Raw genomic sequence first — 72,089 nt, 5'->3', positions numbered from 1 at the left:
ATAATATGGGCCACATATTGTGGTGCTGCGGTAGCGTTGTCGCCTCACAGCAAGGCGTTGTCCCGTTCGATTCTCAGCTAGAGCATCTTCTGTGTGAAGGCATGCATGAATGGGCATGCCTTCGTTGAAGGTTGTGCATCAGGGCTGGTAACTCGGCATGCAAAAATCCACTACCAAACATTAGCAGTCGGGAGTTCCGCTGTGGCGACCCCTAACTGGGATAAGCCGAAAGACACAACAACATTGTGGTATTTATTTATGGCTGTATATACATGTTTTCTTTTGCTATAGTCAGCTGTTAATTTTTAAATGTATTAAATAATTTCCCTCTAGACTTCATAAATAAAATATGAAGTGGGGCACATCAAATGATGCCACATAGGTATGCTTGTATGTGCAGTTGCATCCACCTCTGAATGACTTGTGTAATGGACAAGCAGCAAGCAATTTGTGCCAGTAACAATGACTTTTATCCCTTGTCCTATGTTTGAATCTCAAATGAAAGCCAATATTTTTCCTTTCATTTGTAAGCTTTTATTTTATTAGAGTCAAAATTCATAGGTTCATAGGTGTTTACTAGGCTAATGACCACAAGGGCCTTTTTAAGCCTATCCATGCATCCCAAATCTCTGACAAGTTTTGCTACCCTTGATAAGTGTAAGTATGGGCCTGGGAGATTAACCATTTACAGGTTACCTGTGTCCATTGGAGACATAGGTGCCAAACTAGGGATGAATTTCCGGTTACCCATCCAGTTGTCCAAGTTGCACTTGAATTGGGTTAGGGAAGAACTCTGCTTCACATGAATGGGGAGCCTATTCCATAGACGGGGTAGTGTCTGGGATGCATACCTATCTCTCCAGCAGGTTCTATTTATATCACAGGCAAGGTTTAAGTCTTTAGACAGGTAATTCTGGTGCTGTTTGTTTTGTGGATATGCAGGAGGTCCTTCAGAGTGGGGTCTGACAATGCCCTGCATGCCAGGCATAGATCTCCCCTCAAAAGCCTGTAGGAGTCAGAATACAGGGATAGGGACTTGAGGCAGCCTGCATAGGACATATTACTTATGCCCTGTATTCTTTTAGTGAGGAATCTCTGTGGACATTCCAGTTGTTGGATATGCCTGGTTAGTTACATACCAAAGGGGACAGTGTACTCAATGATAGGTCTGATGAATGCCGAATACAGTGACTTCCTTGGACCTAGATGCCAAACCATTGTTTATAATTTGCGCAACATAGAATGATTTCCTCACCACTGCAGACATGTAATGATCAAAGACTAGATTACTATCTATGTGTGTCCCTAAGTCCCTGACTACTGGGTCATCTCTAAGGGGGGTATTGTCAATATGATAGTTACCAGGGATGGATGACTTCCCAAAGGATACTATTGTGTATTTCTTGGCATTTAGTTTTAGTTCATGACTGGCACCAGTTGTTTGTCTGTGTCAGTCCCCCCTGTAGAACATTTGTGTCAGTGTGAGATTCAATGACAGCTCCTAATTTGCAATCATCTGCAAATTTAGTCAGCCAGAGACAACTGACATTGGCCTTGACTTCTGAGAAGCAAATGCCAAAAAAGAGCGGTCCCAACACTGATCCCCAGAGGGTCTTCACTTGTGACTGGCCTCTTCTTAGAGGTGGACTCCCCAATTCTATATTCCTGGGTCCTGTCTGTGTACTAGGCTATCCACTGGGTGACATATGCGTTTGTACCTAACCTATTGAGCTTGTCAACAATGTCAGAGTCGGGTATTGTGTCAAATGCCTTGGCCAGGTCAAGGTAGGCAGTGCAGTGTGAACGATTTTGCCCTTATCCATTGCTTTGGTGACCTTCTCAAAGAAGTCCATCAGGTTGAGTAAGCATGATCTGCCGTTGACGAAACCAAACTGGGTTGGATCCAGTGTCTAGACTGTTACTATATCTTTCTTGATCATCTCCATGATAGTTCTTTCCATGGCTTTACATATAAGACTAGTGAGACTTATGGGTCTGTAGTTTCCAGCGTTTGTAGGCGTCCCACTTTTGTGCAGAGGGATGACTGCTGCCTTTCATCATTCATGAGGCATGAAGCCTGTTTGGAGGCTACAGTTAAATAGTAATTCCAGAGGCCCTGATAGGTCATGTTTCATGCTATTTAAAAGGCATCCTGGGGGTATTCTGGGCGCATTGATGCAGTATTCTTGGTCTTAGAGAGAGCATTATGGACCTGTTCCTTAGTGATTGTAGGGGGAGTTATATTTGATGATATTTCCTGAGGGTAGGTTGAGAGGGAGAGAGGAGTAAAGCTGTTGCTGAATTTATCAACCAGGAGGTATGCTATATCTTCTGGTTCAGTATAGGTGGCTCCATTTACAATGAGCTCTGCACACAATTGTGTATTGCCTTTGAGGTTGCGGACATAGCTAAAGAATGCTTTGTGGTTGTCCTTGGCCTGGGAGGCCAAACTTAACTCAAATTTGGCTTTGGCAGACTTTATTTGTCCTCTGAGTTGTTTGTTTAGTTTGATAAGTGTGCTTTCGTCCTGCTGGTGCTGCACCTCCTAATTTTTGCCATGATTTTCTTTCTCTTGTTATACATCTGATTGATTTTGTGATTCCACCAGGGTGTCTTATTTTTTGAGTTAGTTCTGTACTTCTTCCTAGTTGATACTGCTGCCTCTATGCTGATATTAACATGCTTGTACAGGGTTTCTGTGAACAGTTCTGCATATGCAGAAGTGTTCTCAGGTTTTATGGGGGCTTTAAATTTTGTCAGGTTCTCACTTAATAGCAGGAGGTTAGCCTTAGTATAGTTTGTGAATATTCCAGGTTTAGCTGGGAGTCCAGGTTTTATTTTTACTACAGAGGAGACCATTTTGTGGTCTGTCCTTACCAGGGAAGGCATTACAGTAGGGTATGTTCAGCAGTCTCCCATATTAGTGAGGAAAGATCCAGTATGGTTGCACCCCTGGTTGGTGTATTGACTATCTGTTCAAGTTTCATCTCGGCTTCTATGCCATTTTCTTTTCTTTTAATTTCTTCCCTCTTTTTGTGAATTTGTCTAGCACTTTAGCAGAGATCATCAAAGTTATGGGGAATTAAAGAGTTTCTTCTTGTAGTGCTGGGTTTGATCCCCTCAGTTTCCATCTGGTTGCAGTGCTACCTTGAGCAAATCACTTAACCAGACAGTACTGCTAAGGGCACCCTGGAAAAGAGATATTTGAGTTTAGTGTTTTTATTTGTTTAGCAAATAAAGAACTATAAAAAAATAAATGTGCAGCTTGCAGCATTGAAAAGTTGTCAACATGTGAGAGCTGGATTTGTCACCTATGTGTTATATCTAACTGCATTTGTTCTATTATAAAACAAGGACACATGCCGTTCCAGGGAAAGATGCTGCTGTTGTCATTTTCCTCTGCTGGCATATTGCTGAGGATGATGTGCAGCCTGATGCATTTACATAAACAAGCATATGAACAGGAAAATTAACCAGGCAACAGGAACATTTAGGGTCCGTTATATTTCCATGGGCTTCAACAGTCTAGAACAATTTGAATGCATGCCTTTGGATACAGTGGTCACCTAAGAAATCTTGTATTATTACAGGACAAATATCATTAAAATGCATTCTTAAACAATTATTCTTGCAAATGCTAAGCTACAACTTTAAAAATCTCAAAATTACAGATAATATTTGTTCTAAAATCATTTGAAAAGAAAAAGACTATTATTGACTATCTTGAAAAGGAGCTACATGATTATGATACTGCTTTACTTAGTGTCACAGCAGAGCTATTACATTGCCTAAATGTAACAGCAAATCTTTTTATCACTCTGCTAGCAAGTCACATATCAGCAGAAATTCATGTTTTTCCATGATGCATAGAAATGTTTTACATAAATTGTAAAACTTTACCCAAAAACATATCATATCTAGGCATGTTCAACAAATAAATATAACATAGAAATTAAATACAAAATGAAGCTTACACAGTTTTACAGTACAGATGACAGTAATATACATGTAAACTTAAAAATGGAAACTTAATCTCCCAGGAAAAGAATGCTACAAGTCTAAAATGACAAAGCTTGAACTTCTGTTTAAAAAAGGAAAGTCATTGTTTTTGCATTGAGTAGGGGACTATAGCGCCTGCTTCTCTCCCTTGATTTTGTGCTCTACAGTCCTAATAAATGTATGTACTACCTCCAAGGGCACACTAGGATGGAGTAAGAACAATACCTTTGTGCTCTTATAAACTCCATGGGATGTCTTTCATGAACAGTCTGCATGTCCTTCTTCTGTTTTTGATCTGCATCCAACAAACATGAAGTTAAGTGAACTGGTGTCCTATAAATTGTCCATAAGAGTTTGTGGTTCCCTTGATTGACAGTATCCTATCCTGTATTAGTCCTTTGATTCAAACTCATTGGATGCCATGATAGGCATTGCCTTCCCTGCAATACATTTAAACTGGGTGTTGAAGAATAAATAGGATTACCACCCATCCCTACCCATGCTGTAGAGTCATGATTTTGAATTCTGCATGTCAGGACTCACAGCATCCACAGCAGGATATTAAATGCCCTGATTCTGAGGTATTTTCTGTTCTGTGCCTCATAGTGTGCTGCTCTTCGCAGACTAGGATCTGAAAATACAAGAAATCATCAGACGTATGTAAGGATAAGTGTAGTGGTATTTTCATGAAGCTTTTTGTTAATTTATTTAAGTAAGCTTTTTGGGACTGGGACTAGCTGAACCCCATTCTCTTGCAGCTGTTTTGTAGCGTTCATTTTGCCTAAGATGAAGTCAACAACAATTGAATTAAGCTGTAGAAAGAAGTCTTACACAAAGAGCCCTGCTTTTCAAGATTTATTAGAAAGTTAATTGGCAACCAGTGTTATGAACTCTATGAAAACCTGTTACTACTGTTACAAGTTCCAAAATGCACTACAAAGCATCTAGAACCCTGTGGCTTTGGCCCACAGACATCTTGTCTAACTTATTTATTTTCTTCAAAGTTCTTGCAGTATTCTGTTCATCACATACACTATGATATCATAGGTTTGGCCACACCCCAATGACCCAATTTGGTCATCTGAAATGGTGGCAACTCTAGGCATGAATTAATTTTAACATCCGGGAGCTCTAGTTCTGTTGCTTTCTGCAAGCTTAACTTTTTTGTAGTCTTGTACAAATGTTGAAGCATCCCACCTACTTCATCTGATATACAAAAATTAAAGAAGTTGAACTTTATTATCTGTGTCTTTAAACCAGATATTTAATAGGTTCATAGGTGTGTACTAGGCTAATGTCCTGGAGCCTTTACAACCTAGCCCATAGAAGTGCCCTGGCATCGTGCCACCTGACGTTAGTTCCCAGTGCCTCTATCAAGTAGAACCACTGGAGTGATTCCCGAGGTGAACTATCTATTACCCATCCCTCATCAAGATTTTACTTGAAGAGGGACAGTGAGGTGCTCTGCTTGACATATATGGGGAGTCTATTCCAGGTCATGGGCAGTCCCTGGGTTATAAACCTGTCCATCCAGCATGTTCTGTTGTTTGTGGTAATGAGGTTCAGAACTCTGGAGCTTGTGATGCAGAGGAATTGGTATTTCTTTAGATGTAGCATTTCTAACAGAGCTGGGTCAGACATGGCTTTGTAAGACAGGCAGAGATCGCCTCTCAGTAGGCGATATGAGACAGAAAATAGCTGGAGTCTTTTGAGTCTGTCCATGTTAGACATGAGTTTAATGCCTAGGATCCTCTTTGTGGGGTACTTCTGTGGCCTCTCCAGCTGTTGCAGGTGTCTAGTGAGGTACATGCCAAATGGGGCATTAGACTCGATGATTGGTCTAATGAGGGAAGAGTACAAAGAGATGATGACCTCTTTCTTCCTGGATGCAAAACCCTTGGTAATGAGATGTGCCACATAGAAGGACTTTCTGACCACAGTGACAATGTGGTGGTCGAAGGAGAGGTTGCTGTCAACCTGCATCCCCAGATCTCTTATAATGCCTTTGGGGTTCAATGGGCTCCCATCAATGTGGTAAATAGTGGGAACTGAGTTTTTACCAAAGGGGATGACAATGCATTTTCTGGTGTTAAGCTTAAGACCATGGTTTACATTGGTCTCAGTGAGGCCTTTCTGTAGGATGTCTGCATCACTTGGAGAGTTAATAATGGCTCTCAGCTTGCAGTCATCTGCAAACTTGGTCAGGCAGAGTTCCCTTTGTGTTGGCCTGGACTTCTGAGAAGTTGATGCCAAACAGGAGAGGACCCAGGACTGATTTCTGTGGGACTCCACTCATGACTGGTGGGCAGTCTCACTTGGAGTCTGCTACTTTCACATTGTGTGTTCTATCTGTGAGCCAATTTGCAAACCACCTAGCGATATATGTGTTGATGCCTAGTTTGGTGAGTTTATCAATAATTCCCAAGTGAGGAATGGTATCAAAGGCCTAGCCAGATCGAAGTAGGCTGTATGCACTGCCTTACCTTCATCCACAGCCCTGGTGACTGACTCAGAAGTCATCCAGGTTGAGTAGGCATGATCTCCTTTCCACAAAGCCAAATTGCTTGGGGTCTAGAGTTTGGAGATTTCCTATATCTTTGTTAATCAGGTCCATGATGATGCACTCCATAGCTTTACATATCAGATCAGGCTAATGGGGCGATAATTCCTAAGGTCTATAGTTGCTCCCTCTTTATGGAGAGGGATGACTGTAGAGGTGCGCTATTCGGTAGGGACAAAGCCTGAGGTGAGGCTGTGACTGAACAGGGCACACAGATGTGGTGTCAGTTCACTTTGTAGTTCATGTAGAACACAGCCAGGAATATTATTGCCATGGAAGCTGTATTATTGGCCTTGGATAATGCAGCTTTAACCTGTGCTGCAGTATTGCTGGGTGCCTGGCATTATTCTGATATTGTGATTGGTCCCTTAGGGGGGAGAGGGGTAAAGTTGGCACTGAATCTGTTGGCCAGTATGTTGGCAATATCTGTTGGTTGAATATAGGAGGTACCATTGTGCAGTAACTCATAGCAAATTTGTGTATTGCCATGGAGGTTCTTGATATAACTATAGAAGGCTTTGTGATTGTTTTTAGTGTCTGCCACAATTTTGGCTTCATAGCTGGCTTTGGAGGCTATGATGAGGGATCTCAACTTTTTGTTGAGGCTAATAAGGGAGTTTTTCCAGTCTTGGGACTTCACTTTTTTCTGCAATAGTTTCTTCCTTCTGTTGTAGAGTTTATTAATGGCAAGGGACCACCAGATTGGCTTCCTTTTTTTGCAGGAGAGCGTCTTGGTTCTGTTGGGTATGGCTAGTTCCATGTATTTATTTACATGCTCATACAGTGCATTGGTGTATGATTTGGCAGTCAAGCAGCTATTTTACATTGGCATGAGTGCCGTGAAGTTAGCCACCTCTGTTTTTAGGAGCCCAATGTCAGCTTTAGGGACATTTTTCAAGGTGGTTACCTGTGTGGGGGGTGTGGGTGAGGTGTGGATTTCCATGGTGATTAGTTTATGGTTGGATCTGACCAGGGAAGGATTGACTATTGCTGTAGAGCAATGGTCACCCATGTTAGTAATAACCAGGTCGAGGATGTTGCTTCCTCTAGTGGGGGCCAGAATGAGATGGTCCAGGGCATTGGAATTGATGAATTCTAGGAATCATTGGGCCAGTGTACTGGTGCTTAAGTAGTTTTCCCAGTTGATGGAGGGGTAGTTGATGTCTCCTAGTATGAGAACGTTGGGTTGGACCTTGATAGATTCCAGGGTGCTTAAAAACGTGGACTGACAGTCTAGGGACATCGTTGGAGATCAACATTTTTAATTGAATTTTTTTATTTCTAAGACAATGATATACTAGGACGACATACGTATATACCTACTCACTATATATTACATTCATGTGCAATCCTTATGCATGATTTATGATATCTAATCAGTAGATGCCTGCTCCATTTCCTATCATATCCCTATCTCACCCACCACCACCTTGGTTTCCATTTGGGTTCATTCTCCTTTCTTCTGGTAAAATTTTCATTCCTATAGTACTCTAATGCCCCTTTCCATTGCTTTTTTAAATTTTTCCCACTCCTCCTTTCCTCAGACTAGTCAGTTTTTGCCATCTTTTGCCCATGCCCAGGAAGTTGGAACCTCTTGTGTAATCACATTCCTGTACTGTGTTTGTTCCCTTGAGCACTCAATAGTTTGATAATGTTCATTACTCTTTCTTTCCAGATGCTGTCCTCTTTCTTTATGCTCAATATATAGAATTCCCAACTATGTTTTGCTTCCTTTTGAAAGCTGTCTCTCCAAATCTTATGTGCCTGCTTCCATGTGTATCATTATTGCTGCTTCCTCCTGACACTGACAGCATCGACTATCCTCCATTTTGCCATCCTTTACCAATCTCATAGTGTATTAGATACCATTTATGCAATATTCTCAGGCTATGATTACTTTAATAGTGTATTAAATGCAATTTATGTAGTATTCTTAGGCTATGATTACTTTAGTAGTGTAATAAATACCATTTATTGAGTATTCTCAGGATTTGGTTACTTTAATAGTATATTACATACCATTTATGCAGTATTCTCAGGCTTTGATTACTTTAATAGTGTATCAAATACCATTTATGCAGTATTATCAGGCTTTTTTTACTTTAATAATGTATTAAATACCATCTATGTAGTATTCTCAGGCTTTGATTACTTTCTGCATGTGCCTCACTGCCTGAAAAGTTTTCTGTGAGTATCCTGTAACTCCCTTCCATCCTTCCTCCCTCACCAAGTTCTTTCTCATTCATTCTTTTTCAGCTGTGTCCCTTCTTTTTTTTAGCAAGTCATAGATTTCTTTGATCCTTTGTCCCCCAACTTGTTCTACTTCCTTCACGTTGCCATTCTCTATCTCATTTTCTCCTCCCTACTTGCCTATTCATGTCTCCTTCTGCACTCTCTGTCTTCTTTTACCAGGTCTTACCAAGTGCCAAGTAGTTGCACCACAAGGCATCTGGTATTCTGCATTTCAGTGTTAACTCCTCCATGGTTTTAAGTCATTTCCCAACATAATTTTCTCTGCATACCAAATCTTTGTCTTCAGCTATCTGACTTCTCTTTCAGATTTCTTAATTTTTCTTCTTTATCTTTTCCCTCCTACCTTTCTGTTCTCAAATTTTTTGAGGTTCTTTTCATCCCAGTTAATGCATCCCAGTTCTTTTTTGTGCTTTTTTTGTGCAGGAGCCCTCAGTCCTCCTTTTCCTATTCATTCCCATTTTTGCTTTATTCTCTCTTTTTCCCTGACTTTTATTGACCCAATTATCTATGTCTTTTTGCATTTGTTGTAGATGTTTGCCTCTAGGAGGTCTATTTGTATTTTGTGGAGTAGATGAAAGACTATGGGTAGCATCATCATTCATGCTGCATTAATTCTCCCATGCAATGTTTACATTTTCTCAGCCCCTCTCCCCACTGGAGACTGTACCTAATCTTTTTTCCAACTTCCTCTGAGTTTCCTCCTATTGTCTTTCTCATCATGTTCTGAACGTAGAGCCCGTAGGGAACTCGGCCTCTTTTATCTTGCCCATTCCCTATTCCCTTTCCATTATCCTAACCTCACTACCACTGTGTTTTTGTTGTGGCCTCTGAATCGTACCATTTTGCTAAAATTCTTGCAGGTGTATTTTACACGATCCATTGCTGCAGCCATGTTCCCTGTTATTAACATGCAGCCATCTGCATATAACACAAACAGAGATTTTATCTCATCCTTTTCTTCAAGCATTGCCAAACTGTATCTAACTTCTACTGTTAGCTCCTCGTTCACAGATGCAGACAGGCCTGGTGACAGTGAAACATCCCTGTGTAGTCCTCCTCTCTGTCGTTGTCTTGTGAAGATACGCTTCCATTTATGAGTAGTCCAGTTTCTGAGTCTTTTTATATGGCCTGTGTCCAATATATGAACTTTTTCCCTGTCTTCCTTTGCTACAGTTTCTTCCATAGGAATTATTAATTCACTATATCAATGAACTTCTGAAGGTCAAACAAAATTATCCAACCTTTCTCTTTCTGCTTCTGTTTCTCCATGTGCATGACTTCCAGTAAGTCCTACCCATTTTGTCTGCTTTCCTTCCCTTCACAAAGCCATTCTGCCCCAGTTGTAAGATTATTGGCAATGCATCATCCAGTCTTACTTCCAATACCTTTTCCAAAATCTTAATGTCTATAGTAACCAACAAGACATGCCTATAATTTCTCACCCCCCCCCCCTTTTAGGTATCATGCTTTTCTTTCCCTTCTCATAGTTTACATTTTTTGCCAGAGTCTTGTATTCTCCTGTGTTCCTCTTGCAGGACCTTCCACCTGGCCTCTCCTCCCCTCTCCATCTGCAGAATTCTAGGAGGGGTCTATCTGGCCTGCAGCTCTCCTTTCCTCCATCTTGTATGTGCCATTCCATATCAGTTTTTTTTTTGTCCTCTGATTCCTCCCATGTATAGCTAGCCCACTTGCACCCCCTTCTCATGGTTTTCTGTTTCTGTGCACTTCCTTATGTCTCACTGCTCCATGATCAAATTGAGTCTCTTCTGTTATTTGGATCTCTTCCATTTTTTCCATTAATTTTTTTTCTTCCCTAAGAACCTGTCTAACCTACTTGCCTGAATTAAGGTGTTTATTATGACAGCGTATTCCCTCTCAGTCAGGCACTTCCTTCCAGCCACCCCACTTCTTTCATTCCTTGGGCTAGTTCCTGTCCCATCTTTTTGTTATATTCCCTCTTCATGCACAACCTGTCATTTTCTGTTTCTGTGGTAACATTGTATCCACCCCCCCCCCACCATCATTAGCTCTTTTCCTTCTCTTCTAGTCTGTGCCCAGTTAGCAAAAAAGTTACTGTAGAATCCTTCTTCATCCATCTTTGGTACATATATGTTTCCTATTGTCTTTCAACCTTTCCCTGTTAGATCATGTTTTTCACTTTTTTCTATGGTTACATGTAGCTCTCTATGAAATTTAGTTGCTGCTCCCTTCTTTCTTCCCCATGCTTTGTTGACCATTTCTCCCTTTGAGTAGTCATAACACAGTATCGTGTCTCCATCTCTGATTTTCCTTTTTATCTCTGGTAATAGAAGAATGTCTCTTCCCTATCCTCTTTATCCTTTCCTGTAGCCTCCTCATTCTGATGGGATTTGATGCCCCCCCCCTTTGTAGTCTACAAAGTTATCTGTCTCTCCTCCACAGTGTTGCTCACAGATCTGGTCTAATAGTCCCACATTGTTTTCTTTGCAGTCTTATAACTCGTTACTGTGGTACTTACCCACTAGTGTTCCTTTACTTCACATTTGTCTGTGGGTTGTTCTTTAACTTACATTTCCCGTTTCCCCATATACATTCCTTTTCATGCCCCTCAGCAGTTACATCAACAATTATTACTTATTTCTTGTTATAGTTAGTTATTGAACTTTTATTGCAGTTTATTGTACATCTGAAAAATATATTAGTTACCTTGAAAGCTTGCCTATATGCCCCCTTGACAGCAGTACCCATTATTGTTCAGAGAATCGATGAAGTTCCTCCCATTGTTTGTAAAGCTTTGATGTTAATTTTCCCTACAGTGGGTTTCACGAGGTAAGGATCTATTTTGTTTAATACAATCTTATTGTCCTGTCCTCCATCACCTGCTTTCATTATCCTTCCACTTATTCATTGGCTTCTCTCGTTCTGCAGTTGCTTTCATTCCCTCTGTATTCCTGCCTACCACCTCTTTGACACTGCCATCCATTATAAATGCTTCTATCCAGCTTCCTTTTTCATGTTTCCTTCATTTGTCTTGCAGTTCATTTCTGAGTCATCTGAAACATTCTACATTCTGTCCTCCCATCTCCTTAGGATTCTCCCTTGTCTGTGTCTGGTTCTGCTTCTTTTTTCTTTTTTATGTGCCTAAATCTCCCTTGGTAATTCACATTCTTCTGTCTTTGATATAATTCTTGTACTTTTCTCGCCTCCTTGTAGTTGCCTTTGCAATTTTTTTTATTTCCCGATCATACTATTTACTAGCATGTGTCCCTTTGCACTTCCTGGTCTCATCTTCTTTCTTTTATTAGACATCCTCCTAGTACAGAGGGGTCTCCTATTGCATCACTTCTTCCGCATCTAAGGTTGTTTACCCAGTCCTTGTCTTGCAAATAATACAGATTTTTTTCAGCCTGTGTTGTTAGGTTGTCTCATATGCCTTTGTTTAAACTTTTTAAACTTGAAAACATCTTTCATATTGGGTTGCCTGAACAATTCCCCTTCCTGCTGTACTTACAGATCTATAGGGTGTTTTACCAATGCAGCTGTTCCATTCATTCTTAGTTCATTTCATGCCTTCCTTCTCCTATAGAGTTTCAGTAAACCTCGACCAGCTTTATAAACATCCCTGGAAATTGGAAAATGCTTAAGTCTTTTGCTTGCCTTATTATTTCAATTTTTGCAGTAAAGGAATAGAAACATGCCAAAGCATGCCAAAACATGCCAAAGCATGCCAAAACATGTCAAAACATGCCAAAATATGTCAAAACATGCTTGGGTCTAATTTCTATTGCTTCTTCCCACTGCCCTGCTCTGTGCATCCTAGTCTAGTGTGATTTGTTTTCCTGGTATCACAAATCTTTCCTGTAATAGTCACATCACAAGCAGCTTCAGTTCACTGTTGTCCACTCTGTCTTGTATTCCAGTTATCCTGATGTTACTCCTTCTTGAGCATTTTTCAAGATCATCCACCCATCTTATCTGCTTGTCTTTTATTATGCATGTTAGTTCTTGCATTCTCAGACTGTTTCTGCAGCTCATATTTCATTGCTGGTGAAGCTGAATTTCACTGTACATTAAGGCAAAATTATACAGTTATGTATTAATTACACATGGAGGGAATTGCAGGTTGTATAAACTTTTTGTAAGGTAAAATAGAGAAGATGGATCCATTTACATAAATCTAAATACGCTCATGAAAGTTGTATACTGTAAGGGAGACATGCTTTGTATCCATCTTCCTTTTAACTTGGTCAAAAATCATATTTTTGTAATAAGCAAAAAGCTTATGTGGGATACTAGATGAGAATATATTCGAGAAAAGGACAATGATGAAGGATGTTATAATGATGGAAGAGTCGGCATATTTTTTTTTAGTAACTAAATGAAGAGCAGAGCGAATACTCTTGAAAGTGCATGCTATAGTTGATAAGGACATGTACCAAGTAACATAGAAACCATAGTTTTGTCATTGTTGATTGCTTCTGTTAAATGTATAATTTCCACTGTGATAGTGAACCTGTCACAATTATAGTTTTATGGAGATGTGTGTCTGTATTTCATGTGCATGCAATTTGTTGCAGTTTGTATTGTTACAATGTAAATAAAGATTTTAAATACAAATTCAGAGGCGGTCAAAGATAAAGCAATATAAATCAGACCGTCATATCTGAAACGATGCTTCCTCTCTGCTCCACCCAAACAGAAGCCAAATGACTGCTGAATAATTTTAAAGAATGGATTGGTTCCTACTTTACCAGAACCAAACAGTCAAATAGAGTTTCTTTAGACAATGTAGAAACATCAACAACAGACTTGAGAAATCACTTTCTACTTTCTACTTTCTATATAGACAGATTGATAGGTCTTTCTATTGATCTTTATTATCTGATTAAAACTTTCTGGCAGAACAGTCTGGAACTTGCAGAAAATTGAGCCAACCCCCCTCCAATCAAACCCTTTTCCTGTAAGTCTCTATTCAATCTCTCAAATAGATAGATTTCTATGCCTTTCCTAAATAGGCACATCTGACTTACTTACACAGTATCGATGGTATATCTCTTTCATTTTCAGTTGTTTGCATAAATAAAATGGCATGGTGTTATCCTATAATAACTTATCTAACAAACAGAAGCATCATGAATGTATGCCTGTATGAGTCCTACTACACATCTTTTCATGCCCGATGAGGATTTGCATCTTCCCAACCTTAAACGTGTATAACTGAGTAAGATCAGAGCTATGAACCATTCTGCTATGTATTCAAGCTGGACGCTATCAAGAACTAAGCTTAGCATGTTAAAATTAAAGTGTGTCAGTCAACAATTTTGCCTATGTGTCTCCTTTTTGGAAGAAAAGCATCCTGCAGAGCTTTTGTAAATCAGTGTCACTTAAGTGAATAACATGACCAAAATGAACAAAGAAATTGTGCACCCTCCAGTCCTGTAGGTGTATCAGCTTAGGTGTGCGGCTGTATTACTTTTGAAAAAATATTCCTTCCTCTACCCTTTCTCTGTGACCTCTCCTTGTTATGGGTTATATCTAGCAAATGCTAGTTGTTAAAAAGTACAAAGATCCATTCGCAGTTCTATTTCAGAGTCTGAGGAATGGAGTGACAGACACAGCTGAGCATCAAAAAACTTGGTTTAACTTGTTCAGATGTTAATTATAATACTTCTGTCTAATACGATGAACTGTAACCCCTTCCTCAACATTCTCTGAGTTTCAACTATATGAAGCTGCAACTAGACAAGAAAAGAAATTGAAACTTTGGGTGATAAGAACACATATAAATAATTTTTTATAGTGGGGCAAGCCCATCTTCACCCCTCTCCCCTTACTTAAATGTACTAATTGCAAGCTGATACAACTGTGAAGAAAAGTGAATAGTGTATGCACAGCAAGTCACTGCTAAACAGGAAATATACAACCATGACATTGGTGCAGTGGTTGGTTTTCTATGAGATGCTGTGATCAACAAGTTTAGAGTCACTGATTTAATATCAGTGAACTGAAACCTGCCAACCTAGTTAACAGTCAAATAAAAGTATGGCAATGACTATAACGTATTTCAACTGCACAAACTATTGAAATACTTCCCCAGTCAATAGGCGTTAAATGCATTTGTACAAAGAAAAATGAACAGTACACATGCTTGTTTCAGTAGCACTTATACTAAGATTGGGATGGTACAGAGAAAAATTAGCATGGAAATAAACAGTACATTTTCAGAGAATGTTCCATATTACTTCTGTCCTTACTACACACTGAAAGTATTTATTTTTACTTTTTAATGTAAATTTTACATTAAACTAGAGCTGTTTAATAAAATTTATTCTCACTTGGCATGTTCCAGATTCATAGAAACAAGCAGTGTTTGCTATAATTTGAAAATAATGGGTCTGGCAACTTCTTGTAGTCTGATTTCAATTTTAAATTACAATTTTAAATTATTTATATCTAAGTTTGTAATTAACCTAACTGATTTGGATCAGATCAGCATTGTAGGGGGCCAACAAACTTCTGATAACATCCTACAGGCCTTGTTAATCCCAGCAAGGGCTTACCTGAAAAATGGAAGAGTACCTCTTATAACTTTAGATGCAGAAAAAAGCATTTGACCAACTGGACTGGATCTTCCTGTATAAAGTTCTACTTAAGTTCATGTTAGAACAAAAACTGGTTGGTCTGCTATTGTTAATATACTAGTCCTCCAATTCCTATATTAAAACCCATTATGGGTTATCATGGCAATGCTCACTGTCCATGGGCACAAGGCAAGGTTGTCCTCTCTCCTCAGTCCTCTTTACTATGGACATTGAGCCTATGTCTGAGATCATCCAAACTCCTTAATTATAAAGAATTTATTTTAGGAATGGAATGCATAAAATAGCTCTTTATGTTTATGATATATTAGCATTTTTGGGAGACCACTGGATGGATCTTAGAAAGTTGTTTGACATCCACAAGGATTTTGTGAAGGTCTCATGTGATAAAGTCACGGCTGATAAAACTCTGATCTAAACCGTTTTTGTTTCTCCTCTCACAGAGAATAGATTAAGATTTCCAGATTTAAGGAAAATAATTATTTTAAACATAGGATTATGGCTGGATCATAACATGGTCCACTCAGTGGGCAAAACATGTCATGTTTATCCTGAGGATGAAATCTGATGCAAGAAGATGGAAGGTACTTCCACTTTACCTAGACCAGATTACGCAAGTGGTAGTGTATTTCATTTTACCCTTCTGCCTTTATAGGATCCACACATTCCTGGTGATACTGCTAAATATATTTTAAAAACAATTAAACAGTGAATAACTAGTTTTATCTGATGAAGGTGAACCCAGGTTTTCTTGGGAAAGGCTAACTTTGGCAAAGGAATGGGGAGGCATGGGACTACAATACCACTATAAATAGTTCCATGCATCCCAAATAAAGATGTTTTTAGCTTTACAACCCAAGGATTGTGATGTTAAGTGGAAGTACTTAGTAGGGTAACTGTGAGATTCCATCACCATAGATTTTCAAATTATTTTATGGGCCTTATTTGCAGGTCATTATGAAATGCCTCTTCCTTTCAGACATGTAGCTCCTTCTGTTCACTATCTGTTGCCATCAAAACTTGTCAGAATTACTTTTTCCCACAGATGATTCTAAACTCAGTAGAAAAGAAGAGGAACCATTTAAAATTAAGCAGATAGGAAATACAAAGATTAGGTTGTGGGAGCAACTGAAAAAAGGCCAGGAATGGTCAAGCTGGAAGTGGATTCGGTTAGATTTTGGTCTGAGAAGACTAGAAATTAGGAAGGATGCTGGCTGAACAGGCAGGTCCCAGACCTATGATTGTTGATTTTTTGAAACATGATTAGTCACACTTATGAAGGGATTAAACAGCTGGACAATGGGGAAGGGGTGAAATGTAAAAGGGGATGGAAGACGGACTTACATGTAAGCTTCTTCTTGGACCAATGGAGACAGACCTGTACTGTGACCAGACATGCTACTAAAAGTAGGGAATTCAAAATATTAGCCTGGAAATGCTTCCACAGATATTTTTATACCTCATCTAGAATAGCAAATATCTTCCCCCAACTTCATCACATTGATGAACACAAAATGCCTTCATGAGGGGTACATGGATGCAGATTTTCTGGGACTGCCATAGGTTAGTGTATTTCAAAAATGAATTGCAAACCATAGTATCTAGATTATTCAGGATAGACAACAGACTCTCACATAGTTTAGCATTATTGGGGATTGACTTTGATGCTTCATTATCACTCTTGGAAAACAAGTTATTCTTCATCCTCATGACAGAAGTTAAAAATGTTAAATGACTTGATAGATTTAGATGCAGGAATCAAACTAATACATGAAGTATAAAATTGCATAGACATATTTTGAATTTTTAGGCAAAATATGAGCCTGTTTTTTGAGCCCACTACTTAGAAGTTTTAATTAGTCTAGAATGAGTTTTTTTCTTTTGTTTATATGAACTGATTGCTTTGCTTGGTTTGTTGTTGCAAGGTATATTATTAAATTTGTTATAATATATATATATATGATTCTCAGTTAGAGCGTCTTCTGTGTAGCGACATGCGTGAATGGGCATTCCTTCATTGAAGGTTGTGTATTAGGCCCGGCAAGCCAGTATGTAAAAATCTACTGCCAATCATTAGCGGACCGGAGTTCCGCTGTGGCGACCCCTAACCGGGAAAAGCCGAAAGACACAAACAAACATATATATATATATATATATATATATATATATATATATATATATATATATGTACATACATGGGTCTACCTGTAAATATCTAAAACCCATTTCACCGAAGTTTACTACAATGAGACAACATTGCCAAAAATGTAATTTTCCAAACGTGCACATCACTGGAGTTTTACTCCAGGAAAGGAGACACTTGGCCTCCATTGGGAAATTTGCCCTTTTCCCCATTATAGTGTGATCTCAGAGTTGGTATATTTAGTTAGGGGTGGTGTGTGGGGGGGTGAATCCCTCCACTTGTGTGGGTTTGATATGTTGCGGTCTGCCAAGTGTTTCCTTTCCTGGAGTAAAACTCTGGTGATGTGCACATTTGGAAAATTAAGTTTTCAGCAATGTCATCTTGTCATTAACTGTAGTGAAGTAGGTTGTCAATAATTACAAGTAGACCCACACACACACACATATATATGTATATATATATATATATATATATATATATATATATATATATATATATATATATATGTAGTTTACCTTCAAAATGTCGAATGCCATAATGTCTAATGTTCATTTGGTTGAAAAATAACATCTAAACCCAAAACATTGAATGATCAAAATGTCTAAAAGCATGTAATTGAAAAAGCAATGAGATCACCTCTACTGTGCCCCCCACACCCCCCCCTACTTAAATATGCCAACTCCGATATTGCACTACAGTGCAGAAATGGGCGAATTCAATAATTTCGACATTGTGAGTTTAGACTAATTTTATTTCAACATTTTGATCATTCAATATAGTGCATTCAACCAATTCACTTTCAACCATTTATCATTCAACATTTTGAAGGTAAACTTACATATATATATATATATATATATATATATATATATATATATATATATGGGTATATATTTCAGGTCTCAAGGCTACCAGTCTAGTGGGATTAATCCGGTCAAAAAAGGATAAATAAAATAAATCTGTCTTTCTCACTCTCTCTCTCTCTCTGTCTGTCTCTCTAGGTTGCAGTCTGTAAATGTAAATGCTCAGAAGAGGAAACAAGTATTTTCCTTGTTTTTAGCCTGCTGCCTGCTTCCTGTGTGAGATTACAGTACACTGGACCCCACCCAATTTGGGATCGTGAAGGGCCGATCATGTCTCCTGAACCTGATTGACTTCTTTGAATAAGTCTCCAGAGCCGTGGACAAGGGTAAGACAGTCCACAAAGCCTATCTGGACCTTGCCAAGGCCTTCAACACCATGCCCCACTCTGGAATCATAGATAAACTTACTAAGCTGGGCATAAATCCCTATGTCACTCGATGGGTTGCCAACTGGCTTACTTGCAGAACCCACACTGTAAAAGTAGCCGACTCCAAATCCAGCTCCAGACAAGTGACAAGTGGAGTACCTCAGGGTCAGTCCTGGGATCAGTCTTGTTTGGCATCTACTTCTCTGAAGTACAAGCCAACATTAAGGGACTCTGGCTAACAAAGTTTGCAGATGACTGCAAACTGGGAGCCATTATTGAATCCCCAAATGATGTGGATATTCTACAAAAGGGCCTTACAGAAACAGATGCTTGGTGCCAGAGCCATGGACTCAAGCTCAATGCCAAGAAGTGTATAGTTATCCCCTCTGGGAAAGACCATGTACCCATGAATTACCACATAGGTGGCAGTACACTAAACACCAAAAGCGTGATAAGAGACTTAGGAACACAGGTGGACAGTGGTCTCACCTTCGATAACCACATCACCACAACAGTCAGGAAATCCTTCTATGTAGCACATCTCATTACTAAGGGCTTTTCATTCAGAAAAAAGGAGGTCATTGTCCCACTGTACTCATCCCTCATTAGACCCATCATAGAGCACAATGCTCCATTTGGTATGTACCTCACAAGACATCTGCAACAACTGGAAAGGACACAGAAACACCTCACTAAAAGAATCACAGGCCTAAAGCAGATGTCCTATGCTGACCGACTAAAAAATCTCCAGCTATACTCTGTCGCATATAGTCTACTCAGAGGAGATCTCTGCTTAACATACAAGGCCATGTCAAACCCAGAGCTGTTGGACATGCTACACTTAAACAAATCCCAATCCATCAGAGCCACATGCTCCAGAGACCTAAACCTTGTCACCACAATGAACAAAACATGATGGAGGGTTAGGTTCCTGACCCAACGACTCCCCATACTCTGGAATAGACTACCCATACATGTCAAGCAGAGTGCCTCCTTGGCCCTCTTCAACAGGAACCTTGACGACTGGATGGGAGATTGGAAATTTACCCCGGGGGATCATGTCAGTCGCCCTGCTAGACAGGGGTCCAGGGAAGTAAATATTGTGGCAAGAAATAGCCAGAGAATTGTTATGGCTAGGCTTGTACAGGCCCTAGGGCTGATAGCCTAGTATCAACCTATGAACATTGGGATCTGGGAATTGGTCCAGTCCCTCCTGTTGTACAATCTTGGAATTGTTTTATATAATCAGCATGGTGTACTATGTTTTTTTTCAAACTTTTTAGATGTTTTCTAAAAATATTGCTCTTATTGTATTCACTCTTTGAAGCATTTGATGTTTGATGATATGATTATACACACACGCATATATATATATATGTATAAATATATCATCATTTGCTTGGACCCTAAAACCAAGACTCATTCCCCCATTATAAAAGCTTATATCCCTTTTATAAGCAGTTTGCACTCAAGCTTATGCCTCCATAGTTAGTTTGTCATTTCCTCTGTCTACCCTTGCACTGGTCATGGTCTCTCAGTCACAAAATGCAATTTCATCTGCATACATAAATAAGAGTTTTACATATAATGATTACACACCTTTCCTTCCTGTCCTAAACCTATCATGTATTCCACCATCCACACAGCCTCTCTCCTCTAGTTCCTCTTAGATTAATTGTAATCTTCAGTAAACATACCTAACCCACTGCACTTCCCATCCTCCATCTTGCCTACTTTTCACAATCTCCGCCTTTACCCAGAACAATAATAACTGCAATCCAGTGTTTCTTGTGTCTATATTAAAGCAACAAATGCTTAAAAAAGGGAATGCTGATTTATTGACCCCATGTAAGTGAAAGCTTGCAATCCCGAACACTAATTTTTTTCTCAGGGAAAAAAAAAATCGCTGTTCTACAAAATAAATAAATAAATAAATAAATAAATATATAAAAACTTTAAAACATCACATAAAGTGGGAGGCTTTGCCCCCCTCACACCCCCCCGATGTGGGGGGCTGTGCCCTCACACCCCCCCTACTTAAATATACCAGCCCACGAGATCATGCTACAGTGAGGAAAACGGCAAAGTAACGGAGGCGGCCAAGCAATTTCTTTTCCCAGTTAAAGAAATCGCTTATATGTCATTTTGCTATTTTGCCTTTTCGTGCTTTTAAGTTAGATCAAGATGCATTTGAAGGAATGTGTCTTTGATTATATAATAGGAACCCTTTTTCTCTGCTTATCGCATTGCATCACATGTTCTGCTATTACAAGTAAGCATAGCTCCTGAGACCATACCATCTGACTCCTGCAGATGTCAGACTATACCCCATGGGGACCTTAATCTACAACTCCTGTACTTCCCCAGAGGGACTGATAAGCCCTTGGACTTTCACATTTCCAACAATTCCCATTCAATCCATTCCATTTCTTTGCCTTTCCTTCTCAGGCCCCCAGACATAAAATATAATGAGTGCACCAGCTGAATGTACACTTCCCACCCTGGTCATGAAGCCTACACACCTTGACTAATACCCAGTACCCCTTTCCAAAACACTACCTTGGCATGTTCTTCCATCACTGTGGCCCTAATTGTATGCAGCTTATTCAAAGCTGAAATTATTTCCTTTTTCCCCTTTCCCCTTTGACCTTAAGTCATTCTCCAGTCTTTCACTTTTTACCATCTTCTACTGGTTGATGCTAATTTTCAGTAACTTTCTCTCCACCCACATTTGCAGTTGCTGAAAAAACTTCTTCCAGAATGACTGAAGCCATTTATACAATATACACTCCTTCTCTTCAGCCTAACCTGATCACATGAACCTCAAATCTCATTCACTCACCATCTCTAACTTGATCCTCCAAAAGACATAGCTCCATTCTCTATTCATCTTTTCCACCTTGCCTTCTCTTCATCTGCGGAACACCTTCCAACTTTCCAGTCCACCCACATCCCCCTACCATCACCATCATTCACTCAGCTGCCTTCATATTCACACCATACAAATAACACCCCCCCTTATCATACTTTATATCTGAACCTCACCTTCACTCTACCTCCATTGCCTATCCAAATAAACAGTAACTCTGTATTTCTTGAAATCAGACATAGCCTTCTCCAGTTGTCTTACAGGACTTGAACATCACCTTACCTATGCATACCCTCGATATGCCTTCACACAAACTGGTCAGATATCCTCTGTCATATGTTCAACCTCTTGTCTTCAGCTATCAGGGGAACATGTTATGATAATTGGACCACAAATTACATCATCATTGTAATCAGATCAACCATACCCCCAGTGTTACCACTGTTCAACTACATCTATCGAAGAAACTGCAGGTTAACTTTTCTATTCCTAGTTTCTTTTAACAACAGGTATGATTTCAACCCATGATATTTTGGTCTATTTTTTTGCAACCTCAGCTTCCACACACCTCAATAGCCTTCTTTAGTGGAACTAGCACTTACTTAAACCTATGAAAATATGTTCCTAATTCACTTCCAAACTCATGAAAAATCTCCAGTACTGGAGGATAACAGTTTCCATTGCCTTGCCTCCTCTGCCAATCATCATCATCATCTCAGATAGCCCCAATAACTGCTATCTCAGCCCTGCATGATAAAAATCCAAGCCACATTAACAAATGTCCTGCCCGAGCACATTCTTTCCATGACTGTGTGCAAATAATCCAATTTTATAGTCTGAAATGGCTAATATCAAAAAGTGATCCCACACCCCCCCCTTCCTCCCTTCCTCTATGATCAGTTTTGCCCACACTACCAAGTTATTAGTCAGAAATGACCATTTAGCCTACTTGCCCTGCAGCCACCCATCTCATAATTATCTTCTCAAGTCTTGAAGATAGGCCTCTTGCAAAAACTTTAACATATACACTACTTAGTATACTAGGAATGAAAGTTATATCATGAAGATAGGGTCCTCATAAAAACTTTTCAGATTTACACTTGGAAATGGCATAGGATTGAAATTTTCCATATCCTCAGGCACCTTACCATTTGCAGTTGCATATGCTTCACATATTGATTCTAAAAGTTTCCCTCCATGCCTTAAAACAAACCCTTTAATATTCTCCCTATCACTATTCTCAGCAGTTTGAATTGTCAAAGTGCAACCCAGCTGGATCACGCACTTTTCTTGACTTCAGATACAAAATAGCTGCCAGAAATTCTGATATCCCTACACAGTTCATCCCTATCTCCTCTCCACTCATCAGTGTCTTGCTCTCCAAATTTACATCCCCCTGCTTCCTATTTGTCACTTCTTATAGTTAATCCAAATCTTCACAAATCCTATCTATCCCAGCTTGGCAGCCCTATACCATTTCATCTTAAGCAACTGTAACCTCCTGTGACCCAGCATTTTGAGCCTGCACAACACCTTTGTCACTCAGAACATTCCCACGTTGCACTTTATGAATAAAACACTTTACTTTTACTCATACTCCTTTCTGTCTTCCTGAGTAGCCCTGCTCTATGTGGACTAGGCACACTAGGGTCTTGGGAATTTAACTGGATATCTGTTCCCCAGAAGCAGGTCCCTACAGGTGCTTTCCACCCATACAGAATCAAGAACAGCTCTCTCCATCACTGATTTCCAGGAGAATCTATCTCCCCTGCAAGCATGACAACTCTTCTCCTAAACTGCTAAACTACTACTCCTTTCCATCCCTGATCAAACTTGGAGCTCAAACCTTTAAAATTGCACCCACAGAGTGGTAAATTGAGATCTTTTGTAATCATCACTGCTGAAGTAAGCTCATTTATACCCTACATTACCATGTCACACCAGCCACACAGACCATTATAGTCACTAGCCTTGATTACCCAAGTAGAGATCTGCCTATATCTACCACAAGCCTATTTATCATCTACATGCAACTTACTCAAATCCCAACTCATCTGCCACCATTCAGTTTCTCTCAAATAAATTTTTTTCTGTATTTATTTTGTTTCTTAACTCACCCTCCACTCCCCTCTCACCTCCTACTTTACTATCTATTCCATCATACTGACTATATGCCATCCCATCCTCTCATGTTACCTTTACAAATCTCACCCCTCCCTGGACTCACTGCATTTCCAAGTATTTACCCATGTGCTATAATGTTAAGTGCTTATTACTTACATAGCTACAGGTAAATCATCAAATATCCATGTCTCACCTCTTTAATAGCTTATACCACACCTCATTTGCAAATGTAACCTATGTTTGATTCAGTCATATTTGAGAATGAAAACATAACCTACCACTAGCTACAGTCCTTTGCACAAGAGAGCAAATGCCTGCTGCACCGACCAGCACTTCAGGAAAATGTCTATATCCCGCAATCTAAATACCTACAGTGAAGGCCTTAGTCAAATCTAGGAAGCAGTCAAACAGTCCATCAACTGCATCTCAACAGTTCATCTCACAAGTGACATGCTGTAAGATCAGACAGTAGCACATTCTGAAAAGACATCAGTAACATGTTTAAAATGTTTTCATTCAGCTGCAACTCCATGAGATCCTCAGACCTGTAGCAAACTTAAAGTGAGCTTTTCTCATTCATTTTGTAAATCAAAAGAGCAGATTTACAGTCAATGGTGGGGACAGAAACTATCCATATAATACATGGCTGGCAAAGTTATTCCCCAAAATTCTATTTTAGGGTCTGATAAAGTATTGCAGAACACCATAAATCATATACTATACCGATCACATACCATTATTCTTTTCAGCTAACAACGCATTCAACAATGCCACCCTTAAGGAGAATTGTGATCTTCACAAGCCATATTAATTCAAGCCAAAAGTGCCTACAGCTCACATGGAGGTAAAATATTCAGAACCTATACTGGTCAAATGTAGAAAAAATACCAACTTCTAGAATAAACATCAGAAATGTAGTAAAAAAAAAAACTTAATGTAAAAATGTTGTTGCATATCCCCTTATCTGGTGCTACTGTTACCAGAACCAGAAGATGTGAACTTTATATGCAAGTTCATTCACTTGTAATTACACTGGAGTTAAATTAAATCATTTCTACTATGCCTGAGTTGAAAAAGCCTCTGATGCAGATATTCTGTATTTTGGGTTTGACAACTAATTCACTTCTTACACTATTTTATTTTGTTTTTAATGTTAATGTTTGGTGACATATCATTGTTTTTAAGCAAAAGAGGTTGCTCATGAGTTTTTGTATAGTCACATATTTTTGTACATTTTTGGAACAATTGTGTTTCTTGGACCAGTGACCTGTGATAAATGTACTGTCATAGGTGCAGAGATAATATGTGATTAGTACAGTGTACTAATGAAATGTCAAGTATGGCTGATCTGTATATTGGCCTTTTGAAGCCCTATGTGACATATGGATGGAAGTGATCAGACATACTAATAACCTTCACCATTTGAGAATTACTGTCTGATTGAGGGTTGCTGTCTTCTTTTATGTTTTGATTGCTATGGTGTTGGGTTGGGACCAATGATTTCTGTGATTTTGACATTCATTCGTTAGTATGTCCATGTCAGGCATTAGCCAGGATATTAGTATCTTCACAACAAAGATTTTATTCAGTTTCATATGCATCTTGCAAAGTAAGATTGTTTGGGAAGAACACAGTTAACAGAATGAATGAGGGGGTTGGACAATATACAGTTTTTACTGAAGCCTGTTGGCGAGGCTATAACCTATGAAGTACATACAGATACAGATAATTCATTTAATTTGTTTTAAAGTCTTAGAAAAAAATGCTTTTAGGTTCAGAATTTTGATGTGGGATAATATGTATTTAGAAATGTGCATACAACTTAATAAGAATTCCAAAAGAGCTGAAATTAGCCACTTTTCCAAATGTAATAATAGCAGGAGATGCTGTTTTGTGTAGGCACAAAGAAGAGTAGCTGAACATACAAAAGAGAGAAGATAGAGCTGACAATAGCCCATATTAAGTCACTGAACAGTTTTAATGACTAAAGAGAAAGGTATAAGAAAAAAATTCAAAGATGTGGCTGCGCTTGAGAAGAAAACCACGCTGAGAAAATGAAGGAAATTGGAAAGTTACAGGAAGAAGAATGAAGAAGATTCACTTTGTAAGCTGGATAGATAGAGTAGACAGAGTGACAGACAGACAGATACATAGATAGATACATACATAGATAGATACATGTAATTCCTTCAGGGGCAGGGGCTTCTAGGCAACCAACAGACGATGATGGTGAGCAAGTAGATGATGAGTTTTTTCAGAATAAGCTTCACCAGTGAACACACCCAAGAGAAGAACTTGTCTAGCTGCAAAGAGACAAAGGACTACTGGAAGCACAGGGGACAATCCATTCACTGAGAAGAGGAATGATCCATTTTCAAAATAGAGTGATGGCATTGCTTAGACAGGCAAACAGGCATCAGCACTGGGAGCGACCATGGCAATAGTACCAAATGGATTTTTAGTGTAGAAAATACAACTAAAATACATCAACTGAGCAGAGGAATATTGATTCCAGGAACCAGGAGCATTAAATTCTACAGGAAGAATCACTGTTGTAGAGTTCCCAGATGAAATGGAACTCTTTAGCTAACTAATACACTATGTGAGCTCTGGAGACAAATATAAAGTCAATAGATTCACAGCAATTGTGGTGTTAGGCAGAGGAACACCATTCAAGGTAGTTCATTCATCTAATAAAGAATTAACAGAAATTTGATTAGCTTTCTTACAAAGGGATTCAACTCTTATACCTAGTCAAAAGACAAGGCTAGCTGATACTTCAGTTTCTTTAAATTGCATGTAAGGCAGTTTAATTTAAAAGTAATGGCTGCCATAGAAGAACTTGTTTCAAACAGTGAAAGTGACATTTACAACAACGTAAAAAAAAAAATAATAATAAAAAGTTCATTTAGACCTGATTTGCATTTGACAGAAGTGACATTTGAATCAGACTGAGAGAAAGATGTCTGGCAACTGTTAAGGAAGCTAGCAGAAAGAAAGACAAAATTTTAATCTGTCAGTGAATAACAGAGATGTTTTATCTAAACATGATGTCTTAGTGCACTTGATATACCCCTCAACTTATCAAGAACAAATTTCAACAGAATGAAAGACAGATTCAGAAAAAATCAGGGACAATCACAGACATTTTTAAAAATATTAATAGTATTAACTTGAGAATTTGTCAGAATAAAAGAATGTTAATTAATTATTAGACATTTTGTGAGGTAAAAGAAATCTGTAACTCTTAATTATTGTCATTACATATTGAGTACAATTCACTTGTTTTAGGAGGCAATAAGAAGGACTAAAATTTGAGTCAAAATCAGGGGCATCCCTGGAAATTGGGGACAGTTGAGAGGTACCAGTAATCATTTTATGAATGCAGATAAATGGGATGCAATATTAAATTATGTACACAGATATCTATGTTAATATAATGGAGAGTATGTTTGTAGATTCAAATTGTTATAGGCTAGTGAATTTAAATATGATTAACAAAGCTTATAGTAAGACTGACTCACTACTGCTACACTTACTAACGGAAGGAATTTTGGAGCAAAATGTTTCTGATTTCTGTCTGTTGACTTAACCTATGATCTCTGTGCACTTTGGGATACTCAGAATGCATAGAAATGAAAGAGACCACCTTCAGGCCAATTGTCTCGTGCTAGACTAAAACATTTGAATCAGTGTCCATTCTGCTAGACAGAAAGCTGAATCCCTGTATGAGGTTTGTAAGATACTGTATTAAAGACTGTTATGGCTTTGTGGACAAACTGAAGATGTGCAAAATCAATAATGAGGCATTATTTAAAATTTTGGATGTGAGCGTCTATATTACATAATCGAACTTTTAAAAGTTTGAATGTCATATGGTCGACACTATATGGTTGAACTTTTAAAAGTTCGAAAATGTAATAAAAAAAAAAAAAACAAAGAAAAAACCTACCAGAATGGTTTAAGCAGGGGGGAAAGCCCCCTTGTACCCCCACACCGCCAACACCCTCCACTCTTTAAATATACTAACTTTGAGATCGCATTACAGTGCAGAAAAGGGAAATCTTCCCATTCCACACTGTACGGAGATCTCCGTTGAAATGTTCAAACTTTTAAAAGTTCGATCATATGGTGTCAACCATATGATGTTCGAACTTTTAAGAGTTTGACAACATGATATAGACCTGGATGTGAGACCCTTCAGTCAGTAATATCTGAGGAAATATATATTGCATAGGTGATTTCATTCATCCTTTTATTCATTTGTGTGATTAGGAAATTGCTAGACTTGATTTTATAGAATAACTTTTCTTTCTTAACACAAAATTCTGCCAGTAAATTTCAGGAATGGCTGTGGGGGCAGTGATAACCACCAACTTTGTACATTTGTGTATAAACAAATGGAATGGTAATATTATTTACACTTCTATCTTTAAAGAGTATATAGCGGGCAATTTTTTGTTTTATTGGCGACCTATTTTCTTTGTTGTATAGATAGATCTCTAGAGTTCCTAGAATATCTACACAGGATAAAAGACTGCACACAACAGTTTACAGAAAACCAGTAAACAGTAGTGCTTCGATACACTGCATTGTTGCACATTCAAAGTTTTAGAAAATTAATGTGGTAAAAAGCAAAGTGATAGGAATTTTTAAGTTGCCATGTGAAGAAGAAATGCTTAACCACAAAATCTGTGAACCAAACAAATGTTTGTTGGAAGGTGTCATGAGGCACACTTTGTGGAAGGGATTATTTAAAAAGCAATGGAAGAGAGGTTACGGTATTGTAATAAGGTAAGTTAAAGATGCTGACAGGTCCATATGCATGGCCATTTGATTATTGTAGATGACTACATGTTTATGTGGATAGTAAGAATGAAATGGAAAATTTTGATCAGTAACACAGTAATGGGGAATGTGTTTGTGGAAGGACTAATTTTATGATATTGGCGAGTCAATCTAAAAAGTCTCCTGGAAAAGGTCAGCAAAGAAAATGCATGATAGAGGTGTTTCCAAAAAAGAAAAGGCAAATTTTCATGTCGGTTTTATAAAAGTTGTATGTTTGTGGCCAACAGCCCCGAATTTTGTGACGAAAAGACAGGTAAACATACAGGGCCAGGGAGCTCTTTGATATGTGCAGCTGCTGGTTCATGCACAACTTTTTTATGTAGGAAGAGACAGTTACTAGATCATGTTTATATCATTAGGCAAAAATAAATTTATAATACCTAGTATATACATTCCAAACAGTGTCCAAGCATTTAAAAATGTCTTTTTTTATGTCTTGGAGCCGGTAAAATTACTAGAAATATGGAGAGATACTGAACTCTTGACAACAGAGGAGATTGATGCAGTCCACTAGAGTTGGCAGACTGTATAACAATATTCTATTGTGGTTCAATTCATTCTTTTCTATTAAGCCTTTATTGAAAAACAGAAAACTCAAATGAAGATATTATGTGTTACAGGGTTTAAGAATTGATTCACTTTTTACACTGTTTTATTTTATTTTAATATTGATGTTTTATGTTATGCCACTGTTTTAAATAAAAAGGGTTGTTTATATGATTTTTGTACATGCATATATTTTATATATTTATAGCAAATATGTTTACTGGACCATTGATAAGTGAAAAATATATTCTGATTGGTATAGAGAGAGAACATGTGACTAGCAGAGTGTTAATTTAATTGTAAGTATAAGTTGAACTGTTTATGAGCCTGATGAAGTCCAGTGTTATATGTAGATGAAAGAGTTCACTATTACTAAATCTCACCATTTCAGATGTATGGGTTTATTAAATACTGCTTTGTTCTTTTATGTTTTGATTGCTACAGTCTTGAATTTACATTACTGATGTATACTTTTTAGGTCTTTATATTATATATATATATATATATATATATATATATATATATATATATATATATAGGTTTACTGACATAATGTTGAATGCTAAATGCTTTTCTTGGAATCTAGGCAAGAAAAGAATCAGACAAAAATCCTTAGAAAAGATTTGAAACCTGTGAATAAGTTCTTTCTTCCTAATGCTGCGAAGTACACATATTAAATTTGTGAGCAATCAGATGCTTTTTTTTGTACTGTAATTACGGCACTGTTAGACTGTCCCCATTTAAGGATACAGAATTACAGAAGTGATTTCCATTTTTTATGTGCTGCTACAAAGGGGAGTGACTATTATGTAATTAAATTGTCTATCTATCTGTCAGCAATTTAGATACAGTAAAATCTACTTAAATGTCCCTTGCCTAGGGCATGACTCATCAGATACTTTTATAAAGTGCTGCTTGAAAGAAAAAATGTCCTCTACCTGCATCCATTTCTCCAGTATTAAATTATTCTATTTTGTTAAAGACATACTTTTTTGTGTAATACAAAGTGGTACAAAATGAAGATAATATACTGGACAAAATGTGAATTTTTTTCTTATGCCAGATATATTTTTCTCATTACTAACTGATGTGAGTAAATGAAACATCAAATGAGGGTATATTAGTAGCTTCAGCAGGTTGCTTTCTTCTCATTTTATCTGTATTATGCATGTTATTTAACTTTTGTTTTAACTCATTAAATGTAATGCTTTGAGAATCCCTTCCAACCATAACCCAAGCCAATTAGCCAAACACAAAGTAAAACATTACTACTGAATGTATACATACAAAGTAAGAAAAGTGTAACAGTAAGCACATAATTTAAATTTGAGTGAATGGGATAGTATTTACCAGTAATACAACTGTACAACAGCAACACCAACAACAACATAGGCATAATACTTAGATGATAGAGCCACCATTTAAAAATAACAGACCAGCATTACCAAAGTCTGCAAAGTATACTAGTGGTCTATACAATATAGAAGTAGGAGATGCGATTCAGAGAGAAAAAAAAGTGATACGTTTAATTCTCTAATTTTATTAGACTAATTTCCTATTTTTCCATTCAAAATTATTAGTGAGTCAGTCAGTGAAGCAGATGTAGAGGGAACAAAATACGTTGGGAGTATCAGGTCAGGTCAGCCATTTCTATCCAGTATCTCTAAAACAATTACATTTTCTGTCATTAAGTAGATACAAAAAATGCAGTGCCTGCTTGAATGATACAAGACTGTCAGTTCGTTTGACTCTTTCAGGCAAAAAGTTCCAACAGGCTAGGTGGGGCAAGTTTAGGCAAGGATCTTTCATAGCTAGTGAGAATAAATGGAGGCCAGCATAGAAGATTTAAAGTTGGGGAGACTAGGAAGGTTATTTGATACACAAGTTATTTAAAAGTGAAGGATAGTATTTTTTGATTGAGATCTTTGTTGGTTGTTATATCCAGAAGGAGAGAAGCCCTATGTCTAGTAGGAAGGCATTTGCCTCCGCTGTGAGGGAATAATGTTCATTTTTACTGGATGGGTTAACAAATCTGGATTTTTGGTTGTCAGCATATTGCAGCTGTATGGTATTTTGGGCTCACTCAAAGATAAGACAAAATTCTGGGTCAGAATAAGAATGTGTCTGTGGTGCTGTACTTGGAAAGAAACTTCTGCAGTTGCATTTTTACCATGAATAGTTGTATAAATATTGGAAAGAATCTATCTGTTTCTATACTTGTATTTTTTACCAGGAATTGATGATAAAATGTTCTAAGTTGTCCCAAGGTTCATTCTGGAACATTGGTTGCATGAACTTATATCAAGCACACAGTGTTATAGTCCGGATATAGGATCAACCCTGTTTTCATGTTGGCATTGCTCCTTATGAAATGTTATGGGGGGATTACATAATAGAAGATACAGAAAGTCCTGTGGCAATGAATATGCCTGGGCCTTCACTGCAATGAGAACAGTGTCAGTCAGACAGATCATGTTGTCATGCCCTTAAATGGAATGATGGATTTGTCACCCAGCACCTTCTCTTGCTCTGTAATAGGTTCCCTTTGCATGCCAAACAGTATGATTACCGGTTGGCCTTCAAAGACAGCTTAATCATTTAGATGGTTGCCATGAAATATACTTCAGTACATACAGGTCTTGCTGTCCTTGAAAAAGGTGGTTTAGCCAAAGTGTGCTTATTGGCAAGGCACACATGTTCTCTGGTCAAGTAGCTTTGTATTGTCTATAATTATTATATTTCATTCTGTGGCCATGGACTTCATGTAACATACTTAGAGTGCAGATACAAAGGAGTTATAGTTTTTCACTTTTTTTTTTATTTTATTTTTTACTGTGTTGACCCAGGTTAGTTTGTAGGTTAAAATGTTTTGGTCTGTCTAGATTTTCATGTAGATAAACCCTAACACATTCCATTTAGCCATTTCATATACCATGACCAGGTATCATACTTTGTAGCACCCATGTGCACACTGAGTGTCTCTTTAAATCCCTACAAGGTTGCCTATGTCTTTATTTTATTTGGCAATGAATTCCACATAATCACACATCACTCTGCACAACTGTTTGCTCCCCAGGTTACTTTATTTACAGACTCTTTCAGTCTGTTGTCATGATTCTTGAGTACTTATTCTGACAATGCCTTGCTAAATTGTTGGAAATAAAGCAAGCATTAATCTCTAAGGGCCTTCACGGTCACTATTAAATCACTATTTCCTATCTACAGTATACAGATTAAGTGCACTTAATAATGATTGTAGGTAATTTGTTCTAATCCTTTTTAAAGGCTTTGTCATTTCTCTCCACAATATCTCTACCATATACGATTGCCTGCCTTTATTTATTGACCTCAATGAGAAGTGTACTCTAACTTTTCAAGAGTAAGAAAGTAAGTAATTTAATTGTGTTGCATTAAGATGGTATGTATTTATTCTGAACAGGAAAATTGTTCTCTCTCAGGAAAGCAATTTCTATGTGGATCTATATAACTGAATTACAAAATGGAACTCTCTAATATTGTCTTTCAATGTGATGCAGTGGGGGAGGGGATATCATTATCTGTTGTTTACTTAAGGCATCCAAAAGGTTTTGTGAAAGCAGCATTAAAAAATAAATAATCTAGTTTCGAAGGTGTGTTGGTATGAATATAGACATACTGTTTTTTTTAAGTTCTTTATAGAATACTAGCACTTCCACACGTCATATCAAAGAAATAGTTTAACAGATACAGTTGAAACAAAAATAAATTGTAGGCAGAACCAAGCATTTGAAATACAAAGCAAATTCTTATATATATATATATATATATATATATATATATATATAATAAATGTAAACTCTAGCTATAATGTAACAGAGTAAAGGGTATGGCTATGATACAATGTACAAATACTTATATAAATGCTATAACCTGACCATGGTCATGAATAGGGGTAATACTAACTATTGGAACTACTAACTGCAACTTAAAAACTAACATGAGAGACTTCTTCTCTTTGAATAGACTTACACTTATCTCAGTAATAAGGGATTAAAGTTTCAGAAAAGTAAGACCATCAATTGGAACAATCTCTCTGAAAGCCACAAAACTGAAATCAACTACACAATCTTTAGTAGTTGACCAACTAAAAAACTAGCAAATGCTACTGGTTTACAGAGAATGGCTAATATGATGACACACAGATATTTATTTACACATTCCACATGTTCTCATCATAATCATTACTACTCTCACTTTTCTATGTCAAAGTCATATTCTATTGTATGTAAGTAAGCAAACATATCATGATAGATATTCTTTGCTCATCATTCACTTTGCAATTGTAACTCACAGGATTTCCCTCTGTTTTGGATTAATACAAAAATTAAATGTCAGTCATATTTATATATTGTTTTAAATCATTGTAAACAGTACTACTCCTTTATATTACCCCTTAAAAAGGTTGTTAAAAGGGACAGAGCACTGAGCCACACAGACCATTTCAGGCTCAGATCAGGCACTATTTCTGGTAAAGTAACTTGTGTTAATAATCAAACTCAGGACTGCAGCAGAGCATAGATGTAACAGACAAGTTTATAACACTACAATGAAATATTGTGAAATGTTACAAATTAATAATGCTGTTTTCCACTATCCATTCCACTGCTGTGGTGATATCCGAAAGTAAATATGCCACTGTTTTCTGAATCAGAATCCACCAGGTATATAACCTGCGCTTAAGTCTTGTAAAATCTACATCAGTTAAAATAAATATGGGAATATGTGCTCCTCAATGGCAATGAAAGATATGTGAACTTTATGCCACTCACACACAGACACAAGACTATGGCATAAATATTAACACTGTAGTCAGTTCTGGAAACACTACATGAACAGTGGCAAGATGAAGTCATAAACAAGGCAAAATAAATATTAATCACTGGGGTTATCTTTTGTTGGTAAGTGCATGCAATGTAATATTCAAAATAAACTGGTCTAGATTTATTTTTATAAGTATTGGAGGGATGTGAAATGCAGGCTATTGAAATAGGATTATTAAGGCATTTCAAAATAGATAGGAATGTGTTAATATCTTGATCTCAGGGGAGGGGGAGTAAAATGACACTGAAAAACAAGTATATAGACCTTTGAGTTGGATGGACCTAATTATTTTAAATAAAGGGAAACATTTCTTTGTTTCATTGTTTGGCATAATGCCTGCAAAAGGCAAGGATATGCACATTTATATATTTCAAGGCTGTGTATAGCATTGATGCCTAGAAAAGAGTGGTTGGGAGAACAAATTTGTTTTTACATCCTTTGTACTCATGCCCCACAGAGGGCATAAAATATCAGGGATAAGCATGTCTAAAGTGGTTTAGATTGTTTTAAAATACAGGAACAGCAGCAATGTCACAAGAGTACGACCATCGTGTATACGTGTAAAGCTAGAAAATCAAGCTATATGATTTAATTGGGCAAGTTACTGTAGGGGACTATGAATTCCTCCTAATTACAGAAATTGGCTGTATTTGTAAGAGGCACCTCTTAAGCTTTTAGGATACCAGGATGCTCATTATGTAAAGGTCAAACAAAAAGGGTGGTGGTATCTTAATATAGGTGAAGAATGACCTTCACGTGCTTGATATAGAAATAGATTTTCACAGTGAAATGTTAAGTGTTAAGAGATGAAACAAACAGGAATATAAGGTAATAGTTTTCTATAGACCTCCTGTACAAGTCAGCAGGTTTGAAAGACTTATTAGATTTTTTTTTGTGACAAAGTGTTATAATTATTATTATTATTATTATTATTATTATTATTATTATTATTATTTCAGTAGATCTAAATTTACTGGACATCTGTTGGTACTCCCATAAAATAAGCAGTAAGTATATGTACAAGATTATGATGTAGTCTTTTCTGAATTATCTTCAAATTGTCACCTAGCCTGCTAGAGCAGGTAAGATTTTGCATGTGATATGTTTAAGTTAAACTTGTTTTGCTAAAAACATGAATATAGAATCTGGTTTAGGAACCTAAGATCATGCTAATTTAGTATGGGAGGTAGGTGCACATGTCTCAAAAGGGTAACCATTTGAAATGTTGGGACCTCCTAGAATGAGTCTCCAAATCCGGAGACTGAATGGCCAAAAGACTGGACTTGCATATACTAAGTCTGAGATTCCATTTCTTGGAATGTTCCCTTTTCCATTCTGAGGTATGGTGATCTTGAACTTGATATATATATATATATATATATATATATATATATATATATATATATATATACGTTTTTGGGGGGTGGAGGACTTCCCCCGCCACACTCAAGCACGCAAAAAGAAATTTAAAGAATAGCCTGTTTTAAGATTTATTCTTCTCCTGTGTTTTCGGTCTCTCTCTCTCTGTCTCTCTCTCTTTTTTTTTTTTTTTTTTTTTTTTTTTGGTTTTTCGGAATTCAGCATTTCGAGTGCTAACATTTTAATAGGGAGCCATCAAACAGTACTCAGTGTAAGATTCCAGTAAGGAATTTATATAAGTTGGATCACAATTTGATTATGGATACAGTATAAAAACAGGACTGGCAGTTGTATCTAACTAGTGGTAATACTGAAAACATATTGAAAAAGTTTTATGCATTCATCAGTGCTGTTATTGCAAAGGATTTAACTATGTACTGGGCAACTGGGTAAAAAGCAAGATCCCCTGTGATAGAATAAGGTATTTACCTTCGTTGAAGGTTGTGCGTTAGGGCCGGCAACTCAGCACGTAAAAATCAACTGCCAATCATTAGCAGACCGGAGTTCTGCTGTGGCGACCCCTAACCGGGAAAAACCGAAAGACACAACATTAAAAAAAGAGAAAGACAATAATAATAATAATAATAATAATAATAATAATAATAATAATAAGAAACATGCATGGCCACTTATAGTAAAATTTCCTACCACATCTAATAAATGTATATATACACGTGTTGCATTATCTCTGAGATGTGAGATATGAAGGCCCTGAATAAATTATGAGTTAAATTTAACAAATCTTTGTGTGAACAAAAAAGTTTTCTTCAAACATCTTTAGTCTTTTGATTGATATGGCCCAGTAGCAATGATCCTAAATAAAGATAATGATGTCATCAGCTGCAAAAATGTATTAGCTGAAGTATTCTTTAACACGTTATTTTGGAAACTGAGTTAGGGATCTTAGTAACAAGTGGAAGGACTAACCCAAATACTGACAACTGCCCTATAATATCCACTAAGGGCATGACAAACATGTTACAGATTGTTAGGGTAGATGCAGTCTCTGGCCTGGATGGCTTTAGTGGCTATTTTCTGAAAAAAAATGCAAACCTAACTCACTAGTTTCAGTGGAGCGTGTCCCTGAAACCTGGAAGCATTGCCATTGTGCGACCAATTGAAAATGTAGTAAAACTGCAACTGCTGACATTTCCATGGCTATTAGTTTAACCAGCATTATCAGAAAGTGTTATGAGAAAAATGCTCTTGAGCAAAATGCTAGATATCGTCAAAATAGGACTACATATAAACCAACATAGAGTTTTGGTGAAATGTTCTTAGTAAACTAACCTGTTGCAGTTCTGCACTAACCTGAATGATGCCGTGGACTCAGCAAAAGCTTTTGATTCTGTCCCACATAATGTTATATTATCAACAGTTGAAAAATAGAACATGAATGGCTAAATAACTAGCTGGATTAGTAACTTGTTGTACAACAAAGTTCAGGGTTAAGAGTACAAGTGTCTTTTTAAACAGTGAGCATTAATAAAAGTGTGCCACAAGTACCAGTTCTGGTATCCTTCATGTTTAACATATTCATGACCGCATTAAGCAGTAGTGACGGAATATGATTCAGCAAATTTGCTGATTATTCAAAGATCAGAAGTACTGTAATAAACTTAATTGAACAAGAAAGAATGCTGTATTATTTGAATGCACTATTTGAGGGGTCTTAGCACAATGTTGTTTTCTTCAATACAAATAAATGTGGCATTCTGCATTGTGGTAGGAAAAAACATAGATATCGTTCCATTCATCATATAGTACTATTTGTGGATACAGCAAAAGACTTACAAATAGTTATTGACAGCTCACTTAAATATGTCACCAGTATAATTGAGATGATGCTATTGCATCTTGAAAGAAAAGAGACACTATGTACAAATATCTGAGGGACATACCTCTTAACTGTCCCAATTTTTGCAGAATAGCCAGATTTTTGTCTCATATTTTTGGTCTGTTCTTCATAAAAATGTGGCTTTCTGGCAAATCACTGAGGACTGAATTGACTAAATAATGCTATGCATATGAGTTTCAGATTTTGTACCCTACAGAAAATGTATCCTAACACAAATCCTGTTATTCTTGCAACTTTCTACTTTTATAAGAGCAGTATTTAAAATCTGTTGCTATTTTTGGGCCTTTGTCCCCCTCTCCCGTTATTACAGGCTTTTTCTAGATTTATTACAGTAAGAGGTTGAGAGGTATGCTGAAAAAGGAAAAAAAAGTGTTTGTTCCAGTATTTAAATCCCTGATAAGACACACCATTGAAAACTTTAGGTTTGCATATATATCTGATAAATCCAAAATAAGGAAATTAGAGAGAGTCTAGAAAACATGAACAAGGCAGACCAACATGATGTGGGAATTAAGTTATAAGGATAAATTAAAAGAACATTAACTGTAGCCCATCAGTTACAGATTATTTAGAGATTTAATCTTGAATTATAAAGGTTTTGCTAATGACCACCTGGCATCACGCATGTGATTGTCATTTATCCCCCATCATATTGAGACAAGTAATGATACCTGCCTTGTGTTGTTCAACTTTTCTGTATTACAGTTAAGGAAAGATACTTCTGAGAGAAGCAAGAGTATGGAATATGCTACCCACAATTGCTTGATTAGCACAAAATTTACAGACATTTAAGTCTGTCTTCAACACCTGGGTTAAAAACTGAGTATATATATTCCATGAGCTAATTGTAAGAAGATTCTTAATAGTCCCAGTTGAAGTTGTTTGCTTGTATAGCTAAATGCAACATTGCAACATCTAAGAAGATGGGACACAGTAGAGGCTTAGTAATATATGACACTCTACCTTTAGGGAAGGGTACAATTTGGTTGTAAGTGTAAAAAATGTATTGTTTTCAAATGGTAGAATATCTGCACAATGTATGTGGTTGTGTCACATGTGATTATTGCAGGAATGAATTACACCAGACAGACCATTACAAATCACTGGTACAAAATAAAGATTCAATGTTGCTATAGTTTGTCTTTGCGCCAGCCACTAAAAAGGCTGAAATCACTAATTCCATATATGATGCTGAATCCTTGTAAGTTATAAGCAGAAGTCAGTGACTAGTAGTTACACAGGATACTAATTTTCCTTAGAAAATGGGCATGAAGAACTGTAAAACTCCATTTGACTGCTGATTTTCCAAAGGGATATATTAATGTATAAGAAGAGCCTGCTAAAACACAAGAGTGCCTACTTAAGGAAAGAAATCTGAATGCAGTGAGTAAACTCTAGTCTTCAAACTGACATTTGTTTTCCATGCACAAACCACTGCATATACAATGTGCCAGATTCACGAAAGCTTGCACGGAGTGCAAGAAGAGTGTAGGAGCTCATGGAGGTAATATGTCTGCCGTGCGATCCAGGTACAGCCAGCAGGGGTGTGCACGAGAGTTGCTAAAGCTACTCTTGCACGGACTGCATCATGGTATGCAAATTACCTCATTTGCTGCTGAAAGCTATGCAAATCAGGTAAATTTGCAAAACAGGAAACACTAACCTGTCCATGGAAGATTAGTGTTATCTGCAGAAATGTAGTCCATTGGTAACGGAGTGCCGTTCTGCAAATAGCTAAACGGAGCTATGACAGCTCCAAATAAAGGATGCATACAGTTGAGGAAGCATGCCAATGGCCAAATATAAGGCCACTGGCGTTCATAAATGTTTACAATTATTAAAATCTAACTTTTTTTCCCCGGCTCTCTGATGTTTAAGCATAGCGCAGCACCACTCAAACGTGCAGCACTTTAAAAAAAACAGAAAATTATTTAAAAATAGCGATTTTTACTAAAAAGCTTATCCTGCCATGCAGGTGAATGGCAGGATGAAGACAACATGGCCACTGAGTAGTGGTTGCTAAGGTGGGGGGAAGCTTAGTGTGAGAGATGTAACCATGCGTTAGTAGGCAATCCTATGCAAATGAGGATAAGGATAGTGAATCCCAATTTTCCCCAGCATGTGAGCCATGTCCCAAGAGTGTAAGTGTAGGAGTAGGTGAGTAGTAGAGTAGAATATAGGTAACATCATGAGGGGGTATGTTAGAAAGGCTGTAAGCTTATTGGAGCACAGTGTCTTGTGTTTACCCTGAGTTGCTCAGGATTGCAAGAGTCTACAGTTGTCCTTTTTGAAAACCAGAAACCAAAGGTGTACGCCGTGAATATATCTGAAATTTCTTGCAAATGTGCACACAGCGTGTGTGCGCGTGTGTGCTCATGTGTGCTTGTGTGCGCTCATTTGCGCGGTGCTGCCCTGGGTGGAAACAGAAAGGGAAAAAGAAGGAAAAGAAGTAGTAGGAAGTTAACCAAGGAGAACTAGCAGAGCTGCCAGGTGAAATATATCAGAATCAGCCAGTTACACAGGTAGCAGACTAGCCCAGCCTAGCACTTTAAACTCTGCAAACAACATTCTTCCCTGTTTTTTCCCAAGAACTCTGCAACACTGCAGTATACAAAGAGGAAAAGCTTAAAAACTTTAAAGTCAGACAAAATGTTAGGGGCTGCTCTTGCTATTATAAACCAACATGTGCAAGGTGCTGAGGGTGGTGATGTTGTGAATGCTGCTGAGCAACCCACAGTAAGGAGACGGAGAAGAGTGTACAGACCCAGGGTAACCTACCAGGGGCTACATGAGCTGGAGATAGTAGAGTGCTATAGGGTGGACAGATACCTCCTGCAGCAAATTGTTGAGTTGTGCCAACCACGCCTCACACACAGAACCAACAGAGGGGAACTCATTCCAGTGGATACCAAGGTATGTGTTGGCCTAAGAATACTAGCTACAGGTACCTTCCAGAGACCAACTGGTGATATGATAGGTATTTCAAAGGCATCAGCATCCAGGGTACTGCACCAGTCCCTGGATGCCATGTCAGCACATGTCGGTGAGCACGTATATTTCCCCAATTCCCATGAGGCATTGGCCAGCAATATGCGTATTTTCCACCAAATAGCAGAATACCCTGAGGTAGTGGGTGCAATAGACTGCACGCACATACACATCAAAGCACCACCCAGTGAGCAGAGTAGGGTCTACATGAACTGCAAGGGCTTCCCCTCCATCAACTGCCAGGTTGTGTGTGATGCCCAGGGCATAATAATGAATGTGTGTGCTGGCTGCCCTGGAAGTTATCACAATTCCCACATCTGGCATCTGACGCAGCTGTACCAGAGATTTGCCAATGGGGACATCCCTGATGGTCACCTAGTGGGGTAGGCTGGATACACACTGGAGCCGTGGCTAATGACACCCATCAGAAATGCACACACACATGAACAAGAACTCCATAATGAGGCACACGCACAAACAAGAAACATAATTGAGCATGTGTTTGGGATGCTCAAGTCACGGTTCCGGTGCCTAGACATATCTGGTGGAGCCTTGCAGTACTCACCAACTACATGTACCCAAATTGTCATGGTATGTGCAATGCTACACAATATGATCCTGTGGAAACAGCTGCAGCAGGATCAACATGGGGCAGGGCCAAACAGCCCCCATAATTGCCAAGGCCTGCACAGGCACAGCGTAACTTGGAGGAGGAACAACCTGAGCCTGCCCCAGTAGGCAGAAGGAGGTGTGCCCAGTATACCCTGGCCTTGGCAAAGAGGCAACGCATAGTACATACACTGACTCAGTAGGAACCCCGGAAATGACACCTCTCTCTCTGACTCGCACATACAGTAAAAGGGATGCCGAACTTGACACTGCCTGTTTTCAAACATGTATAGGGAGTGTAATATGTGCATCTGACAAAGGCAGCCCTGCAGCACCACCTGAGACATGAGTCCCTATTTTAAGCAATATAAAGCACTGCTAAGCACATTTTACCAGTATTGAGCATATTTAAATACAATTCCGCGTAGCTGCGCACCGTGCTAACCAGCACAAAGTCGGGCAATGTCGGGCAACATTGGGCAATGTTGGGCAAAGTCATGCAAAGTCGAACAAAGTTGGGTGAACACACTCATACCTGCATTACTGTTCCTTAACCAGTCAGGTCTGCCCAACAGGAAAAAAAAGCAGTGACAGGGCTCGAACTCAGGATACTGTGCACTACAGTCACAATACTGAACCACTAAGCCATGACAGCATTTCACTGGCACAGACACAACTTAAGTCACTCACACATACCAGTTGGGGGGGGGGTCACATACCTAACAGTCACAGCCAGCAGGACAATTGTAGACAAACGCAAACACAAACAAATTCTGTATCATGCCCTCTGAAGAGGCATATAAGTAACCTCCCCCCAGGCCTATGCAGACAGATAACAGCAGGCCAGGCAGTGTGATGTGGGTTGGATAGGTTATGAAGTCACAAACTAATATGTGTGTAATTGGAATCTAAGGTCTGTAGTACAGTGGTATGCCTCAAGCTAGTACGATAGGCAACAGTACAGACTGAAATGGAGTACCTGACATAGCAGAGCAGGCCTAGCAAATGTGTATAAGTGTCAGGTGTACCCCTCATCCTATGTTACCCACAGTAACAATCAGGTATGCCCCCTCGGGTAGAAATGTACAAATAATAGCTGCCCCCCCTGTAAGTAGAAATGTTGATAAGTCTATGCAAATTGACTCATGGAAGCCCTGCAGGCACAGCATGCTTCCTGTCGATGTACAACACAAAGGTGAGCCCTGAAGTAAAAACCAACTTGATTTTTCACATACATATAGTATATATGCCCATAGTGGGCATGCTCACACTCTTAAACAAATTTAGCAAATTTCAGTCAGCAACATACAGAAAGGTCATACTGGGCATGCTCACACACTTAAACAAATGAAGCAAATGTCAGTCAACAACATACTGAAAGGTAATACTGGGCATGCTCACACACTTAAACAAATGAAGCAAATGTCAGTCAACAACATACTGAAAGGTCATACTGGGCATGCTCACACATGTCTGAGTACAGCAGTGGGCCACACATATCTGGCAGTTGCAGGTCTTACTCCAGACACTTGTCACTATTCACCAATCCTGCCCTGCACACACAGTGATATGAAAACAGACCCATATAATATATTGGACCCCTGTCATAATCAAACTATGTACTAGAAGTACTTAAGTTGTTCAAAGAAAGTGAAAATGCAAAGAAGATCAATAAATGTCCGATCAGTATCATCAAGAAACAATGAGCACTCCTAACATTATCCAAGCCATGCTCTGGCAAAAATATTGCCAAAGAGTCCATAGAGAACCATGAAGCTTTCTTTCCCTTTATCATAAATATCAGTTTAAACTCATATATGTTCTGAGTCAGTGCAAAGTGTAAATGAATACATGTACATGACTGACATTGCCAACATCTTGCCAGACAGGTTCATGCATATTTACCCCCTCTCACTGACAAAAGGGCCCATTACCATACCTGGAGATTGTGAAAACCCAGAAATCACATATACAATGGTTAAACAGCTCTATCCAAACCTAAAAACATGGCGTCTATGGGATGACATGGTTTCCTTGGCTGTGTCATATGTGAACTCCAAAACAAACAGACCCTGCACCTGAACAGTCTGTTGAGACTCACCCTCTGTACAGGATATGAAACTGTTGAATGGGTTACAGCAAGGTTTGGCACACTCCACAACTGTCGGTGCACAACAGACCATAGGAACTATAGTCTTATAAGACTAATAAGCCTGATCTGCAAGGCCATGGAGTCCATCATTATGGAACTCATAAACAGAGCTATTGGGAGCCTGCAAACACCCACCCCTACCCATTTTGGTTTTGTCAGGGGAAGATCATTGTTCCTAAACCTGCTAGACAGTTTTCAAGGCAGTCAACAGGACATACATCAATGAAATGAGCTCCACATGGCCTACATAGACCTTGAAAAGCCTGTTTCCAACATCCCACACACATGTCGCATCCACAAAATCAACAACCTGTGCATAAACACGTATGTCATCTGAAGGATTGCCAACTGGGGCACAGATAGATCCCACCAGGTAAGAATTGTAGTCTCCTGTTCAAGCTGGTAACAACTGCTGTCCCCCATGGCTCAGTCCTGGGACCCCTCCTGTCTGGTGTATACTTTTCAGAAATACAGTCAAACACACGAGGGCTATGTTTAGCAAAGTTTGTGGATGACTGCAAAACAGTTGTCATAACCAATGTTTGGGACAACAGAGACATCCTTAAAAAGGGTGTCAATCAGACAGATGTGGTGTCAAAATTATGGCCTCGAGCTACAGTCATACAAATACCACATAGGTGCCAACACCCTAAATATGGAGGTAATAATAAGGTATCTATGGACATATGTGGATAGTCATCTCTACTTCCAGAAACACATTCACAAAGTGGTTAGAAAATCATGCTATGTGTTCCCACAAATTGCCAAGGTCTTTGCATGTAGGTCAAAGGAGGTTCCCTCTACTCATCAGTCATCAGACCCATCAGAGAGTATCACTGTACACTTGCGATGAATCTGACTAGGCACCTTCAGCAGCTGAAAAGACCACTGAAGTACTTCAACAAGAGGATTACTGGCCTCAGACAGTTGCCCCATGCAACAAGACTGAATTTAACTCAATCTGTACTCTGTTGCATACGGTCTACTCAGGCGATCTCTGCCCAACAGACAGGTCCACATCCAATGCAGAACTGATGTACATGCGCTATCTGAAGTAAATCCAAGCTCACTGTGCCACATGCTCTAGGGATATCATCATCACAACAATAAATAGAACATGTTGGAGGGATATATTACTAACTCACACACTTCCCTTGCTTTGGAACAGGCTCCCAACCTACATTAAGCTGAGTCCCTAACTGACACTCTTCCAGAGGAGCCTTGATGAGTGTATGTGAAACTGAACTGTCACACCATGGATCACTTCATCAGCTCTACTACACAGAGGCCTAGGGAACTAACCCCATGTGAGGTGATAGCTGCACACTCTGGCCATACTAATATATGCCTTCAGGCAGATAGCCTATTACCTACCTATGTATCTATCTATCTATCTATATATATATATATATATATATATATATATATATATATATATATATATATATATAGGGAACACAGTATAATAAGGCAAAGATGGATGGGCAGAGATGTGTGTAAGAGGGTGACCATGACAGGGAGCCATCCAGGACTGTCCCACCCAGCACACATCCCAATGGCACAAAAGACATGAGGTGCACATCTCACCCACTGTACATAACAGCCACCAGTATCTGTAAGCATTACAGTGTATGTGGTCCATGTGCCTGCTGTACAACATGACTGTACAATGAAGTACACATCTTTTATCTGTAGACATATGTCTGTCACATAGGTTCATAGGTATGTAGTAGACTATCTTCATGAAGGCATATATTAGCCTAGGCAAGTTGTGCAGCTTTCACCACCCCGTTGGGTAGTCTCCCAAGCCCTAGTTCTAATAGTTAGTACCCTAAGCCCCTTTCTAGTGGGGCTGCTGATGTGATGCCTGGCATGAATTGTCTGTTTCCCATCCACTCATCAAGGTTCCTATTGAAGAGTGTCAGCGAGGGGCTCTGTCTGATGTACATTGGGACTCTGTTCCACAGTAAGGCAAGTGTCTGGGATGGTACTCTATCCCACCAGCATGTTGTATTCATTGTTGTGATGAGGTTCATATCCCTGGAGTGTGTAGTGCGACTCAATTTTGTTATCCATAGATGGAGCATGTTCAACAGTTATGTGTTGGACATGGCTCTGTATATTAGGCAGAGTGTGCCTCTGTGTAGGTGATATGCAACGGAGAACAGATTTAGTTTTACCAGTTGTGTTGCATAACACAACTGTTTGAGGCCAGTAATCCTCTTGGTGAGGTACCTCTGTGGTCCCTACAGCTGCTGGATATGCTTAGTTGAGTACATCCAAAATGGTGCATTGTACTCAATGATGAGTCTGATGACTTAAGAGTAGAGAGCCACCACTTCCTCTTTTGATCCTGATGCAAACCCTTTGTTGATTACTTGGGCCACACAGGATTTCCCAAACACTTTGGCAACATGGTTGTCAAAGGAAAGATGACTACTTGCGTCCCCAGATCCCTTATTACCTTGTCAGTTTTAAGGGGGTAACACCTATGTGGTAGTTTGTGGGTACTTTGTTTTCACCAAAGGGGATTACTATGCATTCTTCCACATTGAGTTTGAGGCCATCATTCTGACACCACACATCTGTCTCATAGAGTCCCTTCTGGAGAATATTTGTGTCATCCGGGGAATCTATTATGGCAAACACTTTACAGTTCCCAGCAAACTTACCAACCACAACCCTCCTGTGTTGGCATGTACTTTTGAGAAGTCTATACCAAACAAGAGGGACCCCAGGACTGAACCCTGGGGGACACCAGTTGTTACCGGTGTAGAGTCTGACATGTAGCCAGCAACTCTTAATTTGTGGGATCTATCTGTGAGCCAGTTTGCAATCCATCTTGTGATGTATGGATTTATGCCCAGGTTGGTGAGTTCATCTATGATACCTGACTGTGGAATGGTGTCAAAGGCCTTAGCGGGGTATAGGTAGGCTGTGTGGAGCTCATTTCAATCATCTGTAGCTTGGGTAACTGTCTCAAAGAAATCCACCCAGTTGAGGAGGCATGATCTGCATTTGACGAAGCCAAACTGGGTGTGCTCAACTGTGTGAAGGTTCTCAATGTCTTTATTGTTGACTTCCATTATGATTGGCTCCATTGCCTTGCAGATCAGACTTGTCAGGTTCATAGAGCATGAATGCCAAGGGTCTTTTGTGGCCCCACCCCTGTGGAGTGGGAAGAACATTGCTGTGCAACATTCTATGGGTACATATCCTGTAGAGAGCACGTAGAGAGAGGTGTAGGTATCCTTGAGGAATATGGATACATCCCCATCCTATGTGCTATGATCCAGGTTCTAATGCTGGAAGGTATGGAATGAGTAGTATCCTGGTAGTGCTGGTGTGCTCTCTGGAGCCTTGAACTAGGTTTCTGTTACTGCACAGATATCAGTATTCTCCATACTGAGAAGTGCCTCAAGTGTGTGCATCTGGAGGCTGAGACTTCTGGCAATGAGTAGCATTTATCTCACTTTGTGGTTATTTGTGCTGGTTACAGGGTTTGGTTTGTCCTCAGTGACTGGTGTTCCACACCTGAAGTCAACGCCTCATTGATCCAATCTGACCATAAGCTAATTACCCTACATATCCACATTCTGCCCCCACCCCCCATTAAGGAAACCATGATAAAATATCTCCAAAGACAACATAATTCTTAAGACAGAAGTGGTGAACTTCAGGACACCCAAGCAGTTGGGCAATACAGTTACGACTACTGAATCCTACACAATTGCACTTTATAAGCACTTACATGAGTGCATGGATCATGCTATCCCAAACAGAACCAAGATGCTATACTCCAAGAAAAGGAGGTCAATCTGGTGGTCCCCTGCCATAAACAAACTGCACAACAGAAGGAAGAAACTGTGGCAAAAGAGGGTAAAACCCATGAGTGGAGGAGCTCCCTGGTCAGCCTCAGTAAGAAGCTGCGATCCCTGATAAAATCCTCCAAAGCTAGTTACGAAAACAAAATTGCCACTGATTCTAAAGACAACCACAAAGCATTCTATAGCTATGTCAATAATCACAATGGCAACACTCAGATCTGCTCTGAGTTAGAGCACAATGGCACTAAATATACAGACCCAACTGATATTGCCAACATCCTGGCAGATAGGATCAGTTCTAACTTTACCCCCCTCTCACCCATGAAAGAGTCCATCTCTATACTGGAAGAATGCAAAGTTGCTGTTATCATGGCTGCACAGGTAAAAACCACTCTCCAAAGCCAGGAACACAGCATCCATGGGACCAGATAACATCCCAGGCTGTGTTCTACATGAACTACAGAACAAACTGGCACCACACCTAAGTACCATGCTCAATCATAGCCTCACCTCAGGCTTTGTGCCTGCTGAATGGCACACAGCAATGGTTATCCCACTACACAAGGGGGGAGCCACTATGGACCCCGGGAACTAATGCTCCATTAGCCTGATGAGCCTGGTCTGCAAGGCCATGGAACGTATCATCATGGAACTTATAAACAAAGACATTGGCAATCTCCAAACTCTGGACCACAACCATTTTGGGTTTGCAAAAGGCAGATCATGTTTCGGAAACCTGATAGACTTCTTTGAAGCAGTCACCAAAGCCTTAGACAAGGGTAAGGTGGTTCACACAGCCTATCTAGATCTTGCCAAGGCTTTTGACACCATCCTCCACTCTGGAATTATAGATAAACTCACTAAACTAGATATAAATCCCTGTGTTACAAGATGGGTTGCCAACTGGCTTACTGACAGAACCCACACTGTGAAAGTAGCAGACTCCAAGTCCGACTTCAGACCAGTGACAAGTGGAGTACCACAGGGTTCGGTCCTGTCTGCTGTCCTGTTTGGTACCTACTTCCCTGAAGTACAGGCTAACACAGAAGGTCTTTGGCTAATGAAGTTCCCAGATGACTGCAAACAAGGAGCCATAATTGAAACTACTAACTATGTGGACATCCTACAAAAGGGCCTCACTGAGACAGATGTTTGGTGTCAAAGCCATGGCCTCAAGCTCAATGCCAAAAAGTGCATTGTCATCCCCCTTTGGTATAAACTCTGTACCCATGAACTACAACATAGGCGGTAGTATACTTAACACTGAAAGTGTTTTAAGAGACCTTGGGACACAGGTGGTCAGTAGACTCTCCTTTGATAATCACATTGCCACAGTAGTCAGGAAATCCTTCTATGTGGCATACCTCATCACAAAAGGTTTCTCATGCAGAAAAAAAGAGGTCATTGTTCCCCTCTACTCATCACTCATTAGATCCATTATAGAGTACAATGTCCCTTTTGGTATGTACCTCACAAGACATCTACAACAACTGGAAAGCCCACAGAAATACCTCACAAAGAGGATTAGCAGTCTCAAATACATGCCCTACACAGACTGTCTCAAAACACTCCAGCTTTACTCTGTCGCATATCCCCTACTCAGAGGTGATCTCTGCCTAACATGCAAAGCTATGTCAAACACAGAGCTGTTGGACATGCTCCACTTAAAGAAATCCCAATCTCTCCAAGCTTCGGCCCCAAAACCTGGACCGAAATACAAAAGGAGGGGGTGTATTTATTTTCATAAAAGATACCCACACCTCCAGGTTAGTGGCACAGCACGAGGCCTCGGAGACCATCCAAGTGCAACTAACAGTGGGCAAAGCTGCTTATCAGATCATAGCCTGCTACAGATCACCTACCTTGTCTCAGGACCCTCACTCAACATTCCTGAGAACACTGGAAAATATAAAGGTCCTACCAAACACCATGATATTAGGAGATTTCAACTACCCAATCATTGACTGGAAGAATTACTCAAGTACAAACTCCTCTGCCCAATGCTTCCTAGAGTTTATAAACTCAAACGCCCTGGAACAGCTGGTCACCACACCCACTAGAGGTGACAACATACTGGACCTGATCATCACCAACATGGGGGATCAGTGTTCCACGCCAGAGGTAAACCCCTCACTGGTAAGATCAGATCATAAAGTAATCACACTGTACATCCACATCCCGACCTCACCCCCAGTCAAGGAAACCACGGTGAAAAACTTTTCAAAAGCAAACTTCACACTTCTCAAGACCAAAGTGGAAAGTTTCAAAGCCCCCTTGCTACAGGATAATGCTATCCAATCCGCAGAATCCTTTACAAGTGCATTACATGAGCATCTACAGGGATGCATGGATCGAGCCATTCCGAGTAAAACCAAGACTCACTCCTCCAAAAAGAGGAAACCAGTCTGGTGGTCCTTGGCCATAAATAAGCTATACAACATAAGGAGGAAACTACAACATGATAGAGCAAAATTCCAAAAAGGAAAGGCATCACTGATCATTAGCAAGAAACTACGATCGCTCATAAAATCATCCAAGGCCAGTTTCTAAAGAAAAATTGCCAAGGTATCTAAAGATAACCACAAAGCCTTCTTTAGCTATATCAAACATTTAGGTGCCAACTCTCAGATATGCTTTGAGCTACTGCAAAATGGAAAAAAATACACTGAACCAACTGACACTGCCAACATCCTGGTGGACAAGTTAGTGCAAACTTCACTCCCCCCTCACCCCCAAAAGGCCTGTGTCCATCCCAGAAGAATGCAGAGTCGCAGACATCATGGACATGCAGGTAAAAACAGCCCTCTCCAAAGCTAAGAACACAGCATCAATAGGACCAAATGGTGTCCCAAGCTGCGTCTTACATGACCTCCAAAATGAGCTAAACCCTTACCTAAATTCACTGTTCAGACTCAGCCTTACCACAGGCTATGTACCCAAAGAATGGCATACAGAAGCAGTCATCCCACTCCACAAAGGTGGTGCCACAACAGAACCTGGGAACTATCACCCTTATAAGCCTGACCAGCCTGGTCTGCAAAGCTATAGAGCAAATTATCATGGAACTCATAAACAGAGACATTGGGAACCTCCAGACACTGGACCCTACCCAATTCGGCTTTGTTAAAGGCAGATCCTGCCTCCTAAACCTAGTTGACTTCTTTGTAACAGTTACCAAGGCCATAGATGAAGGGAAGGTAGTCCTCACAGCCTACCTGGACCTCACTAAGGCCTTCAATACCATTCCACACTCTGGCATCATAGACAAGCTTACCAGCTTGAACATTAACCCCTATGTCACGAGATGGGTGGCCAACTGGCTCATGGATAGAACACACATGGTCAGAGTTGTGGGTGCCATGTCCGACTCTAGACCAGTCACAAGTGGCATCACACAGGTCTTTGTCCTGGGACCCCTCCTGTTCAGTATATACTTCTCTGAGGTACAGGCAAGCACGGGAGGACTATGGCTGACCAAGTTCGCAGATGACTGCAAACTGGGGGCCATAATTGACTCTCTGGCTGACACAGACATCCTCCAGAAGGGTCTTACAGAGACAGATACCTGGTGTCAAAACCATGGCCTCAAGCTGAATGCCAAAAAATGCATAGTCATCCCCTTTGAAAAAAAAACAAAGTGCCCACGAATTACTACATAGTTGGTAATCCACTAGGTACGGAAAATGTAATTAGAGACCTGGGGACCCAGGTAGATAGTAACCTCTCCTTTGATAATCACATTGCCAAAGTGGTTAGATATTCCTTCTATGTAGCCCACCTAATCACGAAAGGGTTCACCTCTAGATCAAGAGAGGTCATTGTGCCCCTCTACTCATCACTCATTAGGCCCATAATAGAGTACAATGCCCCATTTGGTATGTACCTTAATTGGCACATGCAACAGCTGGTATGACCACAGAAGTACCTCACCAAGAGGATCATGGGCCTCAAAGAGATGCCCTATGCAGCTCGACTAAAGAAACTTCATCTCTACTTGGTTGCTTACTACCTGCTCAGAGGTGATCTATGCCTGATGTATAAGGCCATGTCCAACCCAGAATTAATTGACATGCTCCACCTCAAGAAAAACAAATCTCTTAGAGCCACACACTCCAGCGAATTAAACCTCAGCAAAGCAATATACAGGACACGCTGGAGGGATAGATTCCTGTCCCAGAGACTTCCCTCACTCTGGAATAGAATCCCAGTTGATGTTAGGCAGAACCCTTCTCAGACTCTCTTCAAGAGGAATCTTGACGAGTGGAGGGGAAATTGTAAATTTACCCCTGGGATCACTTCAGTGGCCCTGCTAGACAGAGGCCCAGGAAACTAATTTAAAAGGGAGGCGAAAGCCAACACATTCTGGCTAAGCTTATAAATGCCCTTGGGCAGATAGCCTAGTACCTACCTATGAACCTATGAACCTACACACTCTAGGGACCTAAACCTTGTCACCACAATAAACAGAACATGCCGGAGGGATAGATTCCGGTGCCAGAGACTTCACATACTCCAGAATAAACTACCTATCTACATCAAACAAAGCTCCTCATTAGCACTCTTCAAGAAAAATCTTGACGATTGGATGGGAAATAGGAAATTCACCCTGGGGATCACTTCTGTGTCTCTGCTCGACAGTGGCACAGGAAAATAAATTTCTTGGGTGGCAAAAGCCAGGATACCTTTTTGGCTGGGCTTGTATAGGCCCCAGGGCCGATAGCCTAGTACCTACCTATGAACCTATGAACTTTTGAGCCTTACCTAAAAAAGGTAATATGGGGACAGCAAGAGCCTTGGCCAGTAGTCAGAAGCATAGGGGTGACAGGTGCAAACCATCTGTAGCGAAGCAACACGGCTTGTCTATCATGTCATCACAGGCAGACAGAGACTGGATCCCCTTTGAATGACACCAGAAGCTCAGCCAATTGTTGAAGTTTATCATCTTTCTGTTATATTGCAGTATCATGTAGGTGTAGGTAAGATGCTACTCAAGGTTTGACCCTGTGTGTGCCAGCATGTGGTGCATCAACCCATATATGATATGGTCATGGCCTATGCATACAATACACTCACAATACACCTAGTATGATAAGCCTGCTGAGGTTAGCAAATGTGAAAAAAACCTTTGTGCAGACTGTCAGTAAGTAATGTCTGTATTGCACCCTGTAACTCCATATTGCTTGCTGAAGTGTAAAGATGTACTTAGTTTGGATTAAGAACACCGCACTTGCCAACTGTGTGTGTGTGTGTGTGTGTCTGTCTCTCCCTGGGGAGAGAGCAACCTTTTTGGAGACTACTCACAGCCCTTAAAAGTGGTATACTCATCTTTGTCAAGTCTCATGATGTCACCATCCTACAAAAATACCTGTGAAAAGGTAAAAGTCCAGTAATGTGTATAGTGCATTGTGTAAATGCGTACTGCTGTAGTATCCTAATGTAGTTAGGTAGGGGTTTGAATCCTACACTTGCCAATGGCATGTGAGTGTGTGTGTCTTCATGAGGAGGTGCAACCTTTTTGGAGACTACTCACTCACCTTAAAAGTGTTATACTCATCTTTGTCAAGTCTCATGATGTCACCATCCTACAAATATACCTGTGGAAAAATTAAATGCCAGTAATGTGTATAGCGTGTTGTGTAAATGCGTACTGCTGTAATATCATAATGTAATTAAGTAGGGGTTGGAATCTTGCACTTACCACCTGGGAGTGTGTGTGTCTCCCTGGGGTGAAGCGACCTTTTTGGAGACTACTCAAACACCGTAAAAGTGGTATACTTATCTTTGTCAAGTCTCATGATGTCACCATCTTACAAATATACCTGTGAAAAGATGCTATCCTAGTAATGTGTATAGCGTGTCATATAAATATGTACTGCTGTAATGTCATAATGTAGTTAGGTAGGGGTTTGAATCCTGCACTTGCCTCCTGTGTGAGTGTGTGTGTCTCTCTGGGGAGGTGCAACGTTTCTGGAGACTAGTCAAACACCTTAAAAGTGGTATACTCATCTTTGTCAAGTCTCATGATGTCACTATCCTACAAATATACCTGTTGAAAGTTGAAGTCCCAGTAATGTGTATAGCAAGTTGTGTAAATGCATACTGCTGTAGTATCATAATGTAGCTAAGTAGGGGTTTGAATCTTGCACTTGCCAAATGAGTGTGTGTGTTTCCCTGGGGAGGAGCAACCTTTTTGGAGACTACTCAAACACCGTAAAAGTGGTATACTCATCTTTGGTAAGTCTCATGATGTCACCATCCTACAAATATACCTTTGGAAAAATGAAACCCCAGTAATGTATAAAGTGCATCATGTAAATGCGTACTGCTGCATTATCATAATGTAATTAGGTAGGGGTTTGAATCCTCCACTTGCCTACTTTGTGTGTGTGTCTCCCTGGGAAGGAGCAACCTTTTTGGAGATTACTCACACCCCTTAAAAGTGGTATACTCATCTTTGTCAAGTCTCATGATGTCACCATCCTACAAATATACCTGTGGAAAGGTGAAATCCCAGTAATGTGTATAGCACGGCATGTAAATGCATGCTGCTGCATTATCATAATGTAGTTAGGAAAGAGTTTGAGTCTTGTACTTGCTGACTGTTTGTGTGTGACACCATTGGCCAATGTGGAGTAGATTTTGATTTTTCTAGTGTATGACATATCACAATGACAGCTGTATGTGCATTACACATATAAGGTAGCTGTGGGGCAAATCCATATACATACATGTGACCTCAAGTATTTCATAGGTGGGTACTCTGCTTTCTCCATGAACGCATCTGTTATCTTTGCCAGAGTGTGCTGATGCTTTCCAGACCTTAGGTCACTTCTGTATGCTTATGACAAGCTTAGTCACTGCAGTGATCCCTGGGCTACATCTTCCATTTCACATCCACTCATCATGATTTCTATTGAAGAGTGTGAGTGAGGATTCATGCTTGAGGTATATTTGAAACCTGTTCCAAAGCAAGCAAAGTCTGGCAAAGATGACTAATCATTATAGGTGTGCAACAAACTCTGTGGATCTGCATGCAAACCCTTTATTGCTTATATGCTCCACAGAGAGATTTCCAAAACCCTTTGGAAATGTGATTATCAAAGGAGAGATGACTTAACACATGGCTCTATGTATACATTAGTACCTATTCCACATTTTGGGGCTACTACCTATGTGGTACTCTGGGGATACTTTGATTTCTAAAAGTGGATAACTATGCTTTCTTTGGCTTATAGCTTTACAGGATGAGTTTGACACCAGGTATCTGTCTGTATGATACCCTTTTGGAGGATGTGTGTGCCATCTGGAGAATAAAGTATAGCCCACAGTATGCATTGTCATCAAACGTTGGCAGACATATTCCTACTGTGTCTGCTTGTACCTAAGAAAGCTATATGCTAAACAGGAGTGGTCCCAGGACTGAGTGCAGGTGAATACCACTTGTTACTAGCATAGAATAGTACATGGAGGCTACAAATGTTACTGTGTGTCTTACATCTGTGTGTCAGTTGTCAAGCCATCATCTAACAATCGTTTATGGTCAGTCTGTTGAGGTTATGTATAATATCAGTATGTGGGATGGGTATGAATTGCTGGTGAGTTATAGCTTGGCTGTGTTGACCTCCCATCCCTCACCTATAGCCTTGTTGACTGGCTTGAAGTCTACTAAGTGTAGGAGCCATGATCTGGCCTTTAGAGAACCTAATTGGGTATGGTGCAGTGTTTTCAGGTTCATAATGTCTCTGTTAATGAGTTCCATAATGCTGTGCTCCATAGCCTTCCAGCTAACATTGGTCTGGCTTATAGGGTGAGAGTTTTCAGGGCCTGTTGTAGTTCTACCCTTAATCAATTTATGTTAACATTTGCACTGGGTGTGATGAGGGTGGACAGGTTTAAGAATAAGTATATTAGAGGGTCAGGCCAGGTTTGAAGGTTAGTAGACCATGCCAGATAGGCAGGATTAAGTTGGTTTGTACATGTGTTCAGGAGGGATGTAGAGTATATTGTGAAATAGATGCTAAGGATGAAGCTGCCAGATAACAGGAAAAGAGGAATGCCTAAGATGAGGTTTATGGCTGTGGTGAGAGAGGACATGCAGGTGGATGGTGTGATAGCGCAAGATGCAGAGGCCAGGAAGAAATGATGTACTGTGGCGACCCCTAATGGGAACATCCAAAAGAAAAGAAGACATTGTAGCTCAACTCCTGTGGACTGCAAACACCATTACCGTGTGTCATTCTACAAGTATGTAACCTGTATTGAGACTGCATCTGGACAGAGCTTTTAAGTGAGTGGTGACTTCATATGTCAGCTTGTGTATGACACAGCCAGGGACACTGTCCAGTACCATTGCCACTGTGGTGTGTACTTTGTTAAAGAGATGTTTTAACTAGAGTGTCTGTGAATCATCAGGTTTTACATTCTTCAGGTCTGGAAATGTGGCCCTTGTGTAATGACAGGGTGGTGAAATCCGCATTCAAACTGTCTGACAAGGAATTGGTAATGTCAGTCAGATAAGTGTACTTTGTGACCATTTACATTAACTGTGACCTGATCTGAGATTTCCCCTGTAGATTATGAACAACACTGAAGAAAGCTTTAGTGTTGTCTTTGGAATCCTTGCCATTTTGTATTTTGAAGCTTGCCTTGTATGTTTGTTGAGGGATTGTATTTTCTCAATGATACTGACCGGAGAGGTTATCCCTTCTTAGTATGTAACTATTTTTTGATACAACTTCACACCTTCTATTATATATTTAGTTTATGGCAGGGGTCCATAAGACTAATGCACTTTTACTGTATAAGTGATAATTTCTTCTGTTTGTGATAGCACGGTCCATGCAACCCTGTAGGTGAACAGTGGGCATTAATAAAGGATTATGCAGCTGGGACAGTGTTAATCTTAGTAATGCAAACCAATGACAGATAGCAACAACAGCATCACCCACAGCACAGTGTCAACCTGTGTCATACACACACATGTGTACTCAAGTTCCAAGATGTGTGTAGTACAATGCATACTGGCCACCAACAGAAAGTGTGGAGTGTTAACACTGGCCAATACAGGACATGTCACCATGCCCAGTGTCCAATATGCATGTACATGCATACAGTGCACCTCTACCATGTCCACAAATGTACACCTGCAGACCTGTGCTGCACACATCCCACACTTACTGTCCACTGTATAACACATGCTGGCACAACTACACACATCAGCCAAGTGGCACATGGGCAAACAAAACACAATTGGAGTAAACACTGGTGGAAACAATACAACATTGCTAATTACAGCTTTAATGCATCATGCCTGCTCAGCTACACCTTCAAGGATATCATTACACTTTACTGCTGACAACATGCTACACATTTAACCATTGCTATACTTTATTAAAGTCACCCTGTGCATCAGCACCATATTAGCCTGTTCCTGCATCAGTGTTACAGATGACAGAAGGTGGCACAGGTTTCATCATATGCACAGGGTGTGTTGTTGGTTTGCCAGAGGTCTACACTGAGCCATACAATCGACATGTGCGTGTGAGTGTGTGTGTGAGGGCCATGAGTACTGTTATGGGCCAATGTTGATGTAATGTGTGCGGGTATTTGTTTACCCTAGTTTTCTGGTTTATGTGTGTGTTTGTCTGCATGCACACAGTTCCACCATGTGGCTGCCATATATGGGGATTTGTGAGACAGCTACAGACTGTACCTGGCAGGCTTTACAGATCACCGTCTCTGGCCATGGATACGGAACCTGTGACTGGCAGGGGTGTTACAGATAGTATCAGGTACTAATCCAGACTGGGTACTATCCGAAGAGGTTGACATATGTCCACTGGATCCAGGTCTGTGCTGGGACTGGCCAGAGCCACGTGCATGTGGTCTTCTAGGACAGTCTATGGACAGCCCCCTCAACATTGCTGGGGCTGGTACTGGCACTACGGGAGTGACTGTGACTTGCTGGACATCCACTGTGACCTCCAGCTGCTGATGTTGCTGGCATACATCCACGTCGATGTCTCAACCATCCTACACTGTCCTGACACATGGACATGACATTGTGGAGGACATCCAATGTCTATCAATGACCTCAGTGTAATTACATATGGCACCTGCTAGGTCATGGATACTGTCATTTACAGAGGTGTTATGAGCCCTCTCTGCTCTTAGTCCCTGTCTGGTGTACTGCTCCATTCGTGTCTGTGCCTCCATGACACCCTGGAACATGCGTGTGGTAGAAAGAGGTGTGGCAAATCTGCCAGGGGCATGATGGCCAGCAGTGCTCTGATGAGAACCCCTGGGCATCTGCCTATGTGGTACCGTTCCAGACATCTGGCTATGGCTGCTGTGTCCTGATACATGTGCCATAGATACCACATTGTCCTGGCCAGTGCCAACCGTACACTGTCCCTCAGCTAAGGGCAATGGTGATGATGGATGTACAGGCAGTATGACTGTGTGCATGGATGGGGTGGAGACTTATGTACTGTCAATTGGTGGCCCAACAACAGACCCTGACAAAACTGCCTGTGCCTCAACACACCTATCCTCATGATCACTGTCTGTCTCAGTGACATCAGGTTCCCTGCTGTACTGAACCAGCCCCACCTTGGCACCTGTGAGAGGAAAACAGGAATCACACTTTAAGACCTGAACATGATGTCAGACCACATGCACACATGCACACATGCGCACATGCACATATGCACACATGCACACATGCACACATGCACACATGCATATACACAAAAATACACTCCTCCCTAAAGCAGACACACACAACACCAGCAATCTCAGAACATACACAATAGCAGGTGATGGTGGGGTACACTATCACAAGCAAAACAGTCCTATCACACATGTCAGCATGCAGGACATGTATTGCTCAACAGCATGCAGTGCAAGTGTAGACAGTCCTTGTTACTAACAGTATACATGGCTTTGATGCATGTGTTTTATTATTAGGTGATGGGCCTCCCCCTGGAACACAATGCACACATGGACACAACATTACTGTGCAGTTATTCAAAACTCTGTAATATACTGTGCACCATAACAAACAGGTGTTCATACCATGGCTGGATGTGTATCTGTGTGTCAGAAAGATATCCAATGCTGATTACAGCCTCTGTGTCTTTAGCAAATAATTGTAGACACTTTTTTAGCACATGCATGATGAGTATTCACACAATATCATCAGTGGTGCATGGATAATTGATGGAATACCATTCGACCACATACCCAATGTATGGTACTTATGGTGAGTGTAGATCATATTGTGGACATGCCAGTGTCATCCATGACATGGCATGCTAAAACACAACTGCATATTTAAACACTACACATATCCAATGTGTGTCATATAACCTAGCCACTCAATAGCATCACAAAACATATATGTGTCAGTTGTGCAAATGGTGATTGGTATGCATATTGTTTAGAGATGCATATGTGTGCACACACGCAATATTAAGGTGTATACCAAGGTGTATAGCAATGAAAGCTATGTGTAGTACTGTGGTTACAATAACTGGATGGGGTATAGTACCATAGGCCATCATCATGAAGCATCATGTTGTCACTCAAGGCTACAAATGTTTCCCAAACCAGCACTACTCATGCTGTACCAGAACTGTACTACCTTGGCTACATTCATCATTTCACAACCAGTTGTTACATGAGTTTGTATGGAGGCCAATAAGGAGCATTCCCTGACATGAATGTCTAGTGTGTTGCAGAGTATTTAAATGACCCATGATAGGCCTCTACCCCTCAGGTATATTATGTGTAATGTGTGGATGAGATTTTGGATACTGGAGTGTGTCTTTACAGATGGTTTGGGAATCCTTTATATGTAGCATGTTAAAATGCTCTGTGTATGACATAGATGTGTATGTTATGTACATGTGGAGTATCAACTGTGCCTATCCAATGGTCACTACAGTCTAGCCACATTTGTTTGAGATGGTCTGGGTATTGCATGTGTTTGAGGCAGCCAATCACATTAGTGAGATGTGCATGGTCTTACACCAAACATGCACAGCATGCATTATGGGTAGGTGTGTTACATGTGTACATGACCTACACCTTAACTATGACATGCACTTTTTATTTACAATAATAAATGTAGAACACACCCACCAGCATCTGTCCACTGCCTTGATGTCACCCCAGAGGGACCTACATAGAGATGAGACAGTTTGTCAGTGGCCACAACTGTGGCATTGCTACTGTTTGTTTGCAATCTTACAGTACAACAATTTACATTCACACGGATACAGATTATGTTCCAAATGATCAGTATTGCACAACAACAGGCTCCACATCTTTTAACGACACACTCCACATCTCACATATGCATGATCTACCAATACAGATAACAGTAGTCTACAGATATGCCATGTTACTTGCATGTGCCATGTGTGCTTGCTGGGTGGCTACAACTGCCATCATGGTGTATGTCTATTGCTGTTGTTGTTGGGCAGGTGCCACCAGGCTCATGACCAGCTCCTCCACTCTGGTGAGGGGGGTTGGATATTAAGACCACCTCCTGTTGCAAGCTGTTGTCAACGCACATCAGCAGCATGCTGACAGACATGTCTCAGAAGATCACTGCAGTGGTGGCGTACCTGCTCATATGTCTGGTTATGCAGGCCTACTTCATTTACCCTGCAGACAACATCTTGCCATATTGCAGTACGCTCCTGCTGGTCCTGGCTGGTTCGTGAGAACATGAGACTGTAGTGCTGAATCATACTGGTAGCAATTATGTCATCTTCAGCACTACTGTAAGTGGGATTCCTGCGATGTGCCATGATCCCTGGAAGACATAAATATGAAAATATGTCTGAGAAAGTGATATGGCACATTTAACATTATACAGTACAGATATCACTTAACTGCCATATGTAGAAACCTATTAGCTAACCGAGAGTGAAACACTTTAACTGCCACTTATCACTGCTGTTCCCACAACTGCTTGGAAGTACCTGGCTCACTCTCAGTCTAACGAACCATGTTCTGCACAGCAACAAAATAAAATCACTATATAAGACTATACAAGAGTACCTGGCACACTGTATGCAACACGATGCACCACCTAGCCAATGAGTGTAAGGTCCATTAAACGTATTACTATTAAACCACACAACTTGTTAATGGCAAACCCGTGTCCAAAATATGTGCACAATTGGGAATATAGGTTGCATACTGCTGTAGTACACTATGAATGTTGCTAGATACGCAGTTATATGTTTTACTACACATATGTCAAAGGACATGTTACAGACATACCCACACACACATCAGACATAATTACAGGACACAAAGGTATGACAACCCAGGTAAGCGTTCAGTGTGTACTATACAGTACTGTGTGTCAGTACTTACACAACCTTAATCGTGAGAAATGTAATCTGTGATGAATACAGGGACCACACAAAACAGTGGATGCAAGCAATGTGGACATACACCATACTTTGTTGTACAGGCCCAGAGCTTCAAGTAGTACTACAGTACACACAGGATTTGGATTCAACATCAGTACCAATCAATAATCATAGATGTAGTGCTTTAGCCTCCAATGACACACCCTAGTTAAAACCAAGTGACTTAATCACACTGTATGCAATAGCACTTTTTCTGCCTAGCAACAGAATACACAGCTTTTGCTAGGATCAAAGCAAGGACCCATAATACCATGACATAAACAGTTTCCCACTAAGCTATCCCACAGATACATATCTTTGACGTATTCACAAACACATTGACCATCACAGTCAGTTAACAGTACAGAGAATCTATTGCAACAATTAGATGTAGGTGTGTATGAGTATATATAACTATATATAACTATATATATATATATATATATATATATATATATATATATATATATATATATACACATCCATTGGTGTACATATACATATATATGTAGGCACATATACATTTCACCTTTCATAGTGAGAATATTAATTATACAAAGGATGTGAGGTGTACAGTAATGCAATAAAATCTCACAGCCTTGGGATAAAAACATTGAAGGTGTTCACAGCCCAGGTAGCTTTAGCAGGCCTCACTGGCTTCAATACTATAAACTGAACAAACCACCCACAGTGTTTAACCACCACATGTCATATACCAGCACTGTATGCTGTCATGTTTGTCACACACTAAAACCTACATACAAATATGTGCATACTAACCTTCACCAACATATATATCTCCACCCTTCACAAATAGTTGCAATATGTCCCCTGCTCTATGCACATATACAGATGTGAATATATATGACACATATATATTTCTCTGTATGTGTGTGGCATACACACTCAAGGTCCACACTGTTGTAAGTCCCTGGACTTCACAGCTGAACTGTTGGGCCTTGCTGCAACACAAACAGGTGTCACATATGAACACACACTAACATTGGGGGTATATATGGCTACAAATGCTAGATAAGCATACTAGACTGCTACAGCAGTTGCCAATGCTAAGCTACACTTTAATATGACTATCATGCATGTGTTGGTCTGTCACACCCATGTTTATATAATGTCAGTGCTAATCCCCCCAACAGCCATTCACCACACTACTGTACAGAACACAGATAACATGGATCAGATCTTTGACATTTAATGATGAGCTACACATTTCACAGGTATGTCCCACTGCCCACAGGTACACACTGTATTATCCATAGCAGTAGTTAAGCAGAACATCTATGCATAAATAAGTACTGCTGCCACATATGAATGGTTCACATTATGTAGACTATTATTCAACAACATCTACTACATGCCAGTAAATACATATGTGTCACATACCTTTCCTTTGTATGATTTGGTAATATTTCTTTTTCTTTTTCCTTTTCTCTGTCTCTCTCTCTCTCTCTCTCTCTCTCTGTCTCTCTCTCTCTCTCTGCCAGTCTCTGCAATAAAGTGATAGAGTTTGTTGGCAGAGATTGCAGCCTGCTTTTGTAGGTATTTGCACATGAGCATGTGATGGCCTCTGCACCAATTAGTGGCCACCACTTGCTAATTGCATGCAGCCTGCTGTGTAGTAATTGCAGTAATCATTGTCATAGCAACCCAGTACTATAAATTGCTAACTCAGGTAGGCGTGGCCCTTTCAGCTTTCCAAGATGGAGATCATCCTTGTTTGCTGTGGACATCATTGTTTAAGACAGAAGGTTGGTATAGTTCTTATATCAGAAGCCAGGGGTGTAGGCAGAGATTTACATTTTGTACTCAGACATAATGTTGCTGCTTCCAGTACCCACGTGTCAGTGTAGAAATGTACTCACCCCTCAAAATGCTACCCCAAGATACATGGAAATATGTACTTTCTTTTCAACTTTTACAATTAACTGCCATACAAAGCTAGTTATTGAGATGTATTCCTTTGGCACAAGAATTGTTTGTGAACTGCTATACTGTGAATATTAATTTTCTTAGTTCTAAACAGTTTGTACTTTTTTAATGTTGACATTAGCACAAGCTGCTCAGAACTGGACACATGTCAGTACTGTGAGTATGCTTACCTACATCCTTGGTAGACTCAGCACACACAGGTATATTCTACATATGGGAAGGGGTGCATAAGTACAGACAGCGTAAGTATTATTGTGTGGATTTTATCTTGCTGGACTTACAGGGTTGCTGTGTACATGTTAGTTTATCAAGGCAAGTAGTCTGTCTGCGTAACTCCCAACTGTGGACCTATCCACATGGTAGCCAGAGAACAGCCTGTTATTTTTTGTCTGTGCACCACACAGGTCTTTTCCGCAATAGAGCAATGGCATTGTTACAGTTGGTTGTTACCAGTACATGGCTGCATCCATTTGTATTTCAGTGTTGTATTCCTACATAAGGGTATGCTTCCAAAACTCCTTCCAAAGCTATTTGCACAGTGTGTAAAAGCAGAAAGACTGATATGCTTCTGTGTTTCTGCCTCTGCCAGACCTCTCAAACACTCAAGTACTTATTTGAACAGACTCAGGGAAAAGTAAAGAAAAAGTCTGGGACACCTTTAAAATGTTAGTGCCATTAAGCTGAAACATTGAGAGAATCAGAGCATATGAATTAATACACATTTTCTGAAGTAAAAGAAGTGTCTAACTCTTAATTATTGTCATTATTCCTTAAGCATAATTCACCAACTTTCTGGCCAAAGTCAGTAGTTTTAGGAGGGATTCAGAGGGACAGAGCTAAAATTTGTGTCAAAATCAGGGACATCCCTGAAAATTAGGGACAGTTGGGAGGTATGGCCTCTGCCCTAAACAGATATACCAGTGTTTGTCCTGCTGTGATACTGTGTGGGGTTGTAAAGTGATGGGTGTAACATTATTTCCTGCTAGAATGGCTGCTTCTCTTATCACAGTCATCTAATGTAATCCCACAAGAACTGTTGGTAAAGATCCACAGAACAAGTTGTGTGGTATGGCATTCCTATTTTTCCTTTACATTCACTCATTCTGATGCATGATATATTTATTTCAGCACCAACTTGTATATCTACCATGGCTTAGTGGTACTTCATGTTGTGTAGTGTGTACAAGGTCCAGGGTTCGAGACTGACAGATTTGTTTTATTTTGCTCCTGAGCAGAACAAGGGCCCTCACATACAGAGTGACTAAGGCACTTTTAAGCAGTTGCAAGTGGGTTTGCGCGGGTTTGCGCAGGTTTGCGCGATGCTTAGCTAAGCGCAAACAAGCGCACACTCACGCAAACCTGCTAATTACTGCTTAATAGTGCTTACTCCTGCTAACCCCCGCGCTCATTTCTTTGAAAGAAAAGAAAAATGTGGAGATAGGAAAGTGGTGAAAATGGGGCACAAAGAGGGAAAGACAGTATGGAAAGTAGCTTTGGGTGTGCAGGACGGGTGTGGGGAAGGTCCATAGCTGCCCATTTGTTTAACAGCAACAACCGTGCATATGGAATACATTTAGAGGTAGATATGAAACCTTCAACCCCTGAGAGAGGGATGGGGACAACAAAGTATGTTGCAATGCCAGTTAAATTACATTTTATGTGTCTAGTGGTCATGTGTGCAAAATGGGCAGCTATGTATGGGGCATAATTTTTTTTTTGGGAGCAGACTGCCCTTTTTTTCAGGTGAGAGTGGAATGTGGGGTAGGGGAAGTACGTATATTTGGGGAGGTAGGTCGGGGAGGTAAACAGACAAGACAAACAAGACGCATGCAGGGGCGATATATGACACATGTGGTGGGTGAACACCTTTGACGAGGAGGGATGTTTGGAAATTGCAAGCCCATGAGCCCACAGATGGAAACAGTGGGACAGAGGTCCCCAACCATGGGCAGTCACCACTGCACCTTCACAGCCCAGAGGGTGGCTGTGCTGGGGGCTGTGTAGGAGGGGCAGGCTGATCCGGGAGTTGTGCCACTCATGCCTCAAGCTGGCATAGAGGTTCTGCAACAGAACGTTCAATCTCTCTACGCACCACAGCCCGGACCTTTCGAAGGGTGATAGGTGGCCTTCCTCCACCCACGCTTGCATGGGGGGCTGAGCCCCATCCCCTGCAGCACTTCCAGCTGAAAGTGGCACAGGGCCAACAGAGGAGGAGGTCCCAGGCTGGGCACCGGACCTGCTGGTGCCAGGTGCCATGGCCAGCTGAGGTGGGACAGGAGGGTCGGCTGGGACCGGCCTTCACATACGAACTATGTTTTGGAGGGTTTAATAAAGATATGGGTTAGTAACAGTCAACAGCATTCCCAATTAGTTATAACAGCATGCAGAAGTATTCCCATTAACCCAACACACCAGATTTTCAACAGTTGAAAAGCAAGCATAACACATGCATATATAAAACAATAGTGGACATTACAACAGCATGCAGGTTGAATTGATGGCAACAGGCCACCAATATTGTGGTATTTTAACAGGGCACATGCATAGAAATAAATGCAAATATTTATAAACCAATAGGACATATGTCCCAACAAATGTTTTGAGATTAGACATACTGACTGAGGTGTGGAATTGCATTTTTTATGCACATACAGTAGGGTGGAAAATGATAGCTCAATTAACTTATATATCCTTCTAGTTTTCACTACATTCCTATTAACTGCAGTTATATGTCCCTTATATGTATTATTACACTACCCAATGTTCTTATATTTTGCAGTTGGATTTTGCTAGATCATTATATACATGAGCTTTATCTTACATACAAACTGTCCAAGATGCAGATGTTACTGCTACATATTTTGAGAGTTGCTCACACACACTACTGCTAAGATGGTACACAGACAGCTCTACCTTCATATAATTATCTAGATATGTTCAGGTGAAAGTATCAGTTATACGTTAACAGCTCCCTACATTTCTGGCAGCACACTGAAATTTCTGGGGAACAAACTACCAAGCTACTCATGTGCCAGATTAACCTGTACATGCTGGGCATGAACCAACAGTTGAGGGCTATAAATATGCACAAAAGCTACTGGCACTCCCTTCATCCACGTTATATGGGCCTACCCAAGTGTGGGTTAAAACTGCTTAATACAACAGTACTATTTGTAAAATGCAACAGTACAACAACATAGCAAAGAAAATGACACAGATGCACTCCAGGAATTATACATTTATTAAAGGATTATTAAACCTTTATTTATTGGGTTAAAACACTTTTTGAAGGCTCTCTCATTTATTTTATATAACAGTACATGCAGAATAATTACTAACCTGCCTGATGACGCAGCCTTTGCAACCTATCTTCATGGGCTTGCTGATTCATAGCCTAGTCACCTGCAGCTGTGAAGTAAATGCAGTGATATTGAGACATACCTATCCATAGTATAGACAAGCATAGCAATTCTTAACTACTTAATACAATGGCTACTTACTCAGTACTGGGGCATTAGGCATCGCACGAGACTCCTGGATCCACTGGTTCAGTTGATCCTCCTTACATCGCTTCAGGTCAAAATAATGGTGCCTGACCTGCTCACCAGTCCAAGGAATGCTGAGTGGCACTGGTGAGATCACGAGCTAGACTGTTCCAGGGCTCTGTTTTATATTGGGTGCCCTGGTACTTGCCCCGAAGGAGTCTTTCCTCATGATTGTGGACAAGGAGCCAAACCATTACTTTGGTCTCCTCAATGCCCCAGCATTGCACTCAAAATCGACTGCCTTCTCCAACACCGGCCATGCTGACTGCAGAAGGGAGCTACAACCAGTTATGGCAAGTATTCCCGCCTGTGGAGCTTAAATATGCCTCATTTTCTGCACTTATTTGTGATTGGCCAGTTTTGAAAAAACTCAGCTGTAGGCACACCTGCTTAGCTGATGTTGGCAATGTTAAATATTCCTTTGATAGATATGTGTCTGTTGAAAGTGCATGGTTATGAAATGCTATCATGGCTTAGTGGTTATGTACTGTGACTATAGTGCACAGTATCCTGAGTTTGAGCCCTGTCACTGCTTTTTATTTTTCTACTAGCCAGACCTGAATGGTTAAGGTACAGTAAAGGAGGTGTGGCTGTGTTTAGCCGACTTTGCTCAACTTTGCCCGACTTTGCCCAACGTTGCTCAATGTTGCTCGATGTTGCTCGACGTTGCCCGATGTTGCCCGACACTATGCTGGTTAGCACGGTGCGCAGCTTTGCACAAATATGTTGTATTTGCACTGGTTAGCGTGGTGCGTAGCTACACGCAACTACATTGCGCTTGTTAACGTGGTGCTCAGCTATGAGAAATTGGTTTTAAATATGCTAAATACTGCTAAAATGTGCTTAGCAGTGCTTTATATTGCTTAAAATAAGTTACTTATGCCTCAGAATGCATAACCATTTCACCTTTATATATATATATATATATATATATATATATATATATATATATATATATTTATATAAAATTCTTTCACTACTACATATAACATTTGTATGCTTTTTACAAAATTTATACATGATAAATGTCAGGAAATATGTTATGTTATGTTAATTATCTGTTCATAGGTTCATAGGTTGGTACTAGGCTATCGACCCTGGGGCCTATACAAGCCTAGCCATAATAATTCCCTGGATATTTCTTCCCACAATATTTACTTTTCTGGACCTCTGTCTAGCAGGGCAACTGACATGATCCCCGGGGTGAATTTCCTATCTCCCATCCAATCATCAAGGTTCCTTTTGAAGAGGGCCAAGGAGGCGCTCTGCTTGACATGTATGGGCAGTCTATTCCAGAGTATGGGGAGTCCCTGGGTCAGGAACCTATCCCTCCAGCATGTTTTGTTCATTGTGATGACAAGGTTTAGATCCCTGGAGCGTGTGGCTCTGAGGGATTTCTTTAAGTGGAGCATGTCCAACAGCTCAGGGTTTGACATGGCCTTGTATGTTAAGCAGAGATAGCCTCTGAGTAGACGATATGCCACAGAGTATAGCTGGGTTTTTTTTAGACGGTCAGCATATGGCATCTGCTTTAGGCCTGTGATTCTTTTAGTGAGGTATTTCTGTGGCCTTTCCAGCTGTTGCAGATGTCTTGTGAGGTACATACCAAACAGGGCATTATATTCTATAATGGGTCCTATGAAGGATGAGTACAGTGGGACAATGACCTCCTTTTTTCTGGATGAAAAGCTCTTAATGATGAGGTGTGCCACATAGAAGGATTTCCTGACTGTTGTGGCGATGTGGTTATCGAAAGTGAGACCACTGTCCACCTGTGTCCCTAAGTCTCTCATCACACTTTCGATGTTTAGTGTACTGCCACCTATGTGGTAATTCATGGGTACATGTTTTATTCTAAAGGGAATAACTATACATTTCTTGGCATTAAGCTTGAGCCCATGGCTCTGGCACCAGGCACCTGTTTCTGTAAGGTCCTTTTGTGGAATATCGACATAATTTGGGGATTCAATAATGGCTCCCAGTTTGCAGTCATCTGCAAACTTTGTTAGCCAGAGTCCCTTAGTGTTGGCCTGTACTTCAGAGAAGTAGATGCCAAACAAGAGTGGTCCCAGGACTGAACCCTGAGATACTCCACTTGTCACTTGCCTGGAGCTGGATTTGGAGTCAGCTACTTTTACAGTCTGGGTTCTGTCAGTAAGCCAGTTGGCAACCCATCGAGTGATGTAGGGATTTATGCCCAGCTTAGCAAGTTTATCTGTGATTCCAGAGTGGGGGATGGTGTTGAAGGCCTTGGCGAGGTCCATATAGGCTGTGTGGACCGCCTTACCCTCGTCCACAGCTCTGGAGACTGATTCAAAGAAGTCAATCAGGTTCAGGAGACAAGCTCACCCCTTCACAAACCCAAACTGGGTGGGGTCCAGTGTTTGAAGGTTGCCAATGTCTTTGTTTATAAGTTCCAAGATAATGCGTTCCATGCTCATCAGACTGATGTGATGGTAGTTCCTGGGATCCAGGGTGGATCCCCCCTTGTGTAGTGGGATAACTGTAGCTGTGCGCCACTCAGTGGGCACAAAGCCTGAAGTGAGGCTATGATTAAACATGACACTTAGGTGAGGTGCCAGTTAATTTTGTAGTTCATGTAGTACACAGCCTGGGATGTCATCTGGTCCCATGGATGCTGTATTCTTAGCTTTGGAGAATACGGGTTCTACCTGTGTGGCCGTGATTACTGGAATTTGGCAATCTTTTGGTACTGAGATGGGCACTTTAGGGGGTGAGAGGGGGGTGAAGTTGGCACTAAATCGATCTGCCAGGATATTGGCAATATCCTTGGGATCAGTATATTTAGTGCCATTCTGTTGAAGCTCAGAGCAGATCTGAGCATTGCCATTTAGATTCTTGAAATAACTATAGAATGCCTTGTGGTTGTCTTTGGAATCTTTGGCAATTTTATTTTCGTAAGATTTTATGAGGGATCTCAGCTTCTTACTGAGGCTGGTGAGGGAGTTTTTTGCATCCTGGGATTTTCCTCTTTTCTGCAACAGTTTCTTCCTTCTGTTGTATAGTTTGTTTATAGCAGGGGACCACCAGATTGGCTTCCTTTTTCTGGAGGAGAGCATCTTGGTTCTATTTGGGATGAAACGATTCATGCACAAGTGGATGTGCTTGTACAGTGCCTTAGTGTAGGATTTTGCAGTCGAACTTTCAGAACCCGTCTGAATGGATGTCATGACATTTGTCACTTCTGACTTCAGTAGTATGAAGTTGGCTTTGGAGAAGTTTTTTAAGGAGGTTTCCTTACTGGGGGGTGGGGGTGGGATGTGGATGTCAAGGGTGATTTGCTTATGGTCAGACCTGACCAATGAGGGGGTGACCACTGGTGTGGAGCATCTATCACTCATGTTGGTAATGACCAGGTCTAGGATATTGGAGTCCCTGGTGGGACAATGGATTAGCTGATCCAGGGCATTGAAATTTATGAATTCCAAGAACCGTTGGGAAAAGGAGTTGGTACCCGAGTAGTTTTCCCAGTTAATGGCAGGGTAGTTGAAATCACCCAGTATTAGGGTGTTTGGTTGTATCTTAATATTTTCCAGTATGTTTAGAAAGGTGTAGTGAGAATCTTGGGGCATGGTGGGGGATCTGTAGCAAGCTACAATTTGGATTGCAGTCTTACCTAGTGTTAGTTGCACCTGGAGAATTTCAGATGCATTGTGTTGGGCAACTAGCCTGGAGGTGTGAATATCCTTGGTGAATATGGCACTCCTCCACCTTTAGTGTTTCGGTCTTGGTTTTGTGGCTGAAAAGTGTGGTAAGAGTTGTAGCCTAGTATTGCAGGGTGCTCTCTGGAGCCTTGAACCAAGTCTCAGTTACTGCACAGATATCGATGTTCTCCATTTTTAGGAGTGCGTCTAGAGAGTGCATTTTGAGGTTTAGACTTCTAGCATTGAGTAGCATTACCTTCAGATTTTGCATGCTTGTATCTGTTACAGTGGTGGTTTTGTCCTTTGAACCTTGTCTAAAAAAGGCACTATAGGGGTGGCAAGAACTTTGTTCACTTGTCATATAAGTTATAATTTCTTCAACAATATGTGCATGTGCAAAATCAACTTGCAAACATTATGTGGAGGAAATAATTGATATAAACATTATAAACACAACAAATAGCAATAATAAAAAATGCAAAACAGCCTAAAGGACAGACAATTTTATAAGCATTATGATGCCTCCTGAATAGGCACCACAGGGTAATAAGGAGCCTTCTAGGGGTATGTTGGTCATCCCCTGCAGCATACTTAAACACTATATCAATTCTGTCCTCCTTATCAAGTGACCATTTACAAATATGTACATAGATAGGACAGCATTCTTGTCTTACTTATCACTATAAATGTTATACAAAGAGCTTGGTTGTTGCAATGAGAAAAAACATATTTGAAAACAGAATACTTGATTTCATAAATATAGACTTTAATATTATGCCACTTTGAGCTGGGAGACAGAGTAATGTAAAGGTCTTTTCTTCCTTACTCTTATGCTTATGTGTGCTTTCAGGTGTTTGTCCTAAAGATTATGCATTTTCATAGTAAGCACAGTTTTCTCATTTTTTTTCTCATTTTATAGTATTTGTCGCCAAAGCACAAAGAAAGGTTCCAGAACATTTTGTATAATCCATCATTCTTCAGAACCTCTAATTAAATCTCTGGCTAGATGGTTTTGGTTCCAAAATCTTTGTTCCTCTCTATTGACATATTTTGCCAAGATTGTGCTGAATAAATAAGATGAATTACTTCCCTGCTTTAATATATTGTTTAGCACGCATACATGTGTAATCCACTGGACTGAGTAGATAACATAAATCATGAGAAAATGTCCTACCATTTCATGTTTCATAATTGAGACAAATCCACATAATGATAAATTCACTGCATATTTACTTCCTTAACGTAACCATGCAGACTTTTCAGTAAAAAATGTTGTTTACCAAAAAAGGAAAGAAATAAACAATGTAAACTCTTAGCTGTTACTTTGAAGTGTATTCTTTAAATTATTACTCCTTTGGTTTAAATTAGATGATTTCAATAAGTCATCAAGAAACCAGTAGAAATAGGTAATGTATTTTATAGTCATATCATCTTCAGGACCATTCAAAATGTCTGTTGAATGAGTTTTTGTGTGTGTGTGTGTGTGTGTGTGTGTGTGTGTGTGTGTGTGTGTGTGTGTGTGTGCGCGCGCATGTACTTTTAATACTATTTTTTTATTTTCCAAAATGCAGCAAATAATAAACTTTAAAAATTGTTGACATCTATTTAAAAGCATTTTGACACCAAGATTTTTAAATTAATTTGAAATAATATTACTTATGCTATCTACATTAATAAACCTATGTAGTCTTATCCATATTAGATTTAAATCCAGATTATAGTATTTTAAGTTTTCTGACTAACCTTGCACGGGCTTCTGTTAAATCTCATTAAATGAGTCAAAGTATTTACTTATACCTAGGTGCTATTTACTTATACCTAGGTGCTGTATCACAATTAGGCTATATATATGGTCAGCAGATCACCTTTCTTCTGGAAGTCATCCGGCTTAGGGAAATAAGTTTGGACACAACTTCCTCCAATCTGTCATCCAAAATAAGTGCCAAATTCTTGTTGTCAGCATTAGTAGGATAAACTTGGTAGAAGTTCTTAGAATCATCCTTATTATCCTCAGATTTCGGAAACACCACATTAGTAGAAGTAGGTGGACAGCATCCTGAATAAAATGCCTATTTATGCATCCATCCATCCATCCATCCATCCATCCATCCATCCATCCATCCATCCATCCATCCACAGCCCCTTTTTTCCCATTTTTGCAAGTGGGGTGGGTAGGGGTGTATCTACAACAGTGACAATCATCTAGCGCCAAGGTTATTTTCCTGCACATCTAAACTAAATTAGCTGCAGCTACTTTGCATAAATCAATATGTGAAACATTGCTTCCAGGTAGTTTCTTCCCTTCAGACCCTCAATGATTGCAGTCAGTTAACCTTTTGTTAAAGTAGTCCCTAATTCATCAACAACTACAGCTTCTATAGAAATGGAATATGTCACATATTTATTTTTGTGGCACAACTTATGTATATAAAAGGGTGGACAATAGAAAGGAGGCTTGCGCAGTAGCAGGGACTTATTTAGCCTTTCCAAGAATGTAGCCATAATAAGTCCTACGTATTACTAGTAATATGAATCGACATTTTCAAAGACGTGATGGAAAGGGCCTACTTTAGTTTTGGGAAACTTATATTTTTGATGAGAGGTGTTCTTGTACTGAGAGAAAGTAGGATGGAAACTC

Source organism: Protopterus annectens, chromosome 7.part0 (assembly GCF_019279795.1).
Source record: "Protopterus annectens isolate FY-2018-M chromosome 7.part0, PAN1.0, whole genome shotgun sequence".
Classification (NCBI taxonomy): domain Eukaryota; kingdom Metazoa; phylum Chordata; order Ceratodontiformes; family Protopteridae; genus Protopterus; species Protopterus annectens.
The sequence above is the reverse complement of the archived record's forward strand: the minus strand, read 5'-3'. Positions refer to the sequence as shown.